Here is a 72,089-nt window from a genome sequence, read left to right on the forward strand (position 1 = left end):
TTGGCCTTAATCACTTTCAGTGCTAAAGTTCCTAACTGTCACTAGTAAAGATTCCTAAATCGCACTGGTGCCATTTAGGCAACTCAGCAGTGTTGCGATTTCGGCAACCACGCCATTTTGTGAGTTTGTCGTGCTGTAAGCTAAACAACTGATTGAATAAGAATTATAACTATGTCAAAGAGTACTTAAATATATCTTAATTATATGTAATAGGTATGAATGAATTTATGTTTCGTACCTCAGTAGCAGTCTCCTTACTAAAAGTACACAAATCTTAGATGCAAATCGTAACTTTCCTAATGAACCGAACACAAAACAAACTACCGCAGCCACTGAAACCAAACTATCATCATGGGAGTGTTCCCTAGTTCAACTACTCCCACTAGGTGGTGCGTAAGTATGACCAGTAAATCTAAACACGTGGTGGTGCGATTTGCGAGCCGGTGCGATTTAGGCTACTTTTCCCTAAATTAAAAGTAAGTTACCTTTATTGATTTTGTCAGTAGGCTGTTTAGGTTTTTATTTTGATAACGTCACGTAACGCTTTATATGAAAATCATCGACTGTTCTGTGTGAAGTCTGTGGCTGGTTTGCATTGTTGGAATATTTGCTATTGTAGCGTTGGGCAGTTGGATGTGAACAGCGCGTAGCGTTTCGCAGTTGGAGGTGATCCGCCAGCAGTGGTGGATGTGGGGAGAGAGGTGGCAGAATTTTGAGAGCGGACGATCTGGACGTGTGTCCATCCGAAAGGCTAAATTTGTAATACTGGATATCATAAACTGATATATATATGATGACTTTTGAACACTATTAAGGTAAATACATTGTTTGTTCTCTATCAAAATCTTTCATTTGCTAACTATGCCTATCAGTAGTTGGTGCCTTCAGTAGTTTGAATCTTTTATTTAGCTGGCAGTAGTGGCGCTCGCTGTATTGCAGTAGTTTGAGCATCGGAGGTTTTTGTGAGGTAAGTGATTCATGAAAGGTAAGGGCTATTGTTAGTCAGGGCCATTCTCTTGTAGGGATTATTGAAAGTCAGATTGCGTTGCGCTAAAAATATTGTGTGTCAGTTTAGTGATGTTCAGAATAAGTAAAGAGAGAAATGTCTGAGTACGTTCAGTTTTGCTCAGCAGTTTGAAAATCAAATAACGTAAGAGGTTTATCAGCACAGTAGTTCATTAATTTTTCAAAGGGGATGTTTCAATTTTACCTACAAGTGTTAATTTTATGGAAAGAGTAAATTAATGATACCTTAGGCCGGTATTACACTATGAAATTTCTTTGTCAAAGATTTGATCAAAGATGTGATCCAATATTTCGTCCAATATATTTGACAAAGATCTTTGACGTAGCGCTAGAAGGTGTATTACACTGTCATCAAATTTTTCGTCAAAGTTCAAGATGGCTGACAACAACTTGTTATTAACCGCAGCAGTTGTACGTACCCCAATTGCATTGTGTGCACATGCGGAAAAGAAGTGGGGGAAAAAATGGAACCATACATACGAGGTTGACAGTCTTAAAAGTCCTGGGATTACAACTTGATAATAAATTCAGTTGGGAGGAGCACACTACAGAACTGCAGAAAGGCCTTAACAAATCTGTATTTGCAATTCGAGTGTTAGCAGACATAGGCAACATAAAAATGAAAAAGCTTGTATACTTTGCCTACTTTCATTCGATAATGTCATATGGGATAATATTTTGGGATAAATCTTGAAGTCAAACAAAAGTTTTCAGAGTCCAAAAGCGTGTAATACGTATTATTTGTGGAGTAAATTCACGGACGTCCTGCAGAAACCTCTTCAAAGAACTGGGTATACTAACTACTGCCTCTCAGTATATTTACTTCTTAATGAAATTTGTCGTAAATAATATATCTCTTTTTCCAACAAACAACTCAGTTCATACATACAATACCAGGAACAAAAATGATCTCCACAAGGACTTAAAAGCACTTACTTTAGTTCAAAAAGGGTCCACTACTCAGGAACACTCATCTTCAATAATTTGCCAGGAAACATAAAAAATTTAGTTAGAAATAAAGATCAGTTTAAAAGGAGCCTGAAAAACTTACTACTGGCCAACTCCTTCCACTCCATTGGCGAAATCTTTAATAGAAACAAATGATGTATTGTATTTATTCATACTATTAGTATTGTTATTTCAGCTTAAAAAAATCGACATGTTCCACATCCACGAGGATCTGCTCAGCACGGATCTATGGAACGAAGAACTAATCTAATCTGGGTGAAGCCGTGGGTTTTACGACGACACGATAAAAGCATTCAACAAAACTTGTTACGTGGGCTTACAGTGGAAGACGTCAAGTCGTACATCAATTACTTAAGAATGGATGAGCATACATTTCTGTATGTGCTCAATGAAGTGTATCCTCATATCACAAAGCACAATATTCACTTAAGAACTGCTACATCTTCAGAAGACAGGCTCACTGTAACACTCCGATTCCTTGACATAGGAGAGGGTTATGTTAGGTTAGGTTAGGTTAGGTCAGGTCAGGTCTCCAATCTTCTTAATCTATTTTGTATTCAGGGTGCCTCACATTGTAAAGCGCCTCATCAGCTTAGACATCTATTAATTTTGTAGTTGTCGGCACACACCAATTGTATTTACCGGCAATGGTTATAAAAACACTACAGACGACAGAACGCTGCAGCGATGCTAGCGCTCCATGTGGTAACATGTCACCATGCAGTGAACAGAAGACAAGCGGTTTCTTTGATCAAATATACAGCGAGGCCCTAGATTTGATCAAATATTGGACGACATTTGACAAAGTCCCTATTACACTATCAAATATCTTTGACAAAGATATTGGACAAAGAAATTTGATAGTGTAATACCGGCCTTATCGAAACTTGTTGGTAGTAACAAAATATTTGCAATTGTTACGACAGACCCATTTTGAAGAACGCCAGTTCGAACAAAACCGGGCAGACAACAAGAAGAAACTGAAACCAAATGCCATCCCTACTCTTTTTGATGTGCCAAATCCTCCACTTCCAGTTGCTCAGCTATGTTTGAGAAGTAACGGTTAAAAGTATTAGCGACTAGTGAGGGGTCAGATACTTTATTGCTTTTTCAGTCAGTTTCATATTACTGTAATTATCTGACACAGCACCCAATACCCCTTTAATAACTCGCACAGGTTGCTTTAGTTTTAGTTCCTAGGTTTACCAGTTTTTTTACTTTTTAAATAACTTGTGACACACTTCCTTTAATGCTTTTGAAATAGTCACTAAAATTTGGAACAGTTATAGATTGAGTACTCTTGTAATTCCCTCTTGTGTGGCATGAAATTTTTATGCCTGTTGTGTTCCATTTTAACATTATTCCGTAATTGTTTACGAATGCAACTCTTACTTACTATAGACTTAAGTGGATGTACCATATATAAACGAGAAAATACGATACTGGTAATGCATTTTTACCGTAAGACATTTAGAACAGCAACGTACGACTTATGTGGAACGTAAGTGAATGTATCCTACCTCGTAATACTGCTCTGATCACCTACTTTAATTTGCTTGCCTCTGAAAGTCAAATGTAAGCCAATACACTTCCTACGCTGTAATATTATCTGCGCAAGGAATTACATTTGATGGTCTTAAAAGCATAGGAAAAAGCGCGAGTGTCCCGTAGAGTTTAAACGAGTGCCTTCAACGTGGGATTCAAAATAGCGAATTGTTCAACTTGTACTATACGGTATTCTAGCCACGGCCTGTTTTTCTCGTGGTACTCCTATGTTCTCCTTGTGACGTGAAACGACGTCGCGTCTCGTGTTCGTCTCCACGAAGCAAAAATCTAATCTTTTTTTTGAAGCTCTGCACTGCAGTGGAACGTGGAATTCCATGCTGTGACGTCACCAGCTCCTAGTCCACGAGCGTTTTCACGTCCGGTGTGAGCACGGCTTAAGTCTCGTAGCCGGCAGTGGCGCGACGTCAGATGCTACCGCTGCACGAGCAGAGGGGCGCATCGCGTTTGAGGCGGACGGGCGGGGTTTGCTTTGCTTTGCTTTGCGTTCGCCGTTAGCGCGTGTCCCCCACCCCTGGCAGGCGGGGCGCAAACAAATGGAGCGCGGGGAGCGGACCGGCGCGCTGAATAGCCGCTAACGCCGCACAAAGACCGCCTATTTGGACGGACGGCCGACCCGGCTGCCGCGACGTCGCGTGATTAATACGCGACGCCAGTGGCAGGTCAAAATAAAGTGCCGGCCAGGGACCGTCGGCTACACGCTCGCTAAACGGTACACCTCGTCCCGCTAAAGCTCTGACAAAGTTACCTCTGCGTTTTGGGATGCGCCGGCCAGCAAGAAGAGTGCATGCAGAAAAGGCCGCCGAGCGAGGTGGCACAGTGGTTAGCACACTGGGCTTGCACTCGGGAAGACGACGGTTAAAACCTGCGTCCGGCCATCCTGATTTACGTTTTCCATGATTTCACGAAATCGCTTCAGGGAGATGTCGGGATGGTTTGTTTGAAAAGGCGCAGCCGACTTCCTTCCTCATCCTTCCCTAATCCGATGCTACCGATGGCAACCACAAAAGGTTGGTTTTCACGCTTTCTCAAAGTGCAGAGGCTGCTATGTCAGCGATACTAGAATCGATAGTGGTCTGATATAGTTGATCGTCGGTTCTCTGGAATTTCGGCTGGAGGCATTATTTTACTGTTTCACTTAACAATAACAAAACGCTACCGTTCACGCGTCTTAATGCGAAGCAAGGACACTCACGATAGGTGTTTGGTTAAGCGTCGATTAATTGGCCGTTCCGATTATTTAAGGTGGGTTGGAATGGACATTTTTTCACATTTTCAGATTTTTTCTCATTATAAAATTATATATATATATATATATATATATATATATATATATATATATATACTCCTGGACATGGAAAAAAGAACACATTGACACCGGTGTGTCAGACCCACCATACTTGCTCCGGACACTGCGAGAGGGCTGTACAAGCAATGATCACACGCACGGCACAGCGGACACACCAGGAACCGCGGTGTTGGCCGTCGAATGGCGCTAGCTGCGCAGCATTTGTGCACCGCCGCCGTCAGTGTCAGCCAGTTTGCCGTGGCATACGGAGCTCCATCGCAGTCTTTAACACTGGTAGCATGCCGCGACAGCGTGGACGTGAACCGTATGTGCAGTTGACGGACTTTGAGCGAGGGCGTATAGTGGGCATGCGGGAGGCCGGGTGGACGTACCGCCGAATTGCTCAACACGTGGGGCGTGAGGTCTTCACAGTACATCGATGTTGTCGCCAGTGGTCGGCGGAAGGTGCACGTGCCCGTCGACCTGGGACCGGACCGCAGCGACGCACGGATGCACGCCAAGACCGTAGGATCCTACGCAGTGCCGTAGGGGACCGCACCGCCAATTCCCAACAAATTAGGGACACTGTTGCTCCTGAGGTATCGGCGAGGACCATTCGCAACCGTCTCCATGAAGCTGGGCTACGGTCCCGCACACCGTTAGGCCGTCTTCCGCTCACGCCCCAACATCGTGCAGCCCGCCTCCAGTGGTGTCGCGACAGGCGTGAATGGAGGGACGAATGGAGACGTGTCGTCTTCAGCGATGAGAGTCGCTTCTGCCTTGGTGCCAATTATGGTCGTATGCGTGTTTGGCGCCGTGCAGGTGAGCGCCACAATCAGGACTGCATACGACCGAGGCACACAGGGCCAACACCCGGCATCATGGTGTGGGGAGCGATCTCCTACACTGGCCGTACACCACTGGTGATCGTCGAGGGGACACTGAATAGTGCACGGTACATCCTAACCGTCATCGATCCCATCGTTCTACCATTCCTAGACCGGCAAGGGAACTTGCTGTTCCAACAGGACAATGCACGTCCGCATTTATCCCGTGCCACCCAACGTGCTCTAGAAGGTGTAAGTCAACTACCCTGGCCAGCAAGATCTCCGGATCTGTCCCCCAATTGAGCATGTTTGGGACTGGATGAAGCGTCGTCTCACGCGGTCTGCACGTCCAGCACGAACGCTGGTCCAACTGAGGCGCCAGGTGGAAATGGCATGGCAAGCCGTTCCACAGGACTACATCCAGCATCTCTACGATCGTCTCCATGGGAGAATAGCAGCCTGCATTGCTGCGAAAGGATGATATACACTGTACTAGTGCCGACATTGTGCATGCTCTGTTGCCTGTGTCTATGTGCCTGTGGTTCTGTCAGTGTGATCATGTGATGTATCTGACCCCAGGAATGTGTCAATAAAGTTTCCCCTTCCTGGGACAATGAATTCACGGTGTTCTTATTTCAATTTCCGGGAGTGTATATATAGGGGAATGTATTACACTAAGTTCTTAGGTGATGGAGACTCAAATGCATATAAAAGTGTAGTAGCCGCTAAGCTGGGATCAGACCATCATCGGGTCCACAGTTCCAAATAAGAACAAAAAGACACATATCAAAGCATGTGACACTAAAGTAATGCAGCTGATTGCGTGAAGCAACACTAAATTCATCACATCTTACATCACTTACAAAACCATCTCAGCTATCTCTTTGCATAATTGGCGTAACAGTTATCAGACGTACATTGTTTCACCATTGCTACTTGGCGTAAATATGCAATATTCTGTCTATTTAACCTCATTAAACGTATTTGCGTGGCATACTCATTCTCTGAGCAAATTAATTCAAATATTATTCAATGAACCGTTTAAGGCAGTGAAAAGATGTACCAACAATTGACTAGGTCGATTTTCAATACCTCACTGAAGTTAACATTGTTATTATGTGTAAAGTTAAGTTCAGTGAGGTATCGCTAATCGATCGATCCGTTCAGTTGTCGGTACATCTTTGCACTGCCCCAAATGCTTGACTGAATAATCCTTGCCCTACTTTGCTCAGAGAATGAGTATACCAAACAAATACGTCTAGGAGGTTAAATGGACAGAGGTGTCAGGTATTCACCGCTAATATCAGTGATGGAACAATGTACATCTGGTAACTGTTATGCCAGTTACGAGAAGGCATAGTTGGTATGGTTTTGTAAGTGAAGTTTGCTACGTGATCAAAAGTATCCGAACACCCCCAAGAGATACGCTTTTCATATTAGGTGCATTTTGCTGCCATCTACTGCCAGGTACTCCATATCAGTGACATAAGTAGTCATTAGACATCGTGAGACAGCAGAATGTGGAGCTCCGCGGAACTCACGGACTTCGAACGTGGTCAGGTAATTGAGTGTCACTTGTGTCTTACGTCTGTACGCGAGATTTTCACACTCCTAAACATCCCTAGGTCCGCTGTTTCCGATGTGCCAGGGAAGTGGAAACGTGAAGGGACACGTACAGCACAAAAGCGTACAGGACAACCTCGTCTGTTGACAGACAGAGACCGCGGACTGTTGAAGAGGGTCGTAATGTGTAATAGGGAGACATCTATCCCGACCATCGCACAGGAATTCCAAACTGCATCAGGATCCACTGCAAATACTATGACAATTAGGTGGGAGGTGAGAAAACGGATTTCATGGTCGAGAGGCTGCTCATAAGCCACACATCACGCCGGTAAATGCCAAACGACGCCTCACTTGGTGCACGGAGCGTAAACGTTGGACGGTTGAACAGTGGAAAAACGTTGAGTGGAGTGACGAATCACGGTACACAATGTGGCGATCCGATGGCAAGGTGCTGGTATGGCCAATGCCCGGTGAACGTCATCTGCCAGCGTGTGTAGTGCCAATAGTAAAATTCGGAGGCTGTGGTGTTACGGTGTAGTCGTGTTTTTCTTGGAGGGGGCTTGCACAACTTGTTGTCTTGCGTGGCACTATCACAGCACAGTCCTACATTGATGTTTTAAGCACCTTGTTGCTTCCCACGGTTGAAGAGCAATTCGGGGATGGCGATTGCGTCTTTCAACACGATCGAGCACCTGTTCATAATACACGGCCTGTGGCGGAGTGGTTACACGACAGTAACATCCCTGCAATGGCCTGGCCTGCACAGAGTCCTGACCTGAATCCTATAGAACACCTTTGGGATGCCTTGGAACGCCGACTTCGTGTCAGACCTCACCGACCGACATCGATACCTCTCGTCAGTGCAGCACTCCATGAACAATGGGCTGCCATTCCCCAAGAAACATTACAGCACCTGATTGAACGTATCCCTGCGAGAGTGGAAGCTGTCATCAAGGCTAAGGGTGAGCCAACACTATACTGAACTCCAGCATTGCCAATGGAGGCTGCCACGAACTTGTAAGTCACTTTCAGCCAGGTGTTCAGATACTTTTGATCACATAGTGTATGATGTGTTGTATTCAATATTGCTTCGCGTAATATCAGCTACGTTACTTTAATGTTACACACTCTGATATTTCTGGTTTTTTTATTTTATTTATTTATTTATTTATTTATTTTGAGGGTGTCCCATTTATCTTGACCACCCCAAATAATAACTGTTTGTCCAGATGCCCAGATGCAAATTAAAAAATGTTTCAAGCAAATGTTCTTTAGCCGTGAGGGGGACATCAATCAGCATGATTGCCTTCGTTGTAGCTTTGTTTTCTACAAAGATATGAACAGAAGTATGATTTTTATAAATGGCACCCTGTATCTCATTTCCTCTCCTAAATATCTATTCAAAAATGTATCGCAGTGTATCATTTACTGAAACACAACGTTTTTAATTCCATAAATCAACTTTGACTTTGAGCCCGGGATCACAAACTCGTCCACTTGCTGGAGTTGTCAGGAAACAAATGAAAACCAAGTAAAAACATAACACAAAATTGACTTTGACTCTCCTGTACCATTGCCCAGGAGTAGAACATTCAAAGGTGGTCAGAGTGGTGATGGCTGTTTCAAATGGCTCTGAGCACTATGGGACTTAACATCTGAGGTCATCAGTCCCCTAGAACTTAGAACTACTTAAACCTAACTAACCTAAGGACACCACACACATCCATGCCCGAGGCAGGATTCGAACCTGCGACCGTAGCGGTCGCGCAGTTCCAGACTGAAGCGCTTAGAACCGCTCGGCCACTCCGGCCGGCTCAGAGTGGTGACCCTGGACACCAATAGACTGGTGCAAACATTGAATGAAAGTATTATTTACTGCTTCCAGTATTACCTGCTGAAGAGAATTACAAGCAAGCACGATACGTTCTTGCATATCCTCTGGAGTTATTGGAATATCGCGATAGACAACGTCTTTAATGCATCCCCAAAGAAAAAAGTTCAGAGGATTTAAATCAGGAGACCTAGCAGGCCAAGTAAATGTTCCTCCTCGACCAATCCATCTGGCAGGATACCTTCGGTTCAGAACACGACGTGCACGAAAGACATTATGTGCTGGACATCCATCGTGTTGGTACCACATAAGCCTTCTGGTTCTTAGCGGCACTTCATAGAGTAGGAAGAATTCGTCTGAGGAAGTTGGGATAGGCTATGCCGTTTAGTCTACTATTGGTGAAATAAGGGCCAATAATTGTAGTACCAGGGATCCCACAGCGGACGTAACTCCCCACTGACGTTGATGTTCCACCTGTAGAAGCCATCGTGGGTTGTCGCTGGACCAATAATGCATGTTCCTTGTATTTACCTGTCCTTTGTTTGAGAAGGAACATTAATCGGTAAATAGAACAGTGGAGAAGTAGTTCGGGCTGGCGAGGATTTGCTGCTGTGCCCACTGACAGAACTGTGCACGGTTCTGGAAATGATTCCCATGCAATTCTTGATGTAGGTGTACATGGTAAGGATGGAACCGGTGACATGTAAGAATACGATGTACAGTGGTTTTAGAAATGCCAATCTCGTGTCCAAGCTGTAGTGTGCTCACCTGTGGAGTCATAGCAACGACAGCGAGAACAGTAACTTTGGCAGCTAAGTCTGCGCGAGTGCTACGACGATTGCGTTGTCGTGGGTTGAAACTTCCCGTTTCCTGAAGTGCAGCAACAAGACGAGAAAACATCCGTCGGGAAGGTGAGTTCTTGTCAGGATATCGCTCTCTGTACAGTTCTGCCGCCTGCGTAGCATTTCGCCTACCTTCAACAACAACAATAAGAGAAACGTTATGTCGATGCAGTTTGTAGGAAGGAGAGCCTTTACTGTATGCCTACTCTACACAACAGTATTTAAAGGAACTAAACTACTGTACTAAATGTAGCCGTACATAAAAAAAAACGATATTGCAATTACTGTTCTACTACCTTACATTCCCCATAGATGAGTAGCATTTCTACCTTCTCTTCGTTGGTGTACATTCTGCTCACACAACTCTTCAGCTGACGATGGTTGACGGAATAACGGGTATGCAATCTACTTATGTTTACATTTGTTCTCTGCCAACGTCAGCACGCGAATGTGTTCCATTACCCCGACTATCTGCACTAAGCGCTGGGAGCGTCAGCGTCGATATTGTGTTAAAATAATTAATAAAGTTGTGTTTCAGTGAAAGGTACACTGTGATAATTTTTGAATAGGTCTTTAGGAGAGGAAATGAATTACCGAATAAAAAATACAGGGTGCCATTTAAAAAAGTCACACCTCTGTCCTTATCTTTCTAAAAAACAAAGCTACAACGAAGACAATCATGCTGATTTATGTCCCCCTGACGGTTAAAGAACATTTACTTGAAACATTTTGTAATTTGCATCTGGACAAATAGTTATCTAGGATGGTCAAGATAAATGGGACACCCTGTATACTCTGTGCCCCAGTGTGCCCTCCGTTGTCCTGTATACTTCGACGTCTAGAAATGGAATTCCACCATTCTTCTCTACTTCTAGCGTAAACTGTATCTTCCCGTGCATGTTGTTCAAATATTCGTGAAACTTGTGTAGCTCCGTTTCACCATGAGGCGATATAGCGAATATCGTCCACGTATCTGAACCAGCAACGTGTGCGTAAAGGAGCTGAACCAAGGACCGTTGCTTCAAGGCTTCCATGAATATGTCGGCTGCCAGTGGAGATAGGGGAGACCCCATTGCTACGCCGTCTGTCTGCTCGTAGTATTTTCCTTACCTAATCTGCAAATTCTGTACACAGTCTTATAGGGATTTCTCTGGACCTCACAACCTTCTACACTCTACAGTAATAATGTCATCGCCTGTCAAAAGCATGAATATTTACCTTTTGCAGTGCAGACCGCAGCGAGATGTACAGGAAGAGTGTAAGTGAGGTTCTGTAAAACACCGATAGGGACGTGGAGCCATGTGGACTGATGTGCTGTGGGCATCTGCAGTAGGTTTCTTGGTTGAGGATCCACGACGCCAACAGCTCCGTAGAAGTGGTCTCACAGATTATCAAATGGTTCAAATGGCTCTGAGCACTATGGGACTTGACATCTGTGGTCATCAGTCCCCTAGAACTTAGAACTACTTAAACCTAACTAACCTAAAGACATCACACACATCCATGCCCGAGGCAGGATTCGAACCTGCAACCGTAGCAGTCGCGCGGTTCCGGACTGAGCGCCTAGAACCGCTAGACCACCGCGGCCGGCCACAGATTATCGATTGGATTTAAATCCAGGGAGTTTTGTGGCCAGGGGAGTACAGAAAAGCTCATCCTGGTTGTGTTTGAACCACACACCTGCACTGTGTGACACTTTGCATTGTCCTGCTAGAAGATGCCACTGTCCGAGGAAAAAGAAACTGCATGGAAGGTTGGGCATGGTCCCCAAGGAGAGATACATACTTGTGTTGATCAGTTGTTTCTTGCAGAATGACGAAATCACCCAGGAACTGCCACAAAAATATTCCGCAGACCATAATGCATGCACGGTGTTTGCTCTCAGACGTTTCACGCCGTACAAGCCAATGTCCATCTGTCCGATGGAGCGTAAAACGTGATTCATCTGAAAAGAGCCACCTGTCGCCACTCAGTGGATGTCCATTTGCAGTGTTGGCGTGCGAATTCCAGCCTTCATCTCCGATGAACAGCAGTCAGCGTAGATGTTGAAAGGGCCCTGTAGTCCTCTTTCATCATCATTTTATTTACTTACCAGTGCTACAAAATTCTCTGGCAGGCGTGAGTGAATGAATGTGGGTGTGTTTCATGTTGTTATACGGTGGTTTAGTCTGCTGCAGAGAATCAGCGGTAGTCGTACAGAATGGTCAACCCCCGTAGTTTTCAGGTAGGCAAAGAGGTTTGCTCTCCTTGCGTGAAAGTTACCGGTGTTAGGTTGGTGGCGGAAGCCTCATCTCTGTGTTTTCCTGGCCACGGAATCGCGTGGGAGACGTTGGAGTGTGTGAGACGGTCAGTCTGCTTCCAGCGCGCCGAGGGTCTGCAGCCGAACTCTCTTCGAAGGACGGTGAGTTGGTTTAATCGCGTGGCGCGTTGTCTCGATGCGAGAGGGGAGTTTTTAGGTTTTGGTCTCGCGTCTCGTCTTATAAAGATTGTTTAACCTTGTCGCAGCAGGGAATGCAAAGCTTCTGCAGACTTTCAGTTTGATTCCTAATGCAGACTTTCAGTTTGATTCCTAATGCAGACTTTGATCCGTAGGAAGAACGTAACAAAAGGTGTTGCATATGTAAGAAGAGCGCCCTCGGTTCAGTGTGAATATTTGTCTGCCTGCAACTGCGTCTGTATACGTTCTAATCTTTTCTGAACCTTACTAATTTTGCCTCTTTCGTGAATTTTCTTTGTCTCTTTTACCTTATGTCTGTTGGAAGCCATCCACTTGGTTTAATATTAGAGTTTGTAGGCCCACTGCCATCACCCTTTGCCTATTCAAATGTGCCTTCTGAAAAATGTTAATTGTTCGCGGCTGCGTGGTTTAATGTGGTTAAAACTTGGCCACGGTATGTAGGAATTGTGTGGGCATACGAGTGTGTTGGGAATCGTGTACCGTTTTACAAGAAATTTTAATTAGTTATCAGGCAATAGCAGTTGTGTAGACGCATTATATCAGTGTTTTAAGGAATAAATAATTTTGTCACCAATCTTATACTGTGTACCCATGTTATGTGTCTATTAGCTACGCCATTTACCTTTTAGTTTCCTTGCTAGCCCATCCATAGCGTTTCCAATAATTAGTGTTCCCTTTTTATTTAAAACAAATTCTTTAGAATAGATTTTCTTTTCAGGAGTGCTGCCGGAAGCTGCTCTTATGCACAGTGTTTACGCATTATTTACTTTATTTTAATATTTGATTCACGTGAACAAAGCCTGGAACAAACTAGTAATTACATCCATTCTTTACGAGTGATAGTAGAATGAATGTTCTGTTTTGAGTCTTTTTTCTTATGATTAAATTAATTAATTTTCCGATTCAGCTAAACCTTATATTTGTCGTGTGGCTAGAGTTGGTGGCGACCCAATTTTTTACGTTGATTTCAATGTCAGATAGCATTTTCTTATTCAAAGTAAACCTCACGCAACTTACACATAACACCATTTTTTTCTGCGGAACTTACACATGGTGACCATAACGCAAGCTACCTTACAATGTATGAACCGGGCTCCTACTGTGGATGCCCACACACTGCAATGTTCGCTGAACTGTCGTCGTGCAGACTCATTTGATAGCCCTTCGGTTTATCTGGACGGCCTGTTGCTCAACAGTTACACATCCCTTCCCCCGCACACATCTCCACAGCCGTCGTTCACACCTGTCATCTGTCGCCTGTGATGCATCACAGCTGCCTCGTTGCCGGTTTTGGATAGCGCCGTTTTCCTACGCAAGGTATACATAACCACGGCAGCACGGAAACAGTTTACAAACTTAACCGTTTCGGAAATGCTTCCGCCGTTGGCCCGAAAGCCAATGATTATGCCCTTTTCGCTCCGTTTTTGCATAGTGACGACGACTGCACTGTTTTCGGCGTCCCCCGACACAGTTTATGTACACTCCACTGCTAGTGCTGCCATCAGTCGTCTGTGAATGGTTACTCCACATTGAAATCACATTAATGTGAAACTTCCCGGCAGATTAAAACTGTGTGCCGGACCGAGACTCGAACTCGGGACCGTTGCCTTTCGCGGGCAAGTGCTCTACCAACTGAGCTACCCAAGCACGCCTCACGCCCCGTCCTCACACCTGTACTTCTGCCAGTACCTCGTCTCCTACTTTCCAAACTTTACAGAAGCTCTCCTGCGAACCTTGCAAAACTAGCACTCCTGAAAGAAAGGATATTGCGGAGATATGGCTTAGCCACAGCCTGGGGGATGTTTCCAGATTGAGATTTTTACTCTGAAGCGGGGTGTGTGCTGATATGAAACTTCCTGGCAGATTTAAACTGTGTCCCGGACCGAGAGTGTGCGCTGATATGAAAATGAAATGGTTCAAATAGTTCAAAAGGCTCTGAGCTCTATGGGACTTAACATCTGAGGTCATCAGTCCCCTAGAACTTAGAACTACTTAAACCTAACTAACCTAGGGACATCACACACATCCATGCCCGAAGCAGGATTCGAACCTGCGACCGGAGCGGTCACGCGGTTCCAGACTGAAGCGCCTAGAACCGCACGGCCACACCGGCCGGGTGAAATGGTTCGCAGGAGAGCTTCTGTAAAGTTTGGAAGGTAGGAGACTAGGTACTGGCAGTAGTAGAGCTGTGAGTACCGGGCGGGAGTCGTGCTTCGGTAGCTCAGTTGTTAGAGCATTTGCCCGCAAAAGGCAAAGGTCCCGAGTTCGAGTCTCGGTCCGGCACACAGTTTTAATCTGCCAGGAAGTTTCATATCAGCGCACACTCCGCTGCAGAGTGAAAATCTCATTCTGGCCACATTAATGTAACTGGGCAGCGTATGAACTGGACGGAGAGTGACACCCAGGTGAAGCGATGTAGTTGGGGAGAAGGGGAGCAGCACTGGTGGAAGAGGTGGGAGCGGGGAGAGGAGAAAGTGTACAGAGCGTGCAGATGCGGCTACTGTTGACACAGTGACCATTACGGGCGCCGGGGTCAGCGGCCGGCTAGTGGTCAGCCGCGGGCGTGTCCGCTGCAACGCTACACCTCCCGGTACATCCGAGCCAGGCGCATTTTTCTCAAAGTTCTTAAACCGACCGGGAACTAGCAAAATAAACACCGCGCGGCGCGTGCCCTGGTGTCACCCGCCAGCGCCCTCTGTCGCCCCATATGCGCGCTTTTTGAAAACTGGCGCCGCCTCGCGCTATCCGGTGACCGCCTCCCGGGACGACAGCTGCCGCAGCGCCGCACGCCGCCGGCCTCTCGGCTGCTCGTGTGTCCGGACTCTGGAAACCAGAGTGCACCTCCTATTGTCGCTCGACAGCGCTCAGTTTAGAAAACAAATACGGCGCTACAGCCGCTCCGCTCAAGTTGCGACATACAGTGCATGTGATGCGGTGCGGTGACATTACCGGTGACAGATGGTCGCATGATTAATCTACTAAACCCGTGTGCTTCAGTCTGCACGTCAAAAACCTGGCAAAGTCTCTTGTATTCTTTAGCATGAAAATCCCGTTGCATAACTATTTATTTATTTACACAGTTACAGCCTGTTAAGTAAGATCGTGGTCGGGTCAATCAGTAGAAAAATGTATTTTACATCAGACTGTAAGTAGGCTGTTTAGATTTTTATGTTGGTAACGCCACGTAGCGCTCTGTATGAAAATCATTGGCTGTGCTGTGTGCAGTCTGTTGGTTGGCATTGTTGGAAGATTCGCTTGTGTAGTGTTGGGCAATTGGTGTGAACAGCGCGTAGCGTTGCGCAGTCGGTGACCCGCCAGCAGTGGTGGATGTGGGGAGAGAAATGCCAGAGTTTTGAGAGGTCACTATAAGCGGACGATCTGGACGAGTGTCCGCCAGAAAAAGGAAATTTGTAAAGATGGATGTCATATATATATATATATATATATATATATGTGTGTGTGTGTGTGTGTGTGTGTGTGTGTGATGACTTTTGAAGATTATTAAGGTAAATACATTGTTTGTTCTCTATCAAAATCTTTCTATGCCTATCAGCAGTTAGTGCCTTCAGTAGTTAGAATCTTTTATTTAGCTGGCAGCATTGGCGCTCGCTGTATTGCAGTAGTTCCAGTAACGAAGATTTTTGTGAGGTAAGTTATTCATGAAAGGTATAGATTATTGTTAGTCAGGGCCATTCTTTTGTAGGGATTATTGAAAGTCAGATTTCGTTGCGGTAGAAATATTGTGTGTCAGTTTAGTGATGATCAGAATAAGTAAAGAGAAAACTGTTTGAGTACGTTGATTTTTGTTCAGCTGTTTGAAAATCAAATAATATAGAAGTTTACTAGCACAGTCATTCATAATTTTTCTAAGGGGACATTTCGAAACTAAAATATATCGATAAATCACATATGCACAAAAGAGAGCTGCTATTACAATTAATAATACGTCCAGTCACTCGTAGCGTCGGTAACTGCTTGGCATCTCCAAGGCATGCTTGAAACCAGGTTTTCCACGTATTCACGTGGAAGAGACCTCCAAATTAGTCGAATTTGCGTTGACAGCTGTTTCAATGTGAAGATCTTTTTTTCTTGCAACTTCTTTTTGGTGTAAGACCGCAAATTTTCAATAGACGAGTGTGAGGGGCAATCCAGAACGTGCACACCTTTCACCTTTTTCCAGTCGCTGTACAGCCTGCTGCGGTGCTTCGTGGTGTGTCGTCGGAACAGGACATAGTCAGGGCAAAAGTACCACACAAGCAAAGACGCGAGCTGGAGCCAGTGCCGTAGAGACTTGCCACTTGCGCGACTCCCACCAACGCCACGGCCGACGCTGATGATAACGACATCGACTTCGTTTCGGCCAATTGCCCGTCGAGTATAATCCGCCAATGACCGGACGACAACGGACAGTAACCTACTCGGAAGACAGAAGAGCAGCTCTCGCCCACTTGGTTGCAGATCATCATCCATGGCTGACTTTGACAGAGAACTGTTAGAAGTGAAGAGAAAGTCGTTCTAAATTTCATTTGCTACGCGCTGTGAAATTTACCTATGATAATTTGCAGTTAGCCATTGAGGGCCTTTTTTGTGTTTTTTACGTGCAGTGTTGCAAACTTAATAATTCTACCAGTCACAAAGATAAGTAAACGTTTTTAACACGTTTTTGTTGAAAGGGTACGTCGCCCGACATTGAAAATAGGTACAACATTCTTTGTTATTCTTGTCAGTACAACATATTCTTTCTAATAATAATTCAATTTCAATTAATACACCGAAGCTGGATACCAGTATAGGAAAGAATGACAATTTATTTATTTAATTGATCACATGTGTACGCCCACAAAATAAATCCCTACATCCAATTTGGTGAGATCTGTGAAATGAATGAATGTATGGTCATCTGCTAACCACAGATAGTGAATGTGCAACATATGATCATCTTTGAGACGGTCCTTTGGTCACTTTTGGTGGAACCAAAGAGATGAAATTTACCTGAGCTTTGAGCGCCTGAAATGTGGCTGACCTATACGGTAGAAAGGTGCTCCCCCACCTTGACGGAGGTGCGAGCTGACCTGAAGAACGGCCATGTTTCAGCACTCTGCCACTGGATTTAGTGTTAGCAAGAACTGTCTTAGGTGTGCTCCGTAAAGACAAAAGAGTGGAGACATGGTATGCATGTGAGATACTTAAGAGTAGTTTAGAATAATAATTTCTCTATTTCAGGAACTTTTCTGGGGAGAATTAAATGTCAGGCAGGTAATATTAATGGGATCGTAGTAATCTTCGGAAGTGACCAACGGTCACAATGAAACCACGTGTAGCAGTAAGTTGAAATACTTCCGAGTGCTTAAGTTAAGCTGAATTACTAGCGTGTGTACTATAAGTTGGAAATATTTAAGAAATGGCGTGTGCAGGACTTGAAATTAGAGGCGAGTACTTCTACGTGGTGAGTACTGTGTGAGTCTCAATCTGTGTATGAGACAAAGGATAAAGAGAAGTACTCGTCCATGGTATCAGTTGAGGACTCGTGTGTGTGATGAATATGTTCTTAATATTACTTTGCGTGATATGTTTCCGTGTGACGCTTGATTCAAACTATAATACTCTCAGAGAGAAGCAAGGTGAGTCCGCCGTCTATCCAGCAACGCCACTTGGCTTGCATTGCACAGGAAGACGTGCATATATCTCCAGAGTTCATAGTAGGTTCAAAAATGGCTCTGAGCACTATGTGACTTAACATCTGTGGTCATCAGTCCCCTAGAACTTAGAACTACTTAAACCTAACTAACCTAAGGACGTCACACACATCCATGCCCGAGGCAGGATTCGAACCTGCGACCGTAGCAGTCTCGCGGTTCCGGACTGCGCGCCTAGAACCGCCAGACCCCCGCGGCCGGCAGTTCATAGTAGGAAAGTAGAATTACGAAGTGGGGCAGTGTCGTGTGAAAGTGGGATAAATATTAATTGAAGTGGGAAAGCTGAAAGTGATAATGTTGTGACTATTCCCTGTGTTGTATTTCATGTTGTAGTGTGGTGTATGTCATGTAATTTAAGTATGTGTGGTTTGCATGGGAGAGTAGCAAGGTAGTTTCAGAGGTAGTGGGTTATGCGTGTTCCTTTTGTACCGCTCGGTCTGGAGGAAAGTTTCGTGATGATGGTTGTGAGAGTCGAAGTGTGAGATATAGCAAAAGATCCACCATCCTATCCAGAAAGTGCACGGTAGCGTTAAATAATTACGAGACCATAAGATAGAGAATCACCAATGTAAAGCCATGCCCACTGGGCGGAATTTCTCATGTGTTACTGTTGTAGGTTATAGAATTTGTGTGTTTAGGTTATAGAATTTATCGGAATAAATAAGATAGTCAAAAGAAAACGATTGGTGGCCTTTTCCTTCGAATTGTATGTTGTCATGGTATACAGAATATATAATGTGTGCGCCATTCATATTCAGTGCGATGGCCACGTGTTGATCAAACCGGTTAAATAAGAAAGAAAATGTGGTATTGCCAGTGCGTAGTGAACCGTCAGAGTTGTGCAAATTACTAATAGACAGATGTGCGTTTCCGTTGCGTAATATTCAAACAGGAGAATAACTTGTAACTTAATTGTGAGTACTAGAGTTCATGTTACTCGATAAATAAGAATGAGTCCACTCGCTTGGCAGACCACTCATCTTGCAGGCCTGACTGCTTGATGCCGAAGTATGAGCAAGGCATGTGGGTGCCTCTCAGTGTGACTTTGTTACTAATTTCTTGCAGTGTTGTAGAAGCCTCGTTCTCCTATCCTGTTACCTGGCCCTGGGCCACAGCTCTGTAATAGTGGCAGGGAGAAACTGTCTTTGCGGTGTACTGCACGAGAAGCGCTGCACTCAGAGACTGTGCGGCTGGTCCCGGCGGAGCTTCAAGTCCTCCCTCGAGCATGGGTGTGTGTGTGTTTGTCCTTAGGATAATTTAGGTTAAGTAGTGTGTAAGCTTAGGGACTGACGACCTTAGTAGTTGAGTCCCATAAGATTTCACACAAATTTGAACATTCAGGAACTCACGGGTCCGGCCTCCACCCCGGATCATTGTTCTCTTGCAGTATCCAATATTCATTTTTGGCGATGAACAGACGTTTGGCAGTTGGCATCAAACTTCTTTAACAAACGCAACGCGTAAGCTGCATCGAGTCTCTTCTTACGTATGTCTGTGAAGATTTCAAAGTAAGCTATTGCTTTATGAACATTGCATGGAGGACAAAAGGTTCCCTCTGTTGAGCTGTGAAACAAGTAACGCGATCTCTTTTACCATTTGTGTACAACTCCGACCACGGTCTTACTTAACAGACTGTATTTCACGTGGCAATACTTTGCCTTCAGGCCACTTCTTACACCTAATCAGACATCCTTAGTGAGTAAACACAGTAATTTGTACACGGAATGAGCGATAAATAATAATGATAAGACTCGTAATAAGCTCCGTCGCTTTAACCAAGGACGGATCAAGCGGGACCGACCGACCGCCATGTCATCCTCACAGTGGCGTCACCTGGCTGCCCTATGGAGCAGCGTGAGATCAACACATCGCTCTCCTTGCACCCGCTCATTTACATCCAAGCAGCTGCTCACTTGGTATCACGATTGTGAGTCCTCCCACCAAGGAAAGATCCTTGGTAGTACCGGAAATTAAACCCGTCTCCTCAGCAATGGACCCAATTACACTGACTTCTCAGCCACGGAGGCGGATAATAATGATAATAATACTACGGTAATAATATTAATATCAGGCCATTTTGACAAGAAACTACCGGAAGTGCAGGAAATAGACTACAGGTGCAGGATGTGTGATGATGGAAAGGAGATCATAACCATAATTACCTCTAGATAAAAACCTTAGTATTCAGGAAATATCTGAAAGGGTATGATGAGGTAGCAAAAAATTCCAGCAGAATTTAGGACAGCAGTATCAGTTAATGTAAGACTTCTTCCAAAATCAAAAATGATCCTCTCAGTTTTGTAGAAAAAGAAAATTTCAAAATTTTCTGGAACCGCAGAGCAATAATCGACAGAAAAACCCGTTGCAACAGATTTGAGATATCAGTGGTTAATAAAGATAAGCAACACATTTTACTTATCGTTCTACCGAACACCTTTATTCTGCAAACCATCTGCAGTGACAACGTTGCCAAATACAGCAACTTGACACAGGAGATAAAAGACACGAGAAGTCAAAACTCAGTGCACATCGCCCACGCGGCATTGTCGGACACCATCGTTCTTCAAAAACCGACTGCGAATGAATCATAGTAAAGGTGGACAATAGTTTTGTCTTGGGGGCCACTTTGTGGAGGCAGAGGTTAGCGGAGGGCTGCACCTTTTAAAATGATTGTCTGCATTAGTTAATTTTGCATTTTAGGAAGGGTAGAAATTGTTACATAGAAATACTGTCTTGACGGATCGCACAAAATCATTAGCAGGCCGCTGTTTGCCCACACTTAGTCTACAGTTGTTAAAAGTACACCGCTCGCTCTGCTCGAACATCTGCAGCAAACAGTCCAGCTGAATGCATGCCGAAAAGTTCTTCGGTTCTTCGATAACATAGTTAATTTAGCGATACCTTGTTATTTAAACCGTTATCATTGAGAAGTACCTTGTAAAAGTGAATGACACAATAAATGATTATAGCAATAATAATAATAATACAGTGGTTTGGAAAAACTGAGGATGCAAGCAACTTTCACATGAGACATCAAAGCAAATTAACATAGCTCAATGAAACCTAGACCATACACAGAAACAACTGCTGCATTATGGAACAGAACTTAACTAAAAGAAATACGCAGTGAGTCAAACAGAAATGACGCTTTTATACAAGGCAATGATTACGCTGAAATGTCCGCGATTTATGGTGGACCCTTATAGAAGGAAGGACATGGTTCTTAATAGGATGTGTAATTACGACAGCAAGCTTTGTATACTTTGCAGCGCGCTCCCCGTGCTGGCCACAGGACGGATGAGGAGTTCTCGTGGCAGGGAGTGCCATTCCTCCACCGGTGCGGCTCACAACTGTTGGATGGTCGTCGGTGCATGTGGACGTGCCGCCATACCTCTCCCTAACGCGTCCCATATTTGTGTGAATTTAAGTCGGGGTACGACCAGGCCAGTACATTCGACGAGCATCCCACATCCCAAGCTGCGCTCCATCTGTGCTGTTCCATGCGGTCGTGCATTATCATCCATAAAAATGAAGTCACGGCCGAATGCATCCCTGAAAAGACGCAGATGGGTAAGGAATTCAGAGTCACAATAACGTTAATTGGCCACTGTACCGCGTTCAAAGATTTGTTGGTCAATACGGCCATCCAACATTATGCATCCCTTAACCATAACACCTGGACCAGCGGAGGGATTACATTCGACAATGTTCCAGCGTGCATTTCGTTTTCCCATCTCTCAGCATATCAGGCTACGTCCAGAATCACTATTCAGACTGAATCTCTTCTCATCTGAGAACAGCACGCGATCCCACTCCTCGTTGATCCTGTCCATGAAATAAATAAATAAATAAAAATCTAGGTGGTGGCAGTAATGTTAGCGACGTTTTTTTGTAACTGTAACAGTTGCATAGATTGCTGTTGTGTCTTGTAACAGTGGCAACAGGAGTAGGCATATAACCATAACTGTAAATTAGTCACGACAATTTGAAATAGCGGAAACTATGTCTCTCTTTTTGTCACAGTAAAGGAAAACCTGACTTAGGGTGAACAGAGATTCCGTACGAAAGTGATAGGTAGCCATCTAAATGTTAGAGTAACAGTAGTAGAAAAAAATAAAGACAAGGATAAATAGTAAAATATGCAACGTAAACTCTTGAAGAAAGAAGGGATGCAGGTGGTCTTAAGTTATCGCTGAAACAAGAAGTTTTGGTTTAAACCGGATTTCTTTCCATTTCCAGTTTAACCTATTAATACTTCTCAAAATAAGCCGTTTCTGAAGTAACCGCTTTTTGGTTCTTTATTCCCATTATGTAGAACAATATTCTTAAACATCGCACAAAGGTCGAAAAATTCTGCAATCCCCTAAGTTTTCTGTGCTATAGATTTCGAGATACAAAGAATCAACATATCGAATAAAACGGGTAAGTAAAAGACACCTTAGCCCATTCACCGTTCGTTGCTTTTCTCAAAAAATAATCAGAGTTTAAATACTACAAACAGTTCATCAATATTCTCCAACTAATTATAATTTTTTAAGTCTCTGTTAGAAATCACATTGTAATGCAGGATCATATCACTATTTGGTCACTACGAAGAGTCACTGCTAGAGTGTGAAAACTTAGTTTGGACAATTCTACCCGTTTCTAAGAATTGCATGCAGATAAAGGCGTGTCACGTAGATACAGACGGCAAAACAGCTAAGTTCTATTTTTATTATAAACTGTGAATGAATTGTTAAGTTTTCAATCGTCTTGTGTTGCTCGTCGGCAAACTTGATGCTCTCGTTGCTAATGACAAATGGGTGGTAGGGGACCAAAGGATCTGTCCCCTTAGGAATCTCGACAGGCAAGCAAAAGATTAGTAGATACAAATGCCGTCTGAATAATTGTATCGTTCTCAAGTTATTCTGAAGAACTGCTACGATGCTGACAAGTTTTTACAGTCGTGGCTACAGATAAGCAGGGGTGTACGTCTATATACATTGAATGTTTGCCGGTAGAGCTAACTATCAACAATTTGGAGTAATGTTCGGCACCAATTAGCAACGCTACAAGTACGGAACTATAAGTAGGAGCAGAAGACTTGTGCCCAGGTGTCAGCCGCTTACACAAATAACATCGTCCTGATGGTCTTAATTGGTTGGCGGCCTGGAGGGAGCTGCGCGAATTGTGGCAAGGTGACCACAACCGCAACATCATCTTTATGTCTATGAACATAGGCTATTAAGGTTTTCTAAATGTCACCAAAGATTCAATTCCCGGGCCACACGACATGGTGGATAAGAAACCCTCCATCTATAACAAAGAATTCCAATCTATTATTGTCAATATTCCTTTCAGTTACTTAATTGAAAAGATTGTACAGCGACGTCTTTTTTGTTTTCTCTTCAATCCACTGCTGTCAAACAAAGACATTGGTACACTCGATAATTTGTACTTGAAGCAATCCTTTAAATCATCAAGTGAATGATACGTGCACAGTATTCTCTGAAATCACTGCGTTGTACCTACTTCACTTATATTTTTTTCAAGCATAACAGTTGACATGCACATTGTCTTAACCATGCTGGACAGTAACTATTATTCGAAGAGCTCCTTCACCAACACACAGCTATGTAGCAGTTTACTTCCTGAGAAGCTTCTAATACGGATCCTGGTGAATACAGTTGCTCCTTATAAACAAATGGAGTGTGTTGTTGCAACTATAGCTGAAAAGTTCTACGAATTTTCTGTTCAATTTCTACCCTCTCACTCCTCAGTTCAATAAGTTGATCACTCGAAACCCAATGTAAATTCCAGAACTGTCCCATAGCTTCACATATTTGATGGGCTATTGGTATACCGCAAATCCATCGGTTCAACACATTATCGGTGAAACCTCTTTCGTGTGAAACACCTCCAACACTCTTCAGGTTCTTCAGAAGCGTTTGTTCTATCGTCATGTCGGTCCATACTTCACACCAACACTTATCAGAGCATCGAACTGTGAAGAAGCTGTCGTTGGTGAATTTATCGATCTCCGCGAGTTTCTGGTTTCTTTCAGTTTTTCATGTCGTGGATGTACAAATGACACGCCTTGGCATAAGGAAAGTGTCCAGTTGCGTGGAATATTGGGAGCATAGCTCTCACACATTCTATATTGAGCTCCCAATTCCCCATATCCTCTGCCTGGATGAAATGCAATGCCAAGATGACAAGCTGAATATATTGTATCCATGACTGGGAAGTTTGCCCTCTTTGCTTCGTATCATTCGTTGTGTTGACAAATTTAATTTTCAGTTTTTCAACCACCCTCCAGTATTATGTTGGAAAGAACACACACGACTGCAGAGTGAACCTGAATTGCCCTCATGTATGCACGACCAGAAAGTATATGGCGAACTGAAGCTGCAGCGTACACAGTCTCCAAAAGTTGAGAGAGTCCACTGTCTCTCATTAAGAATCCTATTGCTCCTAGAAAAGACATTAGCAAGTGAAAGCCTCCTAATCGATTAACCGCATTAGTGAATAGCTCATTCCCACCATTAGCCTCCACTGCAACTATATCTTTAGCTTTCATGTAGAGTGGTTGATCAAACGTCACGATACATGTTTGCTGTGTGGCCTTCTTACTCTCTGTGATGGCATAAGTTAAAGCAGTTAAATTAGTACTATAATCTGTGGGCGGCTTGTTGATGAATGGAAGCGCTAATACATTTGATTGCGTATAAAGTTCTCCAGTTGTGATTTTCTCCATAAAACCTTTCCATGCAGGAATAGAAAGCTGTAAAACCTTTCCCATCATCCAAGTAAAATCGTGATCTGTAGGCACTGTTTCTTGGCATTGTGGCAAACAAGACCCCACCACCGAAATGTTCAGTCAATTTGTTTTTCAGAGTTTTTATAGTCATTGTCTCTCCTTCTGGGAGACATTCATTAACTTTCTCGAACAAATGGAGCAGTGAAAACTGACACTCCTCTTAACTATCTATAGATAAATTTGGATAATTCTTGAAAAGCGGCATCAACGTTGGTATCTTGAGCGCGGCCTCTGTTTAGAGCAGAGGAGGGGCTCGACACTAATTTAGCATAGCAATCTTGATGATAATGGGCTTCTGCAGCTATTAAACACAAAACACTGTTGATGCGTTCGGCAACCTTTCTACCGAAACCATCATCGCGTTTCTCTGCTTTCTAAAGCAGCGTACGCTTTACTGTTAAAGAGCGAACTTCGAACACTGGAGTGGTTTTTCTGTTTCCACCTCTACGTCACACTTTGCAGCACATACGAAACAGTCTTTTTAAAATTGAATGGATAAGAGGAAGAGGATCTCAAGCTTTTATCAACTGCTTGTGCAACATTCTGAATAATTAGTTTACTTAGACTTCATTCCTTAATATATTCACGTCGACATACCTTATGAACTTCACTCAGTCCAGCTTTCTGTAGAAGATTATGAGCCCCATCCTTCCGTTCCTTGTTGAAGCGTATCAGAGTTTCCAATCCCTTCGCCACTATTGATATCTCTCCTTCCGAAAGAAATTCACCACAAGTAAAACACGTAGTAGGATCCAGCATTATCGTTTTCCCAGTCCACACAAAATAAATGATACTAAGAAGGAACGCTTCATAGCACCGCAAACTGATAAATACTGTCACAAAACAGAACTCTCTGGCGCTACTCTGACAGTTCACAACATTAACTCAATTGAACTGGACGCTGGGTAAGAAGAAATGGCAGAGACAATAGTGGTAGAAGAGCGTTGAGTGAATGGGAAGGACAACTTGACGTTTTCATTGTTGGCACGTACTCCTGATTTCAATAATACTGATCACACAAGAAATATCATCAAGTAGAATATATAGCCTACGAAATATTTCCATACACTTAATTACGCTTTTCATTTAAATACTTTGCTAAGTAACAAAACCTGCCTACTATTACGATAATAGAATTCTGTTCCATTCTTATAGCTCAAATACCATTCGTATAAATGAGAAGGTGCACAAGATCTTTTTGGTGTATAATTTTGAGGGGCATATGTTTACTAATAAGCTGTGATCGAAAAATGAGCGTTTTTGGGTATAGATTTAAAATATGGAACAAATTGAGTTTTGGAGGAGATTAAAGGGGGCACGCGCTCCCCCCTACGAAGGGGAACTTTTCCATTTCTTAATACTACATCTCATCTGAATATTTTCCTGAAGTTTCAAAACTTTCTACATTTTCCCTCATTTGCTGATTTTCTTACTAATTTGCTTGGGGTAAAGACGAAGTAAATATTCCAAAATTCAGATCAAGAACAACTGCCAAGATTAACTTAGGAGTAGGCGTCCTTGATGTTGCAAAGTGGCTTAAAAAACTTAAAAGGCAAGGCCTCCGGTGCAGGTTATATACCAGTCAGGTTCCTTTCCGAGTACGCAGATACAATAGCCACATACCCATCAATCATATACAACCACTCACTTATAGGAAGATCCGTAACGCCGGCCAATGTGGCCGAGAGGTTCTAGGCGCTTCAGTCCGGAAGCGCGCTACTGCTACGGTCGCAGGCTCGAATCCTGCCTCGGGCATGGATGTGTGTGGTGTACTTAGGTTAGTTAGGTTTAAGTAGTTCTAAGTCTAGGGGACTAATGACCTCAGATGTTAAGTCCCATAGTGCTCAGAGCCAGTTGCACCATTTTCATGAAGATCCATAGCCAGAGACTCGACAGTTGCAAAAGTCACACCAATAACAAAGAGAGGAAACAGGGGAAATCCGCTGAATTTCAGACCCATACGACTAACGTCGATTTGCAGTAGGATTTTGGAACACATACTGTACTCAAACATTATGAATCATCTCTGCATGGACCCTTCTGTAGTGGCACCTCTGTAGGGGTTGTGCACGTGTTGTGATGTCATAGGTGGTGCATAGGGAGTGGAGAAGCTGTAGACAATTTAACAAGATAATTTTATTATATCTTCAGTAGTACATGAGAAAGGCGTGCCTCTCCTCGTGAGCTGCCGCCGACTGCTAGGACGGTGCCTGGCGATGCTGCGTTAGGACTCGAGGCCGGCGGTGAAGGCAAGGCCGCGGCCCCTCACGGCAGCGGCGCCTCCCTGCGGAGCGATTCGCCAGACCCCGGCCACCTGCGGTGGCGGAGGCGGGTGCGCACGGGGCTCGACCACGCCCTTCGGGTAGGTGGCTGCTGGCGTTGCGACGTCGATTCCCCCCCTGGGCCTCAGCGTCGGCGGCAGCAGCCACGGGCAACACAGCGGCACCAAGTCCCGTGAATGACCCAGTGCGGCGGCAGACGTTGCCTGGTCTCGAACAGGAGACTTCCGCCGGCGCTGCCCAGTCGTTTCACGGTCCGGCGGTGCTCCGGCGTCGTGATACAGTTCCTCAGCAATGACCAAGTCCCCGAATCGAATACTGACCTCAAATTCAGCCCCACTTATACCCCGTTACTGTCCATTTGTTTCTCTAAAACCTGGTGTCTAGTCACGTTGCCCACAATAGAGAGACTCGCTCGAGTACGGTGTCAACGACTCGCTTACTACAAAGTTCTTTGCTGCACGAGGCAGTTTACTGCTACGCACAGCTATCATCGCTTCATGGCTGACACCCAGCACTGTCACACCGCTATACTGTGCGGCTGCCTGCAAGCTACCTTCAGTCACTTACACTAAAGATTTAATACTTTTACCTAAATACTGTCCAATGCCACTACACTCAGAAAATACCATTTATTGACAAATAGCCAACACGAATTCAGAAAAGATTATTCTTGTGAAACGCTACTGACTTTATTCTCACGAAGTGCAAACGGTGTAAATGGCTCTAAGCACTATGGGACTTAACATCTGCGGTCATCAGTCCCCTACACTTAGAACTACTTAAAACTAACTAAGCTAAGGACATCACACACACCCATGCCCGAGGCAGGATTCTAACCTGCGACCGTAGCAGCAGCGCGGTTCCAGACTAAGCGCCTAGAACCTTTCGACCACAATGGCCGGCTCTCACGAAGTAATGCGTGCCGTCGACATGAGGTGTCAAACTGTTTCAAAATTTTTAGATTTCGAGAAAGATTTTGACACCGTTTCTCACAAACGACTTCCAATTAAATTGCTTGTAATGGAATATCGTCTCAATTGTGTGACTGGGTTCATGACTTCCTACCAGAAAGGTCACAGTTCGTAATAACTGACGAAAAGACATGGAGTAAAACAGAAGTATTATCTGGCGTTCCCCACGTAAATGTTATAGGCTATCTGCTGGTCCTGATTTACATGTTTTGCAGATAATGCTGTCATTTACCGTCGTGTTATCGCATCAGAAGGTCGAAAGGAATTGCAAAATGGTTTAGGCAAGACATCTGTATGGTGCAAAAAGTGGCAATTGACTCTAAAATGTAAAAAGTGTGAAGTCATCCACGTGAGCATTGAAGAGCACACGCTAAATTCAACTTCACGATAAAACCCAGAAATGTGTAGTCTGTAAACTCAACTAAATACTTAGGGATTACAATTACGAGTAACTCAAACTCGAACGATCATATAGGTAATGTTCTGAAGAAAGAAAACCAAAGACTGCGATTTAGTGGCAGAACATTTAGGAAATGTAACAAGTTTACTAAGGAGACTGCTTTCAGCACGCTTATCCACGCTCTTCTGGAGTACTGAGCGGTGTGGGATCCTCGACAGATAGGATTGACGGAAGACAGCGAAAAAGTTCAGAGAAGTACAGTTCGTTTTGCATTATTGCGAAATAGAGGAGAGAGTGCCTCGAATGTGATACACGAAGTGGGGCCGCAGTCACTAAAACAAAGGCGTTTCTCGCTGCGGTAGGACATTCTCTTGAAGCTTCAATCACAAACTTTCTCCTCAGGGTGTGAGGGACAAGTTCGTGACGGAGAAATTATCATCATAATAAAATAAGAGAAATCAGACCTCGGACGGAAAGATTGAAGTGTTCATTTTCCCGCGCGCTGTTCGAGAGTGGAACGGTACAGACGTTGGTTAAAGATCGTCCGACGAACCCTCTGCTAGGCACTTAACTGTGAATTGCAGAATAATCATGTAGCTGTAAATGCAGATACAGATGAAGACTGCCACGTCAGGACAATAGGTTCTTTCTTCAAAGCTCTTTGCGGATGAAACTACCTTTAGAAATAATGGAAAGCTGAGTGTAGTAAATATGCGTTATGGGGTCCCTGAGAAGAAGAGCGTTGAACAGCAGACGCAGTGCAGTGTGTAAGTTTGGTACAGGATTATTGGGGAGTACGTGATTGATCCTTACTTCATTGAAGAACCTTAACGGTAAATATACGCAGACCGAAACGACGAATGAAAATTTGTGCCAAGACTGGGATTCATTTCTTACCGGTACTCCTAAACGGAAGGATAACTTGAAAAGCGTAGGTGTATGTGGCAGCAGGACGATGGGTTGCCGGCTCACTACTCCCTTGAGGCTAAGAAAATGCTCATTCCGTTCTTTCCTGGTGGCCGGGTTGGACGTGAAGGCGTTACAAGTTGACCTGCAAGTTTACCTCACTAGACGACACCGGACATTTTCTCTGGGGTACACTGAAAAACGAAGTCTTCGCATAAGGTCGCACGACCCAAGAGGATTTAAAACGTCGCACTGTTGCACCATATGCAGCGAAATCGACGATATCTGTTCAGTCTGTCCAGAAGTCTTTGCACCAGTTATGAAAAATGAAATGAAATGAGCGTATGGCATCGTTGGCCGGGGGGCCCCAATCCGGGTAAGTTCGGCCGCCAAGCGCAAGTCTTATTGCAGGGCGACTGATGAGGATGAAATGATGCTGAGGACAGCACAATACGCAGTCCCCGAGCGGAGAAAATCTTCAACCCGGCCGCTCGTATGGGAGGCGAGGACGTTGCCACCCAGCTAATCAGGCGGACGCACCAGTTATCAAACGTGTATTGTAGCAGACAGTGGACATTCCGAACACTTGATCACGTAACGAAATTTTAAGAAGATTTTATGAATACAGTCTTTTGTGACTTGCACTTGTTGCTGTCACTGATGTGATCTTGCAGTGTGCATTTTGACATTAAACTCGTGAAACGAAACTATTACGTAACAGTCTTTACACCTGAACACCCTGTTTTCCAAATGCATTCATTTTTGAAGTTACTTATCTTTTAAGGCTGCGATAGAAACAAGAGCAGAACTGTTACAGGAACTGATGAATTATTCAAGCGTGATTAGTATCAGTTTTAAATTAAGCTTTTCTCCAGTCTGTCAGTTTTGCAAGTACACAAGTGACACTAGTATTAACTCCAAAACAAACTTTTCTCCACTTTGCGGTTTTCTAATCTTAATATAGGTTTTCTACAGAATTCTTGAACATATTCTCAATTCGAATATAATAAATTTCCTGGACGCGAGAAAGCTTCTGTCCGCGAAACAGCACGGATTTAGAACGCATCGCTCGTGCGAAAGTCTGCGTGCGCTATTCTCACATGGTATCCTGGAAACCATGGATAAAGGGCAAAAGGCGTACTCCATATACCTAGATTTAGAGAAAGAGCTTGACATGGTGCCCCACTGCAGACGGTTAACGAAGGTCCGAGCATACGGGAGAGGATCCCAGATATGTGAGTGGCCTGAAGGCATCTTAAGTGATAGAAGCCAGTACGTTGTCCTCGATGGCGTGTGTTCATCAGAGACAAGAGCAGCATCAGGGATGCCCCAAAGAAGTGTGACAGAACCACCCTTATTCTCTATACACATAAACGCCCTGACGGACGAACTGAGCAGCAATCTGCAACTGTTTGCTGACGATGCCGTGATGTAGGATACGGTGTCGTCATTGAGTAACTGCAGGAGGATATAAAATAACCTTGAAAAAATTTCTAGTTGGTGTGACGAATGACAACTTCTTCTATATATAAAAAATGTAAGTTCATGGAGATAAGTAGGAAAAACAACCCCACAGGGTTAGAATTGAGCATTAGTAGCGTACAGCTTCAAACACCTACGTCGATTAAAGCGACGTGAAATGGAGAGAGCACGAAAGGACTACAGGTGGGAAAGCGAATGGTCGAGAATTGAGAGAATTTTACGAACGTCTGGGTGTCTGTAAAGGAGACAGCGTATAGAACAGTAGTGTGCTCCATTTTTGAGAAAAATCGAATGTTTGGGATGCCCACCAAATCAGATCTAAATCTACATCTACATCTACATGTACACTCTGTAAAGTGCCTGACAGAGGGTTCATCGACACAGCTTCACAATTCTCTATTATTCCAATCTCGTTTAGCGCGCGGAAATAATGAACACCTATATCTTTCCGTACGAGCTCTGATTTCCCTTATTTTATCGTGGTGATCGTTTCTCCCTATGTAGGTCGGTGTCAACAAAATATTTTCGCCTTCGGAGGAGAAAGTTGGTGATTGGAATCTCGCGAGAAGATTCCGTCCTTTCTTTTAACGATTTCCAGTCCAAATCCTGTATCATTTCCGTGACACTCTCTCCCATATTTCGCGATAATACAAAACGTGCTGCCTTTCTTTGAACATTTTCGATGTACTCCGTCAGTCCTATCTGGTAAGGATCCCACACCGTGCAGCAGTATTCTAAAAGAGGACGAAAATGGTTCAAATGGCTTTGAGCACTATGGGACTCAACAGCTGTGGTCATAAGTCCCCTAGAACTTAGAACTACTTAAACCTAACTAATCTAAGGACAGCACACAACACCCAGCCATCACGAGGCAGAGAAAATCCCTGACCCCGCCGGGAATCGAACCCGGGAACCCGGGCGTGGGAAGCGAGAACGCTACCGCACGACCACGAGATGCGGGCTAAAAGAGGACGGACAAGAGCAGTGTAGGCAGTCTCCCTAGTAGATCCGTTACATTTTCTACGTGTTCTGCCAATGAAACGCAGTCTTTGTTAGCCTTCCCCACAATATTTTCTATGTGTTCCTTCCAATTTAAGTTGTTCGTAATTGTAATACCTAGGTATTTAGTTGAATTTACGGCTTTTAGATTAGACTGATTTATCGTGTAACCGAAATGTAATGAGTTCCTTTCAACTCTCATGTGGACGACCTCACACTTTTCGTTATTTATGGTCAACTGTCACTTTTCGCTCCATTCAGATATTTCTTCTAAATCGTTTTGTAGTTTGTTTTGATCTTCTGATGACTTAATTAGTCGATGAACGACAGCGTCATCTGCAAACAACGGAAGACGGTTGCTCAGATTGTCTCCCAAATAGTTTATATAGATAGAACAGCAAAAGGTCAATAACACTACCTTGGGGAACGCCAGCAATCACTTCTGTTTTACTCGACGACTTTCCGTCAGTTACTACGAACTGTGACCTCTCTGACAGGAAATCACAAATCCAGTCACATAACTGAGACGATATTCCATAAGCACGCAATTTCACTACGAGCAGCTTGTGTGGTACAGTGTCAAAAGGCTTCCGGAAATCCAGAAATACGGAATCGATCTGAAATCGCTTCTCAATAGCACTCAAGACTTCGTGTGAATAAAGAGCTAGTTGTGATTTAAGGAAGACATCGAAGAAAATCAAAGGCAGGCTGCGAGATTCGTTACCGGCAATTTCGATCAACACGTCAGTATTACGGAAATACTTCTTGAAGTCGAGTGGCAATCTCTGGAGAGAAGACGACGTTCTTTTCCAGGAACATTATTGAGCAAATTTATTGAACCGTCATTTGAAGCTGATTGCAAAACAGTTGTACTGCTGCCAACGTACATTTGGCGTAAGGACCACGAAGACAAGAGAAATTAGGGCTTGTGTGGAGGAATATACACTGTCATTTTGCCTTGCTCTATTTGCAAGTACAATACGAAAGTATCGAATAGTAATGGTACAAAGCACCCTCCGCCACGCAACAGGTGGTGGCATGCGGAGTATGTATCTAGATGTAGATGTCGACTCAGATTTTCTCATATCTTCGCCGAACTCGATCTCCCCATCATTCTGTCATATGAGTTCCCCAACACGAACATCCACATAAGGCAGACCATTGGGTTTCGTGTTCAAAACTGATATACATTGAGTTCTAAATATCGTTATTTCTCCGAAAGTACAAAACGGATTTTGAAGAGTGAGACGCGCTGACAGCGTCTCTTTCTGACCTACGACACTAACACCAGGAATTACTACAGTTCTATTTTGAAAAGCCAAGTTGATACCAATATCCCTGTAATTAATGTAACTATGAAAGGAGACAATATGTCGTTTAGTGAGCACTTTCATAGTTAATTTGGATGGAAAAAATATCTTTAACAGGTTCAGGAAATATGACGTGAACAGCTTAGTTGAATTACCGTGTACTTATAGGATGACAATTGTTGAACTACGTTATACAATCGCCATAACTTCTGTATGGTTTGCGTTAGGACGTTCAAACTGCACAGCTGGCCGTGGGACGTGATAGGAATTAGTATGTGAACGTGGTTTGGTTTAGCGACGAAGCCCACTTTCATTTGGATGGGTTCGTGAATAAGCAAAACTGGCGCATTTGGGGACTGAGAATCCTCTTCACCCTCATTGGGTGACTTGTGTGGTCTGCAATGTCCTGTCACGGAATAATCGGTAAGATATTCCTTAACGGCACGATGACTACCGGAAGGTAAGTGAAGGTTTTGGAAGATGATTTCATCCCCATTATCCAAAGTTACCCTGATTTCCACAAGATGTGGTTTATGCAAGACAGAGCTGAGTCTATCTAAGTAGGAAAGTGTTTGATGTCCTGGAGGATCACTTTGGGGACTGCATTCTGGCTCTGGGTACTCAGAGGCTACTGGGAAGGGAGCGATTGACCGCCATATTCTCCGGATCTGAACACATGTGACTCCGTTTTGTAGGGCTGTATTAAAGACAAAGTGTACAGCAATAACCCTAAAACCATTGCTGAGATGAAAACACTCATACAGGAGGTCATCGGCAGCATCAATGTTCCGACACTTAGGCGGGTCATGCAGAATTTCGCTATTCGTCTGCGCCACGTCGTCACCAATGATGGCTAGCATGTAGACCATGTCATAACCTAAATCCGAATATCTGTAGTGATGTTTACAAGTTGAATAAAATGTGTTCCCGCCGTACTTTGTAGCTCATTTACTTTTTTTTCATATAGTTCAATAATTGTTACCCTGTAAAAGGTGTTCAACAGTTCTTATTGCAGGCCATTAGGGGCTTAGACGAGACTTAGTAGATAAAGTTTTGATAAGGAACCAATTTCCGGAATGTACCAATTTGATATAAAATAAGTTTGAAAATCAGATCACGTTAGAATGTCCCGCTTCACGATACGGACACAAACGGTGAAGAGGACGCTGTCGTCAGTCTCATTGTAGTTATGACGTCACATAATATTTTACCGACTCGAACAACGTCTGCCAGAAACTGGTCCATTCGCATCTACGAGGAGTGACTGAGGTCTCCACTCACGTCCTCCGTCTGGTAGAAGAGGATAAGTATCCGAAACACTGCCCATGCCGTGGGCTCCTCTAGAGTACACACGTCAGAGCTCATTGTACATGGATTCCTTATCAAAACTTTAATCTACAAAGTCCCCTATGCAACTCCTAGAAGCCGGTAGTAAGAGTTACGAAACACCCTGTACACATTGTGATTTAGTTGCCCTTACTGATGTCGTTTATGCGACCCACGATGTTATATCTGGCTTTCAAAAACCACGCGCAAAATTCTCGTGTTCTCTATACGTCCCATAGAAAAAGGAACAGGATCTTTTTGTAGGAAATGTAATGTAATTGAATTTAGTACTGGGATAGGATTTAGCTAGAGGCCGTAGTTTTAGAGTTATTCGAGAAAAACGTACAAAGGTAAACTTCAAACGCACTCCTTCTCACACACTCAGCCCCCACAGGTCATAATTTCTGGTATGTTTGCCATGGCACTCCCTCCTGCCTCTGTACAAAAGTTTGCGATAGCACGAATTATTTCCCACATTCCACCTTTTCTCGGTCTTCATTGACTGATCTTAGCCGGCCGGAGTGGCCGTGCGTTTCTAGGCGCTGCAGTCTGGAACCGAGCGACCGCTACGGTCGCAGGTTCGAATCCTGCCTCGGGCTTGGATGTGTGTGATGTCCTTAGGTTAGGTTAGGTTTAATTAGTTCTAAGTTCTAGGCGACTGATGACCTCAGAAGTTAAGTCGCATAGTGCTCAGAGCCATTTTTTTGACTGATCTTATTACGCCACCGGCTTAGTCGAGCACTTACAAATTGTAAAGTTGACGTTTGTGTAAATTTTGCGTAACAATTTTGTGAATTTTCACGGCATAACGTAAACAATTACATCTTTGTATTTTTCAAGTCTGTTGACTACAAAACTACTGCGCTTTTAAGGATTAATTTTGAATCGAATTGCCGACGTAATTAGCTTTAGCGTGAAGTTTGCAAAATTCGTTTTTACTTTCATTGCCCTCATGAGCACGTTTAAATTGATAACGTTAGCGAAATGGCCGACTGTGCTGATGGCATAACAGCCCAATCAATAGAGACCCAAAAAAAATCGAATATCAGTAATAATTCGTGTAGTTGAAAATTTGTGTGCAGTTGTAGAAGGGAGTGCCACGAACAGCATACTAGAAGTCTTGAATGGTGGGGAAGAGTGTGGGATGGAGATGCGTTTGAAGGTGACTTTTGCACGTTTTTCTTGAATAACTTGAAAACCGTGACCTCGGGCGGAAGCGTATTCCTGTACAAAACTACATTAAATTTCCTACGCAAAGGTCCAGTTCATTTTTTTAATTGGGAAGGAATACGAAAATCTCGTGACCTTTGAAGGCCAGATGTAACATTACGGGTTGCACAAACCTAAGTCATCAAAAACATGCACCTAAGCTGGAAGCGGGTGCAAATTATTGTTGTGCTGGTGGATATATTGTGTTTTACGGGTAGGAGCGGAAAACGACTAGTTCGCCACGGTTATTTATTTTTTTCAGTTGATACTCTTAATAGTCCTTTAGGGCTAACCTAAAATACACACATCAAAAAAAGTTTTGCATCACCACGGTTCCCAGAACTCCTGAAGACAGACGTTGACTGTGGATATTGTATCACAAATACAGTCCCTTTGACTGTTCAGAGATGTCACTAAACCCGCCAAAAGATTTTACATCTTCCATGAGCAGCGCCTATTAGACGGAGGTGGTCCGACAGCCGATCAGTTCCAGTCATTCCATGGGGAAGAAGGTACACGGCTCGTGTTGCCTGTAGTTCAACCAACCCTAGACGGTCAATAATTCGGTTCGATCGCGTCCGCATTGTTACATTGTGCCAGGAAGGGCTCTCAACAAGGGAAGTGTCCAGGCGTCTCGGAGTGAACCAAAGCGATGTTGTTGCGACATGGAGGAGATACGGAGAGACAGGAACTGTCGATGACATGCCACGCTCAGGCCGCCCAAGGGGATACTACTGCAGTGGATGACCGCTACCTACGGATTATGGCTCGGAGGAACTCTAACAGCAACGCCACCATGTTGAACAATGCTTTTCGTGCAGTCACAGGACGTCGTCTCACGACTCAAACTGTGCGCAACAGGCTGCATGACGCGCTACTTCATTCCCGACGTCCATGGCGAGGTCCATCTTTGCAACCACGACACTGTGCAGCGCGGTACAGATGGGCCCAACAACATGCCGAATGGACTGCTCAGGATTGGCATCACGTTCGCTTCACCGATGAGTGTCGCATATGCTTTCAACCAGACAATCGTCGGAGACGTGTTTGGAGGCAACCCGGTCAGGCTCAACGCCTTAGACACACTGTCCAGCGAGGGCGACAAGGTGGAGGTTCCCTGATGTTTTGGGGTGGTATTATGTGGGTCGGACGTACACCGCTGGCGGACATGGAAGGCGCCATAACGGCTGTACGACACGTGAATGCCATCTTTCGACCGATAGTGCAACCATATCGGCAGCATATTGGCGAGGCATTCGTCTTCATGGACGACAATTCGCGTCCCCATAGTGCACATCTTGTGAATGGCTTCCTTCAGGATAACGACATCGCTCGACTAGAGGGGCCAGCATGTTCTCCAGACATGAACGCTATCGAACATGTCTGGGATAGATTGAAAAGCGCTGTTTATGGACGACGTGACCCACTAACTACTCTGAGAGATCTACGCCGAATCACCGTCGAGGAGTGAGACAATCTGGATCAACAATGCCTTGATGAACTTGTGGGTAGTATGCCACGACGAATACAGGCATGCATCAATGCAAAAGGACGTGCTACTGGGTATTAGAGGTACCGGTGTGTACCTCTGAAGGCCTCACTGTATGGTGGTACAACATGCAATGTTTGGTTTTCATGAGCATATAAAGGGCAGAAACGATGTTTATGTTGATCTCTATTACAACTTTCTGTACAGGTTTCAGAACTCTCGAAACCGAGGTGATGCAAAACTTTCTGTAATGAGTGTATATGCTTTTCAAGTGTTTACACGCAAGGTCACAATAAAACTTTAGTTATTACCTAGAAGACATCAAACTGCGACCATGGAGCTTCGTGGTTTTGGTCCTCCTCTACGTTCACCCTTCAATGCGACACATTGTTCACAACTATGAATGACTTGGTGGATACCTGAGTTGTAGAGGATTTCATTTCAGCTGTTTAGGGAACGTCGTACGCCGAAGATCGCTTCGTCGTCTTCGTGGAAACGCTAACTAAGGAAAGAAAAAGAAGACGATGAAGAAGAAATCACCCGCTGGTTTGTCAAGAGAATACTGGATGGGGAGGAGGGGGGAGGACGCGAGAACTTATAGACGAAAGGTACAACTTGTGCTATTGAGTACTGTGCACATGAGTTGGAACGTTGTCGTGGTTCGAAAATACCGGTTGGACAGCTTCCCGTGACCCTTCGTCATAAAATCCGCCAGCAACCTTGTCAGCAGGTATGCCTCTGTGACGGTTTGCCTGATAAGAGCATATCTGTTTGCGCCACACCATGGCAGTCCTGCAAACAATGAGCATCGCCTCATTTGATGATGACTGGGTGTTCGCCTTTTACCGCAGTGGTGAGTCCACATGTTTCCAGAGCTTGCTTTGCTCGTTTAGCTCGTGGTCAGAGGGATACACTCGGCACTTGTCCATTATGATTAGGATTAAACAAGTCATCTGAACTGATGCGACATAGCTGCGACATTTCCGCTGCCGCCTCGATGCGACGAGTTTTTACAATGTGTGCGAGCATCTGCGGTACCCTGAGGACGGTGATATCTGCCATGTTCAAAATGCCGCGATAGATGTTGAGAACTGATCCGTGACTGATTTTAGTTTTTTCCACTATCGCATCGACTGTGATGCGTCAGTCTTGGAGCACTAGGGGTTCCACGCCTGCTGCAGTTACCGGTTCTTCACAGAGGGACGATCTGCTACTGCGTTCTCCGTAAATCAGGTTTGCTTGACCACATGGAGAGCATCACAGCCACCAAGTTTGGCCACGGTGTCATATGATGGTACACTGTTCCCAAACATACACTTATTCCAACTCAGCAAGGAGCGATGTAGCGTTGGTTCGGATCAAATACGGGAAATGAATTAGCGCACAATACTCGACTTCGTCACTAGGTTAGGCCAATTTGCTTTGATTCCTCCACTTGGGTGCTGCGGTGTCGTGATGCGGGCATTTCATTCTGTACCAAGATTTCAGAGATCTACCTGCAAAGGAAAATATACAAAAGTTGAATTTCGTAACTTTACCCTCTCGCTGTGATAGTAGAAATTTTATAGTCACCCCTCACATCGTTCTCAGTCAGGCAAGTTGTAACTTCTGCTTTTTAACTTTTCTGTTTCCGTGAGGATCTGTCTGGTGTATTTTTATTTTTGTTGAGATGTGTGTAACCATTAGTTGTACAATCTGTGTGAAGGTTACAGATCTCACCTAGATATGATTACTGTATCCATTAATACTACAAAAATGTACGTACACATTTGTATATGTGTGTGTGTGTGTGTTTGTGTGTGTGTGTGTCACATCTCTTTCTAAGCCACGGGACCTATTTCAACTAGACGTGGTACACACATCCTTGTCATGCAAGAATCGCTGTTCGGATAAGAACCGTCTACCGCTCATAGTTCGGGAGATCATGCGTAAAAAGCTGACGCATCATGAGTGGCGTTTAAATTTATTACTTCTGTGCAACTAACTCTATTCGCAATAAACTTCACAGGCAGCATCCATATATGCCGCTACATGCACGTACAAAATTATATCTTGGTACCACACATAGTACAGTAGATATGACGTCATAAACACTGAGACGCGTTAAAAACTACCGCATCGTGCATGGCGTTTAAATTAATTACTTGTTTGCTTCTAACTCTATTCGCAGCAATTTTCCAAACAGTATCCGCATATGCCGCAGAATGTACCTACACAAGTATAACACTGTACAACACATAGCTCTAAAGATATGACGTCATAAACAGTGTCATACATGAAATAATGCCGTATCCTGAATGAAGTTTTAATACATTTATTCTTCACTACTGAGACGCTGCTACAGTCGAATCAACTTAAGGAAATCCCTGATAGCCAGCGGCGCTTTTGACAGCTTTCAAATGCGAAGCGCAAACAGGTGTAAGCGAAAACGATAGCCGTCTATTGAATTATAAGGAGGGGTTGTCATACGGACATTTACAAAATCGCCTTGTAGACACGCGAAGCAACTGTTCTTATACACTGAGTACATTATACATATTTCTTTGTGTCATTGTTTCATAATTTCTAAGGCGATTTCAGGAATGAATGGAAATGATTTGTTTTCGATTATTACACTACAAACACAGTTCATTTCTATTTTCAGATTGTAATGGAAAATTTGCAGAATGAATACCCGCGTAATGCCAGGTTTGCTGCACAAACGTCCTGCGTATTCTTTATTCGGGCTTTTACTGCAAAACATTTACACAATCTTTGAGTTGTAGAACTTCGGTACTTATGCTAACTAAACTAACATTGACTTAAAACTATTGTGACTTAGTTGTGTATTAACTATCGGGTTTTGAGGCTGTGAACATGTATACATTGGAAATCATTGTTATTAGCAGTTGCAGTAGTTTTCTACACACACCACACAGCTCATCAAATGAACACCTGAGATAAAACTTCCTCTTATATTCAGTAATATTTATGTAATTGTGTAAGATCCTTGCATCATGACTGAACAAATCACTGAATATAAATTGTAGCTATCCGCTGCTCTGAATACAGAACAGCACAATGTTTCCCAACACAATGCCGTGAGTACGCTAGTACAGTCGACATAACGACGGTAATTAATATACGTATAAGGTAAACATATATCGTAGCTACAGGTAATCAGAACCTGTGCAAAATTAATAAACAGTAGCTGTTCCATAAACGCATTATACAATGTCTGAACCTGGCCATAATAATGATCTGGCTTACCTGTGCAACATCGGAAACTTAGATCTACTCGGTAAGGCAGGTACAGTCATCTACAACAAGACGAGAATTAAAAAATCACGCTGGTTTCGTAAATAAAGCTCGCTAAGTGCAACACGAGCAAGCCAAGTGCCAGCACATCACATCACATCACATCACATCACATCACATCACGCGATCTGCGGTGCGTGTCCGGATAATCTTAATTTAGGAAACCTTTAATAGATAAGTGGGATATGAAGGTTCAGTAACGAATAACTTGAAACTATTGTGATTTAGTTGTGTATTAATTATAGGAATTTCAAAATGTGAGTTGTACGCAGAATGAGATTTTTCACTCTGCAGCGGAGTGTGCACGGATATCAAACTTCCTGGCAGATTAAAACTGTGTGCCTGACCGAGACCCGAACTCGGGACCTACGCCTTTCGCTGGCAAGTGCTCTACCATCTGAGATACCCAAGAACGACTCACGCCCCGTCCTCACAGCTTTACTTCTGCCAGTATCTCGTCTCCTACCTTCCAAGCTTTACAGAAGCTCTCCTGCGAACCTTGCTGAACTAGCACTCCTGAAAGAAAGGATATGCATTGTGGGTCATTGTTATTAATGACTGCATTAGTTTTGAATTACAACAGAAAAAATGGCTCTGAGCACTATGGGACTTCTGAGGTCATCAGTTCCCTAGAACTTAGAACTACTTAAACCTAACTAACCTAAGGACATCACACACATCCATGCCCGAGGCAGGATTCGAACCTGCGACCGTAGCGGTCGCGAGGTTCCAGACTGTAGCGCCTCGAACCGCTCGGTCACCCAGGCCGGCGAATTACAACAGAACGCTCATCAAACGAACACTTGAGATAAAACTTACTCTTATATTCAGTACTTTAAAAAGAAAAGGGTAAAGAGTGATGTGATTCTTTCATGCATGATATATAGTGTTTAAACTGGCAGTGCTCTGGTAACCAAGACATAAGCTACAATGCTGAGAAAGGTAAAACTGAAAATGTTCTCTGAATGCAACATTCCGTTTCCTGGAATGCCAGTGTTCGCGAATGGATTGCCAGATAGTACCTTGTTCGATATGTTCGAAGCTTCAGCAACTGCATTCCGCAATGAAGCCTTCAGGCCAGCACAATCCAAGAGAACAAATCCGATTGTACCAACGCTCAGAAAAGCTCACTAGTGCGTACTGACTATGTGGTATTGTCCAGAATTCGTGGTGCTGCACCAAAGTCGGCAACGTGGATCGATACCGCAGACTTTAGGAAGGACTCGATGCAAACCACAAGGGTGTATGGGAGGTGCTCCTGAGGACCACGCCTCCCTTTCAGCATAGCAGCGCCCTCACAGTGAGTTCAATATAGAGTCGAGCATGCAAGATCTCAGCCCTGTTCGAGACCTCAGCTGCAGCAGTCAACAGCATCGTTAAAGTTTCTGATGCGACGAACTTTAGTGAAGATTGAACAGTGTACTGCAACAGAACAGGTTGTTAATCTGTGTATCAGTGACAGTTATAAATTATCCAATACTCCTGCAGCTAAGACGTGTGTCAAAGGTAAATAAACCTTTCATTCGTTTATGAAATAATGTGAACTAATATTTCACATATACTAGTTTGATGAGCCTTCTCACAGAGCTGTCAAAAAACCCGCAGTTATGGCAGAACGGAAGTAGTTTTGTCTGCTCACAACAGAGTACTCGATATCAATATAAACTTTGGAATCCAAAGACTCCTCTGTCTACGACAATACAGAAACCTTAGAAAGTGATAAAAGCCTTTATAGAATTTCGCAGTATTTGAAAGAAATTATCAGTACATTTGATTTTTTTTAATGTCTCCCTACTTTGAGTGAGGAACTAGCAGTCAGACGCATGCTGAGTACACAGTGAGGCTCTTAAATCCAGAACATTATTTTTTAAAGCAAATTTATAAAAACAAAATACAAATGAAACTGAAAATCCTTTTACATATAAGTAGTGGTGTCTTTCAAGGGTAGGATTACTCTATTCAGTCGCTATGACCACCTCCAATTTTGTCCTGAAGCGATCGCCCACACTCTTTAAAATAGCGCTGTCCATATTTGCGAATGCTGCTTCGATAGCGATGCGTAGAGATGTGACGTTATATCCTATTGGTAACTCTTTCGACTACGCTCCAAACATGGTAGTCGAGAGGGTTCAAATCTGGACTATTTGGGGACCAGAGCTCCTTTGACCAAAACATGTCATTGTTGTTCGAGAGCCATCTGACTCACTGTTCGTCGCTGACATTCAATACTGGCGCCAGTTCCCTCAGCGATTGCCCTGGGTCCTTCGAAATCAGTGCCCGAGCCTTCTCGATGACTGCCGCAGTTTGTAACAAGCGTTTCCTCGAAAGAGGTTTCCTAGCCGGGTTAGCAGAACCTACCCCAGACTTCTCCGAAGCATTATACTTGGCCACAATATCGTAAACAGTTGATCTCAGGTACCCGAAAAATCGAACTGTTTCAGTGGGCCAACGCTCAGCGCGTAAACTTTCGATAATCACGGCTCTTCAGTTGTACTCCGCACTTGTCCGTAACATCTCGGCCATTTTGAGGTTCTGACTGTTTAATAGATGCCTATGGCTTTTGAGAAGGCCAATTGCGACCTCCGGCGGAACTACGATACGACAGGTGAACTGTGAATTTACTTTCAAAACCTTTTCTTAAGAATTTACTTTATTTACTAACGATTCATCAAGAACATTAACACATTTAATGACATTACGAGAGCGTGGAAGTAGTTGCCAATGGGTAACTGATGAAAACAAATTAAATTTCTTTCAACAAATGGAAATTTTATTCCTAAAAGCCCTTTCTTAAATATAAAAAAAATAAAACAGATTTAAAATTATAATCAGAAACCACCCTCAAAATATCAAGTTACAATTTTATTCAGAGGCAGAAAGAACAAATATTGACAGTATGAGCTTTCGGACTGAGAACCTTGCCGCTGCCTTTTGACACGGCCGTAGTCACGACCGCTCACAACGACCTCTGAAGACTACACAGGTGTAAATCTGCAACAAACCAGATTACTTTAAACTAAAAATTTTAACAACTCACACAAGCACACGAACTGTGCACCCCGTAGGAGGAATGGAAATAGTACAAAACACTAACATTAAAAAATTAACTTGCCACCGAAGATGCAACTTGATTTAAAAAAAAAAGTCTTACGGTGGAAGGGTGGCAACTTTTTTTACTAAAATGACCATTTAAATAAAAACCCATGAAATGCAGTCTTACATAAAATATACAAGGTTGGCCACATATGCTCTACATTACACATATACCGCCTCTCAAGATGATAGGCAAGATAAAAACATATTTCAGGAATTCGGCTGTTACACGTCAAGCAATAAATTCGTTAACACCGAATCCGACAAACATGACACAGGTAGCTATTAACGTACGGCAGACCGACAGACAGACAGACAGACAGTAACTGCCTAACAAATGCGGACGAGAGACAGACGAGCAATCTGGGGACGAGAGACTGACCAAGAAAACAAGTAGAATTTAACAAGTAAATAAAACAACATATCACGAATCACTTAACGTCTAATAAACTGCGATATCTGGCGAAGACCTGGCGCAGCACCCCCAAAACGCTCTCCCGAACCGTCCGCTGCCAGCCGCTTCAACGGATACAGGAAGGCGCGCCGATCTGCCGCCCCACGGCGTCGCAGCTCGCACCGGCCAGACTCTTGTCGTGGGTTGACTCCAGTTGCTCTCGTGTCGGCCGAGAAGCCACTTCCCCTCGCTATACGGCGCGGCGCACTGGATTGACGTGGCGACCTCACATGCGCCGACGCTCAAGACGGACGTCATCTTGTGTCTCAGTACGCGACCGACCAAACGACCGATCCAAGCGCCAATGACTATTGCCTGAACAAACTCGAGCAGACTGGCGGCCTAGCACACGCTAACACACCGGACGACAACCAGACACTGACTGCCCCGCACTGACTCGGCTGACCAACTGACCAGACTCGCCGCCTAGCGAGCTCATAGCGCCCCTTAATGCACGTGAACAGGCAACCTTTCCCCTTTCCCACCAGAGGGAGACACCAAAGCTACGATTGCCACAGCGGCGCCACCGCCGGAAACAGAAGGCAACTGCTTCAGACTACGCGCTCTTCAAAACAGCAAATTTTACCACGGCTCAAGGGAAAATTCGGATTGAAATTCGTCCTGATTTAAGCGCCGCACCCTGTAGAGGGCAGGAGCCAGGCAACCAGCACGTTCTCCCTCTGCCGCTGCCGCTGCCGCTGCTGCCCCACCCCCAGCAGCGACAAATCGGCCAGAGTTACGACTTCCTGCACGCCCGCCGCTCGCCCCATTATTCGCCGTTTTGCAGCGCGCGCCGCCGTTGCCGCCGCCGGCGGAAGCGATCGCACCGGCCGAGGAGAATCGATTTCCAGCGCGGCAGCGGAAAACTGGCCTGGCTGGGCTCTGCTGGGGCGGTTCCCGCGACTAATCCACGCCGACTGCCGACTGCCGCGTGCCGAATCCGCGGAGCCGGCAGCCACGCACGTGGGCGGGGGACAGGGGCCACACACACACCCCCCGCATCTGGGCCGCGTGGCGCCATGGAAATGAAGTCGTTACCGTTTCCTGCCGGAAGCCGCTCGCCGCTCCGACTAGTCTCAGTTTCCTGTGCCGAGGCGTCATTCGTGTCAACTACGGGCAATTTGTCTACGGCCTGACCAATTAACTGCCGTCGCTAGTCCCACACACGGTTCCGCACCGTGTCCGGTAACATTAGTTTCTGCCATAACTTGTCTGATGTCCGCTCCCGACACGAACACGTAATCTGTAAACAAAACGTGCGGATTAGAAAGAAAGCACGCACTTGATTGATACGAGTTCCTTATCAGATCGCGCAGTCGTTAGCTAGCCAACGAGTATACGGCCCCTGTAATAAACCTGTGAGGCCACACTAAATAGTTTGTCCGCCACTGCGTTCAGGCCCCAAGTGAAATTAATACACTACTGGCCATTAAAATTGCTACACCAAGAAGGAACCCAGATGATAAACGGGTGTTCATTGGACAAAAATATATTATACTAGAACTGACATGTGATTACATTTTCAAGTAATTTGGGTACATAGATCCTGAGAAATCAGTACCCAGAACAACCACCGCTGGCCGTAATAACGGCATTGATACGCCTGGGCATTGAGTGAAACAGAGCTTGGATGGCGTGTACAGGTGCAGCTGCCCATGCAGCTTCAACACGATACCACTGTTCATCAAGATTAGTGACTGGCGTATTGTGACGAGCCAGTTGCTCGGCCACCATTGACCAGACGTTTTCAATTGGTGAGAGATCTGGAGAATGTGCTGGACAGGTCAGCAGTTGAACATTTTCTGTATCCAGAAAGGCCCGTACAGGACTTGCAACATGTGGTCGTACATTATCCTGCTGAAATGTACGGTTTCGTAGGGATCGAATAAAGGGTAGAGCCACGGGTCGCAACACATCTGAAATGTAACGTCCACTGTTCAAAGTGTTGTCAATGCGAACAAGAGGTGACCGAGACGTGTAACCAATGGCACCTCATACCATCAAGCCGGATGATACGCCAGTATGACGATGACGAATGCACGCTTCCATTGTGCGTTCACCGCGATGTCGCCAAACACGGATGCGACCATCGCGTTGCTGTAAACAGAACCTGGATTCATCCGAAGAAATGACGTTTTGCCATTCGTGCACCCAGGTTCGTCGTTGAGTACACCACCGCAGGCGCTCCTGTCTGTGATGCAGCGTCAAGGGTAACCGCAGCCATGGTCTCCGAGCTGATAGTCCATGCTGCTGCAAACGTCGTCGAACTGTTTGTGCAGATGGTTGTTGTCTTGCAAACGTCCCCATCTTTTGGCTCAGGGATCGAGACGTGGCTGAAGAGTCCGTTACAGCGATGCGGATAAGATGCCTGTCATCTTGACTGCTAGAGATACGAGGCCGTTGGGATCCAGCACAGCGTTCCGTATTACCCTCCTGAAGCCACCGATTCCATATTCTGCTAACAGTCATTGGATTTCGACCACCGCGAGCAGCAATTTCGCGATACGATAAACCGCAATCGCGATAAGCTACAATCCGACCTTTATCAAAGTCGGAAACGTGATGGTACGTATTTCTCCTCCATACACGAGGCATCACAACAATGTTTCACCAGGCAACGCCGGTGAACTGCTGTTTGTGTATCAGAAATCGGTTGGAAACGTTCCTCATGTAAGCACGTTGTAGGTGTCGCCACCGGCGCCAACCTTGTGTGAATGCTCTGAAAAGCTAATCATTTCCATATCACAGCATCTTCTTCCTGTCGGTTAAATTTCGCGTCTGTAGCACGTCATCTTCGTGGTGTAGCCATGTTAATGGCCAGTAGTGTAGTTAATTGAAAAGGTGCGCAACAAAGGTCTTAATTTTGTCGTGTACGACCGAGAACTTCCAACAAGTATTTAAACACGCAATCGAGAATTACTAAAGTCGTCTAAAATAGTTATCACTCCCCACCGGGGACGGCTGCTGGCACTCGCAGGAGATGCAGTGTCACGTGCTGTGACGTACGCGCCACGGCCTTTCTCGTGGGCCTCGATTTTATTCATGCGACGGAAGTGGTCAGGTGTAATTGAAACAAACAAACTGAATGTGTATCTGCGGAACTGAACTGTTTCAATGCGACCTCTGACGTGTCGGAATTCTTATCCTTTTTCCGTCTTTCTGGAGGTTATCTGCGGAGCTTACAAAGAACCAGTCGAAAGTAGTGTAACTGTTTAGCGCAGTACTTCTCACGATCCGGCGGGCGGATCTGGTAGTTTTTCTGAAAGTAAACTGCGGGAACATTTTTTATTGGAATTGTAGTCGTGACAAGTTTAACGCTGACTCGCGGATTTATCCGAGGCCACCGACCAGAGCGGTACCGAGGGGATCCTGCGCTCCTGGCAGAAGGAGCTCGTGGCAGTTCTGCAGAGTTACACTCGCGCAATAATGGAATTTTTAAGTACGTCTACGGAGTCGACGACACAGCAGGTAGTTTTTTGCATTCGTGGTCGTTGGCTTCGGCAACTGATAGTCACATTCCAACCTACAGCGCGTTTAAAGTAAGTTGTGATTTTTTGCAGTTTAGTACGGAGCAAGTGGAGGGAAGTACAGTTGGCAGCGTAAGTTCAGCGCGTCAGCAGGTGACCACATTCTCGCACATTTTATAGTCTAATTCGCCAGCTTCATTTCGTTAGTAGCCATAGTTATTGTGATATTTCGATAGTAGGTAAACTACTGCAATAAATTGTTAGTTTGCCGTGAAAAATAGGCGTCGCTATGAATTTGTGTTTGGTAAGTGTTACGTTACATGTTGCTGCGTATTAAATGTAGATAATATATTATTCTTTAAACTTGGAAGGATAGCGCTGCCTTTCCGATCTCTAGAAAATGGGATGTATGTAAAGCGCTCCGTCACGAACTCGAGTGCAATGGAAAAAAACTAAAATTAAACAGTCATAGCCGCCCAGTGTGGCCGAGCGGTTCTAGGCGCTTCTGTCTGGAACAGCGCGACCGCTTCGGTCGCAGGTTCGAATCCTGCCACGGGCATGGATGTGTGTGATGTCCTTAGGTTAGTTAGGTTTAAGTAGTTCTAAGTTATAGGGGACTGATGACCTCAGATGTTAAGTCCCATAGTGCTCAGAGCCATTTGAACTATTTGAAATATTCATAAATTACTCGTTGCTTTTACATGGTCTGAGATATCGAACAAAATTTTGGCAAACGATAGCGACCAAAGACGAGAGTGCTTTGCTATATGATTAATATGCGAAATTTCGATATCTACCGCGATACTCAAGCGACTACACATTTTTTCAATGTAACAATGTAACCATGGAGGGCCATCGATAGCTGGTGAAACGAGAACTGTTGTAGGTTTTGTAATAACATAAGTAAAGAAATTAGACGTTTGAATTATACTGAGAATGGGCCATTTCATAAACTGTTCACCTAAATTGCACTCATTTGTTAGTCTTATAGTATACTATTTCAGGATTCTATCGCAGTTTCAAATGCATTAGAATTTTAGTGAGATGAATATTTCTAAACTCTGCTGTGTTTTAACAAAAGAAGCAGATTTCAACATGGCAGTAAAAGAAGTTACGTATTCCTCAAAATTCGTCACATTCCTCCATCAGTCAATATCTCCTCAACTACCTTCTTGGTATGGCTGACAATTCAAGACCAGTCTTGTCGTGTAACATTTGCAATAGCTTCTTTTGTCAGCATTGCAACCTCAGTTAGCCTAAACTTCTTCTTGTTTTATGCCACATTACCTTTCACCAACGTCCGTATACTCCAGTTGTATTTAAATGAGCATGATACAGAGGAAGCCTGATCAAACTATGCCCTTTACTGTTAGCCTGTTCGTCGAAGTGGCAGAAAGTTTTGGCTTTTACAGCACTACAGGTTCCATTAACTTCGCCTTATACATGCTAGGTTCAACTTTATCTCATGGAACATTTCTTTGTACTCAGAGCAAAATATCCGTTTTCCTCCATTGCATTGTTGGAGCTTCATGCATCACAAGAGAGTAGTACGGCGTTTCGTCCATTACTACTGCTGAATTGCATGGAGCTTTTTGCAGCAGAATGTTATCTTCCCAGGAGGAGAACGTATTGTTGTACGACACTAAGACACTTTTATTGCAAATCTTGTAATCAGATGTGCTGCACTGTTGTTATTATTGCAATGCCAGAACAAAGCACACGTTCTCAATACCTGACAGCTACAGAACACTTCAACACCAGAAAATACTGCTTTACGAGAGGTGAGGAACGTCGATGCATCTAATGCATTACACCACGTGGCACTGATAATTCATCGTGTGGCAACAGGGATGCTTTACCAGCCGAACCGCTGGCGGAGTGGTAGAGCAAACCGGCTCGCCATTGGTGTTAGCTGGGCAACGGTGTCACGACCCCCTCCGGTCAGCCGAACGTCAGAAGTCGCAACTAATTTTAAACGCACTATAACATAGACCACTGGCTAAGCTCCAGAGAAGTCTTGTGCGCACACTCACCTGTGAAAAGCCGCTTATCCCAGCAAGAGCCCTAGGCTCCGCAGAAATGTGTCTCTGCAGAAGAATCCCAACTTTGGCACAACTACCAAAGATGCTATACCCTTCCCCTGCTCGCTTCCCATAAAATAACTTCCTGCAGTTTTTTCTAGACAGGTTTGACAAGCTTTACAATTTTTAAATTAGCTTTAAAAAAGATTTTGTACAACGAAACAGAGTGTTCGGTGGTATTTGATACAAGGACAAAAGACGTTAAATGTTGGCACAGCGATTAGCAATAAAAACTAAAGACTTCACTCCCGGCTGGCACAACAACAACAAAATACCCAGTACATAAAAAAAAGAATGTTCAAATGTGTGTGAAATCATATGGGACTTAACCGCTAAGGTCATTAGTGCCTAAGCTTACACACTACTTAACCTAAATTATCCTAAGGACAAACACACACCCATGCCCGAGGGAGGAGTCGAGCCTCCGCCGGGACCAGCCGCACAGTCCAGGACTGCAGCGCCTTTCGACCGCTCGGCTAATCCCGTGCGGCCCCAGTACATCAATAACGCCTACTTACAGTGGTCTTACGACATCAAATGGTTGAACAATGCCAATGCAAACGATGACCAACGGCAGGGCATACTTCCCATTTTTTTTTTTTTTTTTCACACGCGGTTTCATTTTCGATGAACAGAGTACAACACTACAAACTGCTGTAATATTATAGATCTACAACTGCACACATACTCCACAAACCAGCATATTTTGCACGGCAGAGCGTAACTATCTCTCCTGTTCCACTCCGGAATGGAGGGAGGGAAACTGACTGTCTTTATGCGTCCGTACGAGTCCGCATTTCTTTTATCTTGTCTTTGAGGTCTTTCTGCAAAATGTATGTTGCCAGCTGTACAATCGTTCTGCATTCAGAGGCAAATGCCGATTCTCCAAATTTTCTGAATCTATTTCGCGCGAAAAACGTCGCCTTCTCTCCATGGATTCCCATTTGAGTTCATAAAACATCTCCGTATTACTTGCATTTTGATCGAACCTACCGCTGACAGATGTAGCAAACGCCTCTGAATTGCTTCGATGTCTTCCCTTAATCCGACCTGGAAAAGATCCCAAACACTCGAGTAGTACTCAAGAATTGGCCGCACTAGTATTCCATACGCGATCTCTGCCATATATGAATTGCCATTGCCTAAACTTCTCCCAATGAACCAAGCTCGACTATGCGCTCTCCCTAATACCGAACTTTCGTTCTAATTCCATTTCATATTCCTTTAATCGCCGGCCACAGGTTCGAATCCTGCCCCGGGCATGGATGTGTGTGATGTCCTTAGGCTAGTTAGGTTTAAGTAGTTCTAAGTTCTAGGGGACCGATAACCTCAGATGTTAAGTCCCATAGTGCTCAGAGCCATTTGAACTATTTTTTTTGAAGATATTTAATCGACGCGACCGTGGCAAACAGCGCACCATTAATGCTGCATTACAGTATCATCAGTATCATATCAGTTAATTCATTTTTTCTGATTTAGGGCAAGCTGCCATTCACGACACCAATTACAAACTCTGTTTAATTCGTCTAATTCATACTGTATCCTCCTAAAATCACTCAACGACTACTCTTCCTAATACCCTACAACGTCATTAGTAAACAGCGGCAGATTGCTTCCCACCCTGTCCGTCAGCCACAGATAGCTTAGTCTCGAATTATTTTTTATTTACGCAACAGATAGTACCAACCGAAACTTGGAAGCAACAACAGCGCCTGTATTAAGTGTCCCCTCCACATTTTAGCGTTCGTGCATCAGTCGGTAAAAACGAAAGAGTTAACAGAGTCACTTTGTTGTCAGAGTGTCCGTCTGACCCTTTTTTTTCTCAGAAACGGGTAGACGCATCAAGATGAAATTTACATTGCATGCTAAGGTCTACGGCCCACTGACGGTGTAAATTACACTCAGGTTCAGAAAAAAATAGAACACCTTGAAAGACTAGGGATATGACGTTCATATTCACAGGATGTGTACATTAGTATGTTCTGCAGAATTGCTTAGCATTTCACATACCTCGGTTCAGCATGTGCCCTGTTGCCTAGTAGGCACAGGATCCGCCATGGGTGCTGATGACTTGTTCCATGCGTGATGGCATCGACGCGTATAAGGCGCGAATGGCATCCTTTACTGTAGCCGTCCATGCCACATTCACATGGTTCCAAAGTTCATCTGTGGTAGTAGGCACTGGGTCACAGCGCTACACCCTTCGTTTCACTATATCCCACACATTTTCGACTGGCGACAAGTCTGATAATCTGCTTGGCCAGGGCAAAAGGGTGACTCTTGTGACACCAAGAAGGCGTGTGCTCGTGCAGCAGCATGTCGTCGTGCATTGTCTTGCTGAAAAATGGCATCTGGGGTGTTGTGCAGAAAGGTTACGGCTACAGGTCGCAGGATGTCGTTCACCTAGGTCACTCTGGTCACAGTGCCCTGGACACGCACCAACTGTGATTTGCAGTTGTACCCAACAGCATCCCACATCACAAGGCCTTCAGTTGGCGCTGAGTGTCTTGAGCAAATGCGGTCACTGTGGTGCCGCTCTCCCTGTCTCCAGCGAACCAAAAAATGCGGTCATCATTTTCAAAAAAACAGAACCTGGATTCGTCAGAAAACACTATCTGACACCATTCCTGTCACCAGTGACGTCGTTCCATACACCATTGCCTTCTAGCATGTTCCTGCACATTCGTCAAAGATAGACGGAGAAGTGGACGACGCGCACGTAAGCTGTGCCGCAATAAACGGCGACGGACTGTCACCCCTGATAGTGTATGATGTGTTAGACTATTACACCAGAGCCGAGGAGGACGCAGATCTGTCCTGCAGTGCCATACGGATGAGTTGTCGATCTTCTCAGATGAGGGCAGGGGGGGGGGAGGGAGGTGTTAGGGTGTGGGTGGTGCGACCTGACCCATCTCGTCGTGTTCTAGGGCGTTCCGTGAACCATTCCGCACTGCCGAAACACTTCGTCCCACAGGAGCAGCAATTCCTCGGATGGATGCATCATATTGTGTCATGCCAATAATATGCCCTCCTTCAGACTCCCTGATTTGACGGTACGGTTTGCGCACACGTCTGCGAGGCATACTGCACGTCTGCTCAACTCACACTCATCCATCACCTTCAGTTTATAGCGACAACGAGAACGGCAGACACATTTTACCGAGAGGTCGTGTTGCTATATCGATGGTGACCTTGAATCCACGGGCCGACATGGTTCGAATGGTAATCATTTCTGTAGAACATACTAATATATATGTCTAGTGAATCTGAATATCCTATCTCTAGTCGTTCAAGGGGTTCTGTTTTCTTCTGAACATGGGTGTATTTAAGCTTCTAACTCAACGCAAAATGTTCAAATGTGAGTTAAATCTTACGGGACTTAACTGGTAAGGTCATCAGTCCCTAAGCTTACACACTACTTAACCTAAATTATCCTAAGGACAAACACACACACCCATGCCTGAGGGAGGACTCAAACCTCCGCCGCGATCAGCCGCACAGGCCATGACTGCAGCGCCCAAGACCCCTCGGCTAATCCCGCGCGGCTAGCTCAAAGAAATCAGAAGATACGGCCATATATGTCACTTATTTTTATATTCACAAACTCACTCATCAGAACTGAAAGATGAACTGTCTACACAAATGTCGAGAAACCAGGTCCAGCGGTAAAGCGCGTGTCTGCAAGCAAGTTGCGGGATCGAATTCCTGTCGGAATACGGATTTTTCAGTCTTCGTTTTCACGAGAGTTTACACCTCAACGAGGTGACGAGTCGCCAGACACAACATATGTCGGAGAATAAGTCCTAGCAACCGATCCCTTCTTCTAGTCAGATTGTGCGACAGATTTGGTTCCTCCCCATTTCTGTTCAGTACCTCCTTGTTAGTTACAGGATCTACCTATCTAATCTTCAGCATTCTTCTGCAGCACCGCATTTCAAAAGCCTCTATTTTCTTCTTGTCAAAAATGTTTATTTTTCATGTTTCACTTCCGGACATGGCTACACTTCCTACAAATACCTTCAGAACAGACTTCTTGTCATTTAAATCTATACTGGATTTTAACAAATTTCTCTTCTCCCGGCACATCTTTCTTCCCGCTGCCAGTCTACATATTACATCCTCTTCGATAGTCATCAGTTATTTTGCTGCACAAATAACATGACTCATCTGCTACATAAAGTGTATCGTTTGCTAACCTAACTATCTCACCAGTAGCTGATTTAGTATGACTACATTCCATTATCCTCGTTTTGCTTTTGTTGATGTTCATGTAATATCCTTCTTTCAAGACACTCTCCATTCTATTCAACTGCTCTTCGAAATCATTTGCTGTTCTGACGGAATTACAAAGTCATCAAGAAACATCAAGATTTTTATTTCTTCTTCCTGGAGTTTAATTACTATTCCAAATTTTTCTTTGGTTTCCCTTACTGTTTTCTCAACGTGCAATTTGAATAACATAGGCTACAACCCTGTCTCACTTCTTTCTCAACAATTGCTTTCCTTTCATGCACCTCCACTCCTATAAGAGCGGTGTGTACAAAAGGGGACAGACTTGTTCCTAACAGAACACAGCATGATAAGAAAAGAATATCTCGGATTCGAGAAATAACTTTCGGTGGAGCTACAGTCTCTGCGACGAGGAGAACATATTACCAAGAATCTCAGTCTCTCGAAGCACACTCCAGCGATCTTCTTGGACTGTGAACATAATTACGACGAACTATGGAAGGAGAATTTAATCAAGAAGATAACTCAAACAACCGTCCCACACTGTTATACAGAAATAATTGACAGTGTCTTAAAAGGAAGAAAAATCAACGTCAGCTATGATAACAAATTACCTAACACCAAAGCGCTGGCACCAAAAACGGCGCGAGCCTTTTTAGCATTTACAATAACGACCTCCCAGCTGAACAAGGCATTAAACTAGCGCAGTACTCAGATGATAGAACACTGTTTTTAGATGTACGACAGCATTCGTTCACATTGGTATGCTCCAGATACAACTGCAACTAGTTTGAAGATTGTGCAGGACAAATGCAAGAGTTCTGAACACTAACAAAATAACTGCGCCATATTTTTCAAAAAGTCAACAACAACCGCGTGAGCCAACGATGAATGACAAGCAGATACTCTGCTCAAACCGGGTAAAATATGTGGTCTAAACTCTTAGATACAGGTATCTTTTTCATTGTCATAACACAGAAAAAAGAATGTCTATGAAAGTGGCATAGGCTCTAGCTGCGTGTTTACCAGTATCGACAGTTCTTCCATCCCTGCATTAAGTCAGCAAGGCATCCGATACACAAATCACGCTATTCCGGTCAGTCGAAAACAAATTTCTGAGATGAATACCAAGGGTCTCTATGTGCGAGAAATGCACGAAACCCAAGAGGTAGACGATCTGAAAACAAATATTCAAATAAAATACCTATAAAATTTATTACATGTCATCCAGCTTAAAGTCCGCCCCGATAGCTGAGTGATGGATTGCCGTCCTACGGGCCCGGGTTCGATTCCCGGCTGGGTCGGGGATTTTCTCCGCTCAGGGACTGGGTGTTGTGTTGTCTTCATCATTTCATCCCCATCTGGCGCGCAGGTCGCCCAATGTGGCGTCGAATGTAATAAGAACTGCACCAAAGCGGCCGGACCTGCCCCACAAGGGGCCTCCTGGCCAATGACGCCAAACGCTCATTTCCATTTCCATCCAGCTTAAAAATACGAGGGTTAGTCAAATGAAAACCTTAAATTTGTAATAACAAATCGGAATTTTGCGCCGTTATCCTGTAAGTTGGTAATCGTGCAACAAACAGCGTGCAGAATGGCCTGTAGGTGGCAGCATAGAGCAGATGGACACATAGCATCGCAGTATCAGTATAAAGATGGCCGCCCCACTTGCGACTTGCATCAAGGAAGAACAGCGTTCTGTTATTCGGTTTTTGCGTATTGAAGGTGTGAAACCTACTGAAATTCATCGACGAATGAAGGTTCAGCACGGTGATGCATGTTTGTCACAGCAGGAAATCTACGAATGGACTAGGAAGTTCGCAAATGGTGTGACTTAAGTGGAAGATGCTCCTAGTCCAGAACAGGCACAACGAGATGCTCAAACCACAGAAGACTGTAGCAGCTGACGCCATAGTGGAGGAGAAACCGCCGAGTGACACTGAATGACACCGCACCATGTTTACGGATCAGTCATGGGTCAGCACACTGCGTTGTGCACGATGTGCTCCAGTTTCACAAAGTGTCTGCAAGATGGGTGCCACGGCAGCTGACTCCTGAAATGAGAGAACGACGTGTTGATGCTTGTGAAGAACTTCTTCGGCGCTTTGAACGAGAATGTGATGGCTTCCTTGCAAGATTAGATTAGATTAGATTAGATTTACTTTCATTCCAATTGATCCGTAGTGAGGAGGTCCTCCTGGATGTGGAACATGTCAGAAAAACAACAATACATGACAAATATTTACAACTAAAACAAATAAACTAATGTACCATTCCACAGGTCCCAAGTGGAATGATCGTCATTTTTAATGAACACTAAGAGTCATTTTACAAATACTAATGCACTGAATTTAAAATAAAAAACGTTTTTTATTTATTTATAAGGTAATAAACATGTAATACAACTACTGTAATACTTATTTACAATGAACACATTACTGCACTGAAATGGTGCAGAAGTTAGATTATACTTACACACACACACACACACACACACACACACAAATTTTCAGTGAACACATTACTGCACTGAAATTGTGCAGAAGTTATGTTGTACTTATATACAAATCAGTTGGTTTTACTAAGAAATTCATCAATGGAGTAGAAGGAGTTGGCCACCAATAAATCCTTTAGGCTTCTCTTAAACTGAATTTCATTGGTTGTTAAGCTTTTTATGGCTGCTGGCAAGTTATTGAAAATGTGTGTCCCTGAATAATGCACACCTTTTTGTACAAGACTAAGTGACTTTAAATTCTTGTGAAGATTATTCTTATTTCTAGTATTGATTCCATGAATTGAGCTGTTGGTTTGAAAAAGTGATATATTTTTAATGACAAAATTCATCAAGAATCGTTACTGGGGACGAAACCTGGGTTCACTTCCACCAACCGGAAACGAAGAGTGCGAGCAAGGAATGGCGCTATTCCTCATCACCAAAACGAAAGAACTTTTGAACAGAACCATCAGCAGGGAAGGTTATGCTGAGTCTCTTTTGGGACGAAAAAGGCATCATTTTGGAGCATTACATGCCTACAGGGACCACTGTCACCAGTGCATCATACACAGATCTGTGGCCTGCAGTCAAATCAAAGTGACGTGGACTGCTGTCAGCAGGTGCCCTTTTGCAACACGACAATGCAAGGCCCCACACTGCCCGTACAACAGTTGCAACAATCACAGACCCGCATTTTGAGTATCTTCCTCATCCACCATACTCAGCAGACCTTTCCCCAAGTGATTTCCATATGTTCGGACCACTCAAAGACGAAATGGAAGGAAAGATGTTCGGTTCTTATGAAGAGATACGCCACGCGGTGCATGAGTGGTTGCGCGGACTATCAAAAGAATTTTTTTCTAAAGGAATTCATGCACTTTGTAAGCGCTGGAGGACTTGCATTGAGCGTGGGGGAGATTATGTTGTAAAGTGATACAGCTTTGTACCACTTCTGCACAATAAATAATATTTAAAAAAAAAATTTAAGGTTTTCATTTGACTCACCCTCGTACTATCCTAGTACTGAGTAAAATCCACGAATCTAAAGCTAATCATCAAAATAGACACAAGGTGCTAATGAATCTCAGTACAATTATATTGGCAGATTCGTTCTTTCAAGCCCTCGAAGCGCTATATCAGTTGGGGTGGTAGGGCTTAAATGATGAATAAAAAGTTTCCTAAAATTTTATGTATCAAAAACTGTCAGGGAGCAGAAGCGACGGCACATCGAGAAGTGCCAGCGAAAAAAAAAGTGGTGTCAGAACCTAACAGAGTTGAAAAGAGCGTCATTGTCGGTCTCCACTTGACCGAGTGGCCGAACTGTGTAGTATCTAGATATGTGAGGCATTGGGATGTGACAGCGGCGCGATGTTCGACTGTATAGGCACGTGAGGACAGGCATAACCGTCGACAAGGCTCCGGGCCACCACGTCTGGCCACTACAAGGAGGGATCGCCGTATTGTGCACCAAGCACATGGCAACACCTACACATCTGCGTCCACCATCGGAGAACAAGTAATGGACTTCCTAGAACATTCTGTGCCGTCCCACGCCTTTGGCAGTCGCACTAGGGAACTGTCGTCCGGTGAGTGGGCTACCGTTAACACCTCACCACAAATGGTTGTGTTCGGAGTTGTTCCGTGACCAGGGGGCATGCACTGCTGATTATTATCGTCGCATTATGTTCAGCAATGAATCGCGATGCTGCGCTACCTCGGATGACCGCTGACGACGAGTATGGCGGTGACATTTGGAGATGTTCTATTCTTCCAATGTTTTCGAGAGGCACAGTGGCGTGGCTGTTGGCATCATAGTTTTGGGGAGCCATTGGGTATGATTTCCTGGTCCTCTTTTTCTTGCCATTCATGAGACAGTTTTCCGATTGCATTTTTCTATAGGACAATGCTGATCCACACAGGGCACACGTGTCTGTGAACTGTTTCTGTGAAGCTGAGGTACTCCCGTGGCCGGGAAGATCCCCAGATCTGTCCCCCAGCGAACTCGTGTGGTATCAGCCACCACCACCTAGAGACAAGGCCGCGGCGCGAAATTCATCCCAGGTCGTGACGTCACTCCAAGCGGGCCACCATGTTGTGTTTCGAAGCGTTTGTTTATCTACACGTTTGTTGGATCGAGTGCTATATTCGTGCTTTAAACTAGCGATTACAGAGTTTACGTGTAGTGAAGCTACTGTGAACATGGTTTACAAATGTTATGCGCCAAGGTGTCGTGGGAATTACGGAACTGGACCGAAAGTAATGTTGTTTTCCTTTCCGAAAGATGCGAATCTGCGTTGGAAATGGCTTTCAGCGATTCATCGGGACAATTTCCAACCCACTGAGAACACGAAGGTATGTAAAAACTATATACCTAGTACAATTACTATTATTTTTCTGCTGGAATATCTTGCATTTTGGATACATTTGACTAAAAATGTGAGCAAAAGTTCGCAGTAAATAGGCCTAGTATTCGTTTTAAGTGGCTTTATTTTGATTTTGAAAACGAAATATAAATTTGTGGCTCGTGTTACTTTTTATTCGTGTTTAAATTTCTCTGCAGTTCGTATTTTGTTACGCATTACCGATACGTTTTATTCTCTATTTGTGAGTGGGTGTTGTTTTTCACTCTCGCATTAGTTAGCATGAGTGTTAACGAATGTTGAAACTGCTGTTTTCATGTTTAAAAAGCGATATATCTGTATGAAGCATATCTGTGTTGTTTTTCTGTGTGTTAGTTTTTCCTGTTAGACATTCACCAACCCACGATCAAATAATTATCTTTCAACCTAACCTAAATTCAGGTTACAATGCAGAATAGGTGTCTTCACAAACACATTTCAATGGCGTTTTGTATCACTTGAGCCGCCTCATATAACGACATTCTCGTTAATAACGCATCCAGTTACTTAATCTGTCCGGTATTTTAAATGATTCAGATGGTTAATTGAAATGACAAGTGTCATTTAGTTCACACAGCACAGCTTGGCACGGAATGTTTAGTTGATATCTTCTTAACATACTTCCAGTTGGATGGTCATGACTGTCTTACTGAGGTGTGTCATTTATGTTGGCACCTGTTCAACTTTATTTTGTGTTTGGCATGCGTTTGCTTTGGAGTTGTTGTTCTATCCAAACATGAAATTTGTGCTAGGCATATATTAAGACCCTCATTCAGTGTTACCTGCAATGACGCAGTTTTAATATGTGCTGGCATAAAAACACCCACAGTGAAATAGTATTCTGCAGCTGTTGATATCTCTTATACCATGGCAATGAAGAAACTGTAAAGTCAAAATTATAAAATAATTGCTATGTTAACATGCAGAATCCAACAGATTACTGAAATTTGGTGCCACTTAATCCATAATAGGAACTTCAATCTTGTAGTTCCATAAATATCACAGTACTGCTGCAACACAAGTAGTTCACAGGTATATTCATCATATACTGATGCCTGGTGAGGTATGCTCCTAGTGCTTATAGTTCTAATTAATAAAAGAATATTTAAATGGAATATGCATGTTGTTGTAGAACATGGTATATTGCTGTTAGGCCTAAATAATTTGTGTACTTCCACTAAGGTGTGACCTGTCAAGCTGATATTGGTGGAAAATGAATGAGTATCCAGTGTTTTTTACTTTCACATACGGACACACATCTCTAGATCATACTGTATATTGTACTGACTCACACTACTTTGTTTTAGGTTTGTGAACTTCACTTCACCAAATCTGACATCTGCCGGCATACGGAATGTTATGATGAAGTGAAAGGCACAAAGCTTACTGTCAAGCTTTCAAGACCAAGGCTTAGAGAGGGTGCTATCCCATCAGTGTTACCAGGCTGCCCAAGTTATTTGTCTACTCCATCCACCAGCTCTCGAGAAAGTGCAGAGGAAAGGAGAGCTATATTGGATAGTAACCAAAACAGAGTATGATTCGAGGAAGTTATTTTCTACTTTTGAAGCATTTCTGCAGTGCCCAGAAAGAGAAACCATTCCCAGTGAATGGACCATTGTTAGGAGAAGTGACTGTGTCCTATTTCTATTGCTTACTGTATTGCCTGCTCCATCTGTGTCTGTATCTGTTGTAGTGACAAATGATTTGCAGTTGTCTGCCTATCGAAGTAACACTGAGATAAGAAAGACAGGCAGTAGAAAATATCACACAAACTTTCAAATATGAATGATTTGTTTACAGTATTAGACAAAGTGAAAGAATTAGTCAGTGCAAAAGAAAATTCATTAAAAAGCCAGTGCCTTCTTATACAGGACATTTTAAATGACATGTGCAGTTCTGTAGATGAAGAAAAACAGAAACAAATTCAATTCTTAAGTGAGCAAGTTAAGTTGCTATGTAGCTGTGAGAAAAACTATAGGTTTAATCCTCACTTTCTGTATTTTGTTGTATCCTGCATTCTATCTCCCCTCATGCCTATAAATTTTTGAGGTCATCTGGCAATCTTATTCTTCCTCATCCAAGAACTTTACAGAAAATATGTTCCTCATATACTAATGGTCCTCATAATGAACAAAATGAAGGTGCTACGCTCCTGTATATTAAGGAAAGATTTAAATCTTTGCAGGAAAGTGATTGTACCATTTCTTTAATGATGGATGAAATTCTTATTAAACCTTATTTTGATTACAAGGGAGGAAACATTGTGGGGGCAGCATTTGATAGTGACAAGGCTGCTACTACAGCATATGTCTTTATGATACAATCATTGCTGGCTTCTTTTAAAGAAGTAGTGCATGTCCTTCCAGTGAGAAACCTTGTAGCTGAACAGTTATTTTTGTATGTGAAGAAAATATTATGTGGCCTTTATGACGTCGGTTTCAAAGTTATTTGTGTAGTTAGTGACAACAATGCTATAAATAGGAAATCTATGGCACTTTTTAGCTCACCTCCAAAACTCAGTATAGTTTACTCACATCCAGCTAATCCAACTCAGCCACTATTTTTTATAATTGATTCTGTCCACATCCTTAAGTGTATACGTAATAATTGGGTTAATCAACAGGACTCTCAAGTTTTGCTCAGATATCCACAATTTGATGGAAGCAGTGATGATTGTCAGGTGTTGATGGCATCTTTTGAAGCATTGAGGCAGCTTAATAAGATTGAATGTAATGGTCTACTTAAGCACTCTTATGGTCTTTCTTTGAAGTCTCTTTATCCATCTTCACTTGAGAAACAGAATGTGAGCCTTGTTTTGCAGGTATTCAATGAATATACAGCTGAAGCCGTTTCAACTGTAGGAGAACAGAAAAACTTGTTACATTACCGGACCACTGCAGAATTTATTAAAATTACACTTACATGGTGGAAAATTGTAAATGTTATGACAGTTCACGAAGGTGTTCGACTAAATGATCTCTTCCAGTGCCCTCTGTCTTTAAGTAATAATGATTAAAAATTAGTTTTCTTGGAAAAGTTTCTTGTGTGGCTCGATAAGTGGAAGGACTTAGGCGTGAAAAATAATACCCTTTCAAAAGATACACATATAGCTCTGACACACACAACCTATGGTTTGATTGAGATGGCAAGGTACTGTACTAAAGAGCTTGGTTTCACTTATTTTTTGCCTGGAAAAATTCAATTTGATTCTCTGGAAGCAAGGTTTAGCTGTTACCGATCAATGGATGGCTCTCAGTATCTCATATCTGTGAGACAGATTTTTGAAGTGAAAGCGAAGATGAGGATGCAGAACATGTTACCACTCATGTTGAATTCAAGTACTTTTGGTAAACTTCCTGTTGCAGAAGGGTTCATCTTTAATTGTAATGATGACACAAAAGAGACTATACAAACAGACTCTGAGTTTATGGTTGACATTATGTATTTGTAAAAGATTTCAGGCAGGCAGAAACATACCTTCCAATATTAACATATTTAGTGGGGTATTGTGTTCGCAGTGTACTGAAGAAACAGCAGTGTGATGTGAGCAACAAATACCTTCTCTTAGACAAAGAAATGTGTCTGCATGGTGAACAATATCTTAGTTTAATCAAAAATTTGGACAGGGGTGGTCTGTTTTTCCCTCAGCCTGATGTTGTGAATGTTGTTATTTACAATTACATTACTATACAGAAATTAATATCTGCCCCTAATGAAAAAAAAATTTTTGTCATCCAACAGTCAGAGGGTGCTTGTTCCAAATGTAACCATAAATGCTGTTCAGAAGAAAAGTTTCTTCTTAACAGACTTTATTTGCAGTAATGGTCATTCGGCAGATAAAATACTGAAGTTGTTAGTCAAAGCATCCAACAACGCATTATTAAATAATTACATTAAGAAAAAGAATGACACCTTTACTGCTTCTTTTAAGAAACAGAAGCTTAGCACATTTTAATTTGCGTACAGTTTACATGCTAGGACATTTATCAGGTGTCACGGGAAATTTCTATTATGTCTCACACATTCGGTTACACTGTTTTTGGTCCACTGAAAGCAGAGGCAGGTTCCATAATCCATATTGGTGTAGTACCTTCAACTGAATGCACACTAATAGTCATTTGGTCCATATAGCCTGTAAGTTTTGGATAATTTGCTTCCAACAGTTTCAAATGTCAGAAGGTCACAACTGTTTCCAAGCAGACTATTCAGCTGAAGTAAATACTTTGTCCAGCACTAATGGCTAGTTTCAATCTCATCATTGTAAAATTTTATCAGTTTGTGTACACATCCAACTGTGCACCTGATACTGGCCTAAGGTTGAAACTGGGCCACTTTTTCCTAGTAAAGTTTTTATGTCTTTCAGCTATTCTGTGCAGAAATATTTACATCTTCCTTTCAATTTGTTGAGCCTGTGCTGCCCAACAAGAAGAAATCTGTTAAAGTAATTCTGTATTAAACCTCATGTAAATCATTATAGCTATGTATGTAATTAGAGGCTATTATTTTGGCATGCAGACATATAAAACTTACAGTAGAATATTACAGTACTACAAAAGGGAAAGCCAAAAATGGATTTCTCCCATTTTCCTGAATCAGAATGACACCAGGGTGTTTCCTAATGTAGTTACTTCTCATAACAGCTGTTCATCTAAATTTTGATACAAGCTGTAAGTATTGTTGCATATGGGTAACATTTAGTTATTGATTTGCATATATTATTTTACTGAGACATAGTCACATTCTAGTAGTTGCTTATTCCACTCACAGTTTGGAATAGTTTAATATCAGACACAGCAGTTGGTCTCCATTCCCAAATTTGCATCTCATCCAGACTGTGACCCTTAATTTGTTACTAATCTTATTGTGGTTTTTTAACTTATGAAACCCCTTGGTAGTGTGACGCTGTGTGTCAGACTTGGACCGCACATGTGTTTAATATGCTAGAAAATTTCATAACAGCACACACTTTGGTACTGAGTGAAAAGTGTGTTCTTGAACTGTTTCTGCCAGTAGCTGTAGAATCTTGTGTTACAGAAAATCACTTCAGAGCATTAAAATACAGCTTCAGTTTTCCATACAGTCAGTTTAATTGAAACAGTATATTCTAACAGGAATAATGTGAAAGGTGGTGTTTATATAGTAATTAAGGAAAAGTTCTTCCCACCTATATAGAGGGAGAGTATCCTTACAAACATTAAGGAGTGTCATGTTGCTGCATTTTATTTGAATGTGTAGAACATTATATCCTACACCATTCAGTTTAATTTGGAATCAGTGTAAACTTGTTACAGTTTTGATTTATGTTGTACATCTTTAGTTGATCCCAGAGTTAGTTCCTCTGATTTATTTTGTTTACGCTTAAGTTCATTACAAGGAAATTGGCCTACTTCTAGCTTATGTCAGGGTTTTCAACAAATGTTGCATAGCTGTGCAGTAACAATATAAAAGAGTTCTTTCAGTTGTGGATCAGGTATTCAACTGTAATGTGAGGTTGGTCTGATACGTTGTCGTACTCAGTATTACCATTACTTATTAGTTTCCAACGACTAGCTACATTTTCACTTCGTTGAATGTCCTTCAGTAGTGCCTCATCCCAGTACACTTTTATATCATGGTGCATACATTCCAACGAATGTTTGTTGCTCTATTACTCTGTCTGAGTTAATACTTTTGTCAGCAACATAAGTCATTGTTAGTCACAATTATTAAATTTTATAGACAGTAAGACTGGTAATGTAACCTGTTATACGCATCTGACATGTTTTGCAACTGTCATTTTTCACAAAATACAGTATATCAAATGTGTACAACCAATCAATCATTCTGAAAGTAGAAAAGACTTGCTGCCTTTTAAGATGGAAATCGTGATCTATTTCTGTAATGGAATCATGTTCTGCCCTGGATTTTGTAACAGCATTTTCAGGAAGTAGATGTACATATGACTGACTTAAATAAATTATAGTTCATTACTTCTAGTGTTTTATAATCCTACATTAACATAAACTATTAATAATTACATTATTTTAAGCATGCTGAGTACTACCGTTCTCATGTTACAGTAATCTGTCTACATATTACAAAGAATTTAACTTGCTGTAGTCACCAGCAGTGATTTCTGATCTATCCCTGGAGTTACTAAAGTGCAAATGTGAATTGCAGTGTCCCTTGTTCTGAAGTTTAATACAATTCTTAGCATTGTATACAGCATTCCCTTTTTTGTTTTACAGGGTAGCTTGATTCCCTTAATGAGTCACTGTCTCCTGCAGTCACGTAGGTAGACACTCAATGAAATTCTATTACGAAATACAGCTTCAAACAATGGAACAAATTAATCTAGAAAAAGGTTAAATTTATTATTGACATTTTTAGCGTGACACATTGTCTCACTTTAACTGCTGCAAATGTCTGCTGAAGGCTTGTAGATTTTCACTGTTGACTTATATAAAGGTCCTGTTGATAAAACTACTGTTGTTAGCATGCATTTTGAACAGCTGACCATTATGGTCAGGAATACATCTAAAGTTTCACTTAAACATATGTTGCTAATTCTTTTATCTGCAGATTATTGTCAATCAGGCTTGTAAAGTTCTTTGCAACTCTTGTGAGAAAGTCAACACCTGCACACGGCTCATTACATGCTCAAAATCTGCCATATTTTTACAGGAAAGAAAATTTACATTACAATAACAACACATAATTGTTTTTGTTTCTGAGAAAAGGTGAGTTAAAAGTGACCGTTTGCTTGGGGAATGTACTCAGCGTTCCTGAGGGCGCTCTATGAACAGTTATAGAATGCTTATTTAGGATACTGAAGGCAGAGGAATTTAATGTTATACACTGTATTAGTGCAGAATTTTTCAAGTGAGTGTAAATAATAGTCGTCTGCTCCAGAAAATCACAGTGCATTTTTCACAAATGTACCTTGTTTTATCATGTATATCGCAATATTATTTACATCCCGGACTCGTACGTTTTCACTGGCTATTGATAAGTACCGGTAAAAAAGAATTATAAACTATAGATTCTGCTATATCGCGATTGATAAAGTTACGTATTTTAACCATACGGCAAAGTACTCTCCTCTTTGCGTGGTATCATTTGCCAAGATCTCGTTTCGTTATCTCCAGCGGTTTACGAGAGATGAGAGGCGTTATGAATATTTCATTCCCTCGCGTTGCGATCGGAAGTGAAGTTGCTGCAGATGCTCAATTTTTTCGAGATTGGAAGCAGATATCGATCCAAAGTTTTACGAAAATTTCCAAACCTCATCTGAATTTCACACTCAGCAATAGAATGTATAATATGCATCAAACACAAATTCATAGCGACCCCTATTTTTGATGGCAACGTTCTCAAATTTGATACTCATCTGTGAAATACCACAATAGTTATGATCATTATCGAAATGATTGGCACTTCATCATGAAGCTGCCATGTAAAGCTAGAAGTATTTCAGAAATTAATTATTTTTTTACGGAACAGGTTCTGTAAAACCGTTTGACAAAGATTTGCAGGCCGTGCGTCTCGAATCCTTAAGCGCAGCGCCAAGCCAACCCTGGCCCGCTTTGCGTGACGTCACAAGAGCGCGCCGCGGCCTTCTCTTTAGGTGGTGGTGGATCAGCTCGGACATCAACCCTGCTCCAGTGGAGTGTCCAAGATATGGAGGATCGAGGACCAGTTACAACAGTTGTGGGCCAACTTGCCTCAAGAGAGGATACAACGGCTTTATGATACCTTTTTCCAACCGAATCAGAGCATGCATCCAAGCCAGAGGGATGGGACGCCATACTGCGAAGTTTTTTGTAAATTTGACTCGAATCTGTAAGCAGTTAAATAACATCACATATCCTTTCAACCGCTGACGTTTCATACTTTTCCTCCTCCCGTTCTAGTTGTTTCACCTTTTTGTCATTCATATGTCGTAAAAGAAGATTTCTTTCATTATCTCAAATACAATTATCTGGAAAAAAAGATGTTAAACGTGGGGAGTTCTGTAAGTAAAGCAACATTTTTTTCTGAAAGCAGAATGGGTTTTGTTCGACACTCCAATACATCATATTATTCCACACTCTTTTGGTTACAAAACTCCAATTTCATTGTAATGTCCGTTCAATGCGATGGCTTTATACCACCTTCCTGGGAGGGCCTGTATGGCCGTATTGCAGCACTCTGCTGGTCGACGTCAGAGCCAACGTCTTGCTGCATCAGTAACCGCCCCACCTTCCACCTATTGCTTCCCGCGGACTGCATCCTTCATTGGGCCAAACAGGTGGAAGTCGGAACGTGAGGGACGTGGGATGTAGGGTGGATGAGGGAAAACAGTCCAGTGGAGGTTTGTGCGCAGTCTTGTATGAAGTCTTCGTTGTCATAGAGAAGGAGAAGTTCGTCTGCATTTTTGAGGCGATGAACACACTAAAGTCGCTTCTTTAATTTCGTGAGACTAGCATAAAGCACTTCAGACTTGATTGCTGCACAGTGATGGAGGATATCAAACAGAATAACCCGTTCAGAGTCGCAGAAGACCGTCACCATGATCAGCTCGAAAGAGAGTGTCCGCACTTTCTACGAGGGTGAGTCAAATAAAAAACTTAATTTTTTTTAAAATATTATTTATTGTGCAGAAGTGGTACAAAGCTGTATCACTTTTCAACATAATCTCCCCCACGCTCAATGCAAGTCCTCCAGCGCTTACAAAGTGCATAAATTCCTTTAGAAAAAAATTCTTTTGGTAGTCTGCGCAACCACTCATGCATCGCGTGGTGTACCTCTTCATCAGAACGGAACGTCTTTCCTCCCATTGCGTCTTTGAGTGGTCCAAACATATGGAAATCACTTTGGTGATGAGAAATGGCGTCATTCCTTGCTCGCTCTCTTCGTTTCCGGTTGGTGGAAGTGAACCCAGGTTTCGTCCCCAGTAACGATTCTTGCAAGGAAGCCATCACATTCTCGTTCAAAGCGCCGAAGAAGTTCTTCACAAGCATCAACACGTCGTTCTCTCATTTCAGGAGTCATCTGCCGTGGCACCCATCTTGCAGACACTTTGTGAAACTGGAGCACATCATGCACAATGTGGTGTGCTGACCCATGGCTAATCTGTAAATATGCTGCAATGTCATTCAGTGTCACTTGGCGGTTTTCCTTCACTATGGCTTCAACTGCTGCAATGTTCTGTGGAGTCACAACTCGTTGTGCCTGACCTGGACGAGGAGCATCTTCCACTGAAGTCACACCATTTGCGAACTTCCTACTCCACTCGTAGACTTTTTGCTGTGACAAACATGCATCACCGTACTAAACCTTCATTCGTCGATGAATTTCAATAGGTTTCACACCTTCACTACGCAAAAACCGAATAACAGAACGCAGTTCTTCCCTGGTGCATGTCGCAAGTGGGGCGGCCATATTGCGACGGTATGTGTGCATCTGCACTAGGCTGCCAACTATAGGCCATTCTGCACGCTGTTTATAGCACTCTTACGAACTTACAGGATAACGGCGCGAAATTTCGATTTGTTATTACAAATTTAAGGTTTTCATTTGACTCACCCTCGTAACATTACAGGACTCGGAGCTGTTTACAGCCGACCGGTACGCGGCAGATGGGACAGGCCTGCGCGAACTTGCGATGATCACAGACGCTTCACCCAACGACTCATCGTGCTTTTGTTCACTGCCAGGTCTCCTTAGACATCGCCTACGAATATCTGCGATGCTCTAGTTTTCTCTCGAAAGAAGCTCAATGGCAGCTCTCTTCCTGCAACGCACGTCCGTCGCAGACTGCATTTTAAAGGCTACACATGGCGCCGCCAACAATTAGAAATTCATGAAACTAGTCGTATAGTGGCTGAAGCGAGAATATTCAACGACGTCCAACGACAGATACCGCAATTTTTCAATCGAAATTAGCCGAGATAAAAAAGTGTTGCTTCACTTATTGAACACCCTCGTAGAATGTTCCTCGTTAAAGAGACCCTCGCAGTTGTAAACTAGTCATTAGCACCTAGCTGGAGCGTAACGTCGCGCGTGCCATGCAGTGATTTGCCCCATTAAGGACACAGTGCACGCATTAGCGCGCGGGGCAACGATCAACCTGTGGCTCGTGGCTAGAGGGTGGCGACGGGGGCGCGGACACGTGTCTGAGCGCCCGCGGACACGTGGCGCGGGCGGCGCCTGTGGGAGAGCCGGTTGTCCGGGCTTCACACACGGCCGCAGGTGGCTGGGTGTCCCGCCCGCTACACACGGCACGTGTCGGCGGCGTTGTGCAGCCAGATCCGCTCCACCGCGTCACAAAGCTGCTCACTTCACTCGCACCGCTGTCTACACCTTCATCTCTAACCTTGGGGAAGTGTGTGACGGTGGGTTCATAGTGAACTAGTACTATTTACCATCCCTACCCTCCTTTCTCACGCTCCCCAAGTCCTTCCTGTGCTTTTAGCTGGCCACATACGAGCGTTTCCTGCGACGGGCCACAACAGTGTGTCACTTCCGCATACACTACTGGCCATTAAAATTGCTACTCCAAGAAGAAATGCAGATGATAAACGGGTATTCGTTGGACGAATATATTATACTAGAACTGACATGTGATTACATCTTCACGCAATTTCGGTGCATAGATTCTGAGAAATCAGTACTCAGAACAACCACCACTGGCCGTAATAACGGCCTTGATACGCCTGGGCATTGAGTCAAACAGAGCTTGAATGGCGTGTACAGGTACAGCTGCCCATGCAGATTCAACACGATACCACAATTCATCAAGAGTATTGACTGGTGTATTGTGACGAGCCAGCTGCTCGGACACCATTGACCAGACGTTCTCAGTTGGTGAGAAATCTGGAGAATGTGCTGGCCAGGCCGGCAGTCGAACATTTTCTGTATCCAGAAAGGCCCTTACAGGACCTGCAACATGCCGTCCTGCTGAAATGTAGGGATTCGCAGGGATCGAATGAAGAGTAGAGCCACGGGTCGTAACACATCTGAAATGTAACGTCCACTGTTCAAAGTGCTGTCAATGCGAGCAAGAGGTGACCGAGACGTGTAACCAATGGCACCCCATACCATCACGCCGGGTGATACGCCAATGTGGCGATGACGAATACACGCTTCCAATGTGCGTTCACCGCGATGTCGCCAAACACGGATGCGACCATCATGATGCTGTAAACAGAACCTGGATTCACCCAAAAAATGACGTTTTACCATCCGTGCACCCAAGTTCGTCGTTGAGTACACCATCCCAGGCGCTCCTGTCTGTGATGCAGCGTCTACGGTAACCGCAGCCACGGTCACCGAGCTGATAGTCAATGCTGCTGCAAACGTCGTCGAACTGTTCGTGTAGATTGTTGTTGTCTGCAAACGTCCCCATCTGTTGACTCAGGGATCCAGACGTGGCTGCACGTTCCGTTACAGCCATGCGCATAAGATGCCTGTCATCTCGACTGCTAGTGATACGAGGCCGTTGGGATCCAGCACGGCGTTCCGTATTACCCCCTGAACCCACCGATTCCATATTCTGCTAACAGTCATTGGATCTCGACCAACGCGAGCACCAATGTCGCGATACGATAAACCGCAATTGCGATTGGCTACAATCCGACCTTTATCAAAGTCGGAAACGTGATGGTACGCATTTCTCCTCCTTACACGAGGCATCACAACAACGTTTCAACGGGCATCGCCGGTCAACTGCTGTTTGTGTATGAGAAATCGGTTGGAAACTTTCATGTCAGCACGTTGTAGGTGTCGCCACCGGCGCCAACCTTGTGTGAATGCTCTGAAAAGCTAATCATATGCATATCACAGCATCTTCTTCCCGTCGATTAAATGCCGCGTCTGTAGCACGTCACCTTCGTGGTGTAGCAATTTTAATGGCCAGTAGTGTATATTACCACGTTTTTATTAGGCAGCTTTCTTGTCTATTAGGTACAATTTTTCACTTGATTTTAATCTTTCTGATGAGCTAGAGGCTTGAAATTTTAAACTTAGCTCAGAACTGGATGACAATGCAATATTAACGCTCTTTCCTGTCTGTCTGATCCACCTAGTGCTCGTAGGGTTGGGGTTGGCAGTGGTGGTCGGGGTGAGTGTCAAAAGGCTTGTTACCGTCTGACATCTCTGTTGCCGTGCAGGACCAGCCACGTCCACGGGTAGTATTGGAACGTATTCCGGACGTTACGTGTGGAACTCGATGACATCCACCACATGACACTGCTACGTCTGTGAGCACTAGTATCCCCTCTGCAGCACTGGTCTCGGAGCACTGCAGGGCCACGCCCACTTTGCCGACCACTCTATAAACCTAGCTGTGCTGTAGCTCTGCCTTCGGTTGTTTACTCGCTGCGCTCTCGAATTATTCTGATTACACTCCGATCCATTGAGAAACTTCACACATACAAGGCTAAAAAGCAGAAAATAATAATTTAACTTAAAACAAAATTTTAATGTTAAACGTTTTTAATTCAGATTAAAAAAGTATAAAATAATTTGTTCTAGCCCCATATAGGTTCCTGTACCCGTACAGATAATTCTGAAAATTTGTGATTGTGAATTTTTAATAGCTATAAAAGCACTTGTAGGGTTTATAACGAAAAACATTGGGCTCTTGCGATACACATACACTGCTGACCCGCATCCACCACGAGGTTGAGTGCCTTCTGGCGGCGTTGCGCGCACGAGACGCAGTGAGGGAAGAATGTAAGCGGAAGAGAGACCAATGGGCAGTCATTATAGCGAAGATACGGGCCGCTAATGTGGAAATTCTCTGATGTAAGCAGTTTTGACAAAGGGCACATTGTGGTGGCGCTGCGGTTGGAAATGAGACTCTCTGGAACGGCGATGCGCCTGTTGGGGTATTACTGTCGTGAGCACCTATGGAAAGTGGATGAAAGATGGTAAAATAACGAGTAGGCCATGAGCCGTGCGTGCCTCGTGTTCCCGCCATCATGTACTCTCCTGGAAATGGAAAAACGAACACATTGACACCGGTGTGTCAGACCCACCATACTTGCTCCGGACACTGCGAGAGGGCTGTACAAGCAATGATCACACGCACGGCACAGCGGACACACCAGGAACCGCGGTGTTGGCCGTCGAATGGCGCTAGCTGCGCAGCATTTGTGCACCGCCGCCGTCAGTGTCAGCCAGTTTGCCGTGGCATACGGAGCTCCATCGTAGTCTTTAACACTGGTAGCATGCCGCGACAGCGTGGACGCGAACCGTATGTGCAGTTGACGGACTTTGAGCGAGGGCGTATAGTGGGCATTCGGGAGGCCGGGTGGACGTACCGCCGAATTGCTCAACACGTGGGGCGTGAGGTCTCCACAGTACATCGAC

Source organism: Schistocerca americana, chromosome 8, assembly GCF_021461395.2.
Source record: "Schistocerca americana isolate TAMUIC-IGC-003095 chromosome 8, iqSchAmer2.1, whole genome shotgun sequence".
In the NCBI taxonomy this organism is placed as follows: Eukaryota; Metazoa; Arthropoda; class Insecta; order Orthoptera; family Acrididae; genus Schistocerca; species Schistocerca americana.